The 71,668-nt window shown below is 41.0% G+C and overlaps 4 protein-coding genes across 13 annotated transcripts; 3 read left to right on the top strand and 1 right to left on the bottom strand.

The window, feature by feature from the left end:
- Positions 1-14,760: 14,760 nt before the first annotated feature.
- LOC307016484 (cartilage intermediate layer protein 2-like) lies at positions 14,761-16,645 on the top strand. Its single transcript, XM_079645600.1, has 6 exons — positions 14,761-14,778; positions 15,135-15,173; positions 15,281-15,314; positions 15,410-15,475; positions 15,577-15,751; positions 16,201-16,645. Exons 2-6 carry the CDS (start codon positions 15,162-15,164, stop codon positions 16,298-16,300), a joined length of 387 nt encoding a protein of 128 aa, XP_079501726.1. The 5' UTR covers positions 14,761-14,778; positions 15,135-15,161; the 3' UTR covers positions 16,301-16,645.
- Positions 16,646-26,538: 9,893 nt separating this feature from the next.
- LOC307016258 (mucin-5AC-like) lies at positions 26,539-28,706 on the top strand (the record flags this gene model as incomplete). Its single annotated transcript, XM_079645297.1, has 6 exons — positions 26,539-26,545; positions 26,635-26,664; positions 26,774-26,945; positions 27,557-27,669; positions 27,779-27,953; positions 28,537-28,706. The coding sequence occupies 6 exons, from the start codon at positions 26,539-26,541 to the stop codon at positions 28,670-28,672; spliced, it is 633 nt and encodes a 210-aa protein (XP_079501423.1). The 3' UTR covers positions 28,673-28,706.
- Positions 28,707-31,822: 3,116 nt separating this feature from the next.
- Positions 31,823-70,007, top strand: LOC307016968 (uncharacterized protein). Of its 7 annotated transcripts, XM_079646358.1 has the most exons (10): positions 31,873-31,935; positions 32,012-32,073; positions 50,893-50,932; positions 67,570-67,603; positions 67,699-67,752; positions 67,843-67,872; positions 67,982-68,153; positions 68,716-68,828; positions 68,938-69,112; positions 69,562-70,007. In XM_079646358.1, exons 3-10 carry the CDS (start codon positions 50,921-50,923, stop codon positions 69,659-69,661), a joined length of 690 nt encoding a protein of 229 aa, XP_079502484.1. In that variant the 5' UTR covers positions 31,873-31,935; positions 32,012-32,073; positions 50,893-50,920; the 3' UTR covers positions 69,662-70,007. The 7 variants fall into 7 exon arrangements, 4 of the variants coding, with proteins under 4 accessions (XP_079502487.1, XP_079502484.1, XP_079502485.1 ...); XM_079646361.1 differs by lacking the exon at positions 32,012-32,073 and having other exon boundaries at positions 31,835-31,935; XR_013801984.1 differs by lacking the exons at positions 67,570-67,603; positions 67,699-67,752; positions 67,843-67,872; ... (2 more) ...; positions 68,938-69,112; positions 69,562-70,007 and adding exons at positions 51,040-51,073; positions 51,169-51,258; positions 51,348-51,377; ... (1 more) ...; positions 52,701-53,097; positions 53,560-54,026.
- LOC307016442 (uncharacterized protein) lies at positions 40,468-47,255 on the bottom strand. Of its 4 annotated transcripts, XM_079645562.1 has the most exons (7): positions 47,234-47,255; positions 45,003-45,122; positions 44,494-44,661; positions 42,888-43,229; positions 42,225-42,289; positions 41,876-41,919; positions 40,468-40,771 (listed from the first exon to the last, which is right to left on the bottom strand). In XM_079645562.1, the coding sequence occupies exons 2-4, from the start codon at positions 45,093-45,095 to the stop codon at positions 43,131-43,133; spliced, it is 360 nt and encodes a 119-aa protein (XP_079501688.1). In that variant the 5' UTR covers positions 45,096-45,122; positions 47,234-47,255; the 3' UTR covers positions 40,468-40,771; positions 41,876-41,919; positions 42,225-42,289; positions 42,888-43,130. The 4 variants fall into 4 exon arrangements, 1 of the variants encoding a protein (XP_079501688.1); XR_013801806.1 differs by lacking the exon at positions 47,234-47,255 and having other exon boundaries at positions 42,888-43,253; positions 45,003-45,904; XR_013801807.1 differs by lacking the exon at positions 47,234-47,255 and having other exon boundaries at positions 42,964-43,229; positions 45,003-45,904.
- Positions 70,008-71,668: the final 1,661 nt, after the last annotated feature.

Below are 71,668 nucleotides of genomic sequence, written 5' to 3'. Positions count from 1 at the left end.
CTTTTGAAAAACTGGGTGACATACTGTCGCCCTTTAGTCCCTCTCTCCTGTCTTTTCTTTCTTGAAAGCTTGACTTTGTGAGTGGTTGAGAGATGGCACACACGTAAGTACTAGCACCCCTCCTCACATGCTCCCACTCTCTGCCAGAAAGTGCGGTGCCGCACAGCATTTGGAGGCATGACCAAACCATTACATGTAAATAGAGAGGGGTGTACAGAGGCTTTGGATAATTAACTTTTGGCAGACAAAAAGTGAAATGAATCGTAAGTGGAGTGAGTACATTATGAATTTAACGTTATATTAATGTTAATTGTTGATGGTTGATGAAAGGTTACTTAAACATTTTTTCTTAATGTTCTAAAATTGTTTGGGGCCCCTGTCAGTCACGGGCCCTTAGAATCGTCCTAACCTTTCATCCCATTACGGCGCCCCTGACTGTATCTTCACATAGAATGTGTTGTAGTTATAATTGTACTCCTGTGATGTGTAACAATTCTATACAACCAGCAGGATGCGCTGTTGTAATTTCCAGCTTCATCCACTAGGGATAGCTGTTGCAAAACTGACCTCTATTTAACAAGAAGAAGCTTATTTTCCTTAAAAATACCTTAAAAATGGGAAGAAAATTACAATATGGTTAAACAATATAGCACAAAACCGCCAAAACACATTTGCAAACAGGAATACTTCAAAAACGACATCACAATACTCTTACAAATGTAATAGCCATAACAGTTTAAAACGTTCACTGTCAGAAAGGAGGGAAAATGCTGCTCGACGCGTTCATACAGTACTGGTGCCGGGAACTGCTACTTTCTGCATCCCTCCAAAAATGTCTTGTTCAATTTCACACTGGGGTTAATGTGAAGCTGGTTGTAGTGTGTGTCACCTCTTGTCATTTTGTGGCCAGATGTGTAATTTAAATTGTTGGAAAGTGGTAACGAGTTAAATGGATGAAGGATGCAAAATAAATAGTAAACAATAAAATACGTTTAAATTGACTTTTAGAAACATTGAGCTCAGATGTGAAGGAGTTTTCAATAACTATCCTTTAATGGAATAAGGAAAACTTCAGGTAAGGTCAAAGCTCTGACAAGCGTTAAACTATAAGCACTTTTATTTAAATAGAAAAGGTCCATCCTAAGTTTCTTGCTTAGTTTTCTACTTTTATTCTATTTTATTTGTATTTAATTGCACATTTCAAAACATTCTCTTTCACTATTGTATTTGTTTTATGTCCTATATATATTCATGTTGCCCTTTTGGAGGAGCCTGACTTAAGTTTTTCTTTTCCATATCTAAACTGTAGCTACTGTGCACATGACAATAAAGCCTTGAATCTTGAATCTACCTTCCGGGGAAACAGGATGATCTCCTGAACAATGATTTGCATACTACCTATGTATACTCTTTAAAAATATAATAGCCATAACAGGGTAAAACATTTACTGTAAGGAAGGAGGGGAAATGCTGCTCAACGCGTTCATCTAGAACTCTTACTGATGCCGGGAAATGCTACTTTCCATTCCCCCCTATTCCAGGTGTTCCAATTAAGATTTTGATCAAAGGTCTGTTGATCAGCCAGAGAAAAAGGGTCAACTTCAGGTCAGCGTAACCTCAATATGAACTCAAAAATAACATCTTTCACATTTACTTGATACATCTAGCTTGCTTGGAACTTGATTTTGTACAAAACAACCTCTGAAAGTATGACAAGCCGATTTAACTTTCATTCATTTCTGGAGGATATCAAAAAATCAATTCTTACTTGTAAAAATGTTTATTTCTGATATAAAAAATGAATTTTAACTAGTTAGAATGCACATTTTTGATACAAATTCAATTGTAACTTGTTGTAATGTGTATTCTTGATATCAGAAATGTGGTTTTAACTAGTGAGATTTGCATCGCTTTTCTAATTCATTTCAATGGGAGTTGGAATTTGAACTAGTTCAAATACCAATTTCTGATATCAAGAATTACAATTTGAACTAGTTCAAAATCCTTTTTTTATATCAGGAATTCAATTGTAACTATTTATAAATAAAAATTGAATTATAACTAGTAAAAATTGAATTCCTGATATCAAAAAAATATTTTTACTAGTTCAAATTGTATTTCTGATATCAAGAATTAGCATTCTAACTAGTTAAAATTCTATTTTTGATATCAGAAATAAACATTGTTACTAGTAAGAATTGCATTTGATATCCTCCAGAAATGAATAAAAGCTAAATCGGCTTGCCATATGAAAGCCCATCTTTCCAGTCAAACCTGGGAGGCCGCACGTCAAAAATTATTTGAGCACAGAAGAAAGAAAATGTTGCTGAACCAGTCAGAGTTCAGGTTAGTGGGGTCAAAAAAGTACGCTGCAGAGCAGGTTAGGAAACTTTCCCTCCACAAATGTCTGCGTCCAGTTACCATTCCTTCACTTCTCTAGTCAGGCAGGTTCAGTGAGAACTTGTTCTCTTAAAGCTGCGGCCTGATGGGGAAACGTCATATTGCAGAATATCGATTATTAAATATAAGTAGGAAATACAGGTAAAAGCAGCTTAAGTCATTTAAATTGTTGGAAAGTGGTAACGAGTTAAATGGATGAAAGATGCAAAATAACAAGTAACCAATGAAACACGTTTAAATGGGACTTTTAGAGACATTGAGCTCAGATGTGAAGGATTTTTCAATAACTATCTTTAATAGAATAAGGAAAACATCAAGTATGTCAGGGTAGAGTGAAGCAGGCAGGACCCAAACGCAGATTTAACAGAAAAATCCTTTATTTCAAGGCTAAACGTCAAAAACAGATCACTACCCCGTGACACAGTCAAAGACACACAAGAAACCAACAATAACAGACAGAAAAAACAGAACTTAAATACACACAAGACTAATCAACGAAACAAGAGACAGGTGAGGAGGGAGGAGAAAACACAGGGGCACCAGGGCCCTTTCTCATTTCTCTAACTCCCCTCCTCGACTCCCCTCCTCGACTGCCCTCCTCGACTCCTATCCTCGAGACTTAGTCCCGCCCACAGGAGATGCGAGCAGGGGAGCCGAGGAGAGAGGAGGGGAAGCAGCAGGCGGTTAGAGAAATGAGAACTCCTCTCCTCTGAGCGGTCATTTTAAAGAGACGTCCATTAATGATGACAGGAGGCACAGCAGCCCTCTGTCTGATGGACAGATGTGTTCATGACGACTTATATATTTACTTTTAATTCATTCACAGTGCGGTATAATGAGACAATAACAGGCTACAGATGCGGACACACACACACACACACACTTACACACACACACATATATATGTATATATTTATATAAATATATACAATTTCAGAATCAAACAGAGCACTCTTATAATAACGCAACACAACGCACCCATTTGATTTTGATCAAAGGTCTGTTGATCAGTCAGAGAAAAAGGGTCAACTCCAGGTCAGCGTAACCTCAATATGAACGCAAAAATAACATCTTTCACATTTACTTGATATATCTAGTTGGTTGGAACTTGATTTTGTACAAAACATCCTCTGAAAGTACGACAAGCCAATTTAACTTTTATTCATTTCTGGAGGATATCAAAAAATCAATTCTTACTAGTAAGAATGCAAGTTCTTGATATCAATAAATCAATTCTTACTAGTAATAATGTTTATTTATGATATCAAAAATAGAATTTTAACTATTTGTAATGTGTATTTCTGATATCAGAAATGCAATTTTAACTAGAATAAAAAGGAAATATAATCCAAAATCAAACGTTACCAATTTGATCATGGTTGCAGATGATCAGGGACCTTTAAAACTGTAAGGGAAGTTTGCTTGAAATAATCTGAATGTGAGATGAACGTTCTATTTTATTTCAATTTTAACAAGAAAAGAGCTTTTAACTAATGTGGAAAATGGGTGTAAAGGTTGAAAGCAAAAAAATAATCAGCAAAAAAATAAATATATATAAGAAAGCTAAATACAAGTTTAATAGTTCATGCTTAACGTTTAAATGAATTCTGTAGCCAAATTATTGCAATATCATTTTCAAAGAAGATTGAAAGGTTCCCTAAATAGAATTATATTATCAAACAACAAGCAAAATAGCAAGCAGAACACACACAAACACGACACGTAACAACAACCCCCCCCCCCCCTAACTACTGTTTGAACCCCATAGCGATACCTGCACTCACCATTCCACAACTATACATATTAACTTGGGGCACATCCCCCATCACTTCAGACCCCAAAACACACAAGGCATTCACCAAAACACACACGTTATACAGCTCAAGCAGCCAACATTGGAGCAACACATGGAGAAACTCTATTGGCCAGTGGCAGTGAAACTGCAGGAGCAGTGGCAAGGTCTGCCACACCTCCACACACTGTTAGGCTACAGTTCCCCAACTAGAACGCTTCGGCTTCAATTTCTTGTCACACAATGTTGAAGTAAACACTTGGTCGGATGGCATGACATACAGTAGGAGACTTCTTCAAAGTTTGTAGAACTGGTTGAAACAAACACTGAACACACATCTACACCACTCTGAGCCGGTCCACACCCAGCTTCAGAGACGGGAACACCCACATCCACAGCACTATTACAGACAGACACAGAACTTAATGGCAAATCACCACTCTGTCGCATTATATTTGGTTGCTGGTCTTTTGGTTTTACTATAGACTGCTTGGAAGCTGCCACCTGCTGCTTCCAAGCTACACACTCTGCAACTAAATGAACAGGGTCAAGACAACAGAAACAAAATCTTTTAGTCTTGGGACCTGGAAGAGAAAAATAATGAGCATGTGTGGCATGCCTGTTACGAGCTTTCCGTAAAGAAACACGACGAGAAGAATTACACTGAGCCATAACACAACTGTGCGTTAACACAAGCTCATCCGCCATAGTGGCCATATAGGTTATTTTTTGTTCATTTAAGTTAACACTATGTTCTGGTACACAGTTTTTAAATTTCGCCAACATCATAAGTTCACACATTGAGGTAAGGTCATCAGCTTTACAAGCTCTACACCAACTGTCAAAAAGGATTTTGTTCTCCCTCGCAAAGTCCACATAAGTCTGGCCAGGAGTTTTCAGGCTGCGAAAACACTGCCATACTGTAGGCATCAGACACAAGCTCATATGCCCTAGGAATAGCACCTTTAACATTTTCATAAACAATGCTGTCTTCAACAGGAAGAGAAGAGCAAACCGTCTTAACCTTACCAACTAACTTGCACTGTAATAGTATAGCCCACATCCTTCGGCCAGTGTAACGCAGCAGCAATACGCTCAAACACAACAAAGTCTGACTCAACTTCAGACTCGCAAAACTCTGGGACCAGCTGAATGTTGTTACTTACATCAAAAGCAGCAGCAGAACTTGACAATGGTTGTGTACCCGAAGAGGTACCAACTGAACCTGTCTGCAGCTCTAGCTCACGCATCCTGTCTATAAATAGGCCCTTGCAGCCATGGCATATTGGGGGATTAATAGAAGAGAATAGAAAACCATAATGCTGCGAAGCTTCAACACTTCTGTATCACTTCAGTTCAGTGCAGATTACATTTGACTTCTCCTCTTCAGTTTTATAATAAAAGTTTCCCAGATTGCATTTAGTTTACTCCCTCTCTCCCTCTATTCTTACTGGAGGACAGACGTGCACACTCAATACTACATGCCACCAAAAGGGCAGTATTGATGCAGTGAAAGCATTTGCAAAACACCAGCAGAACTCAGGGTTTCCCCAAAGCAAGAGAACATGTTCAGCCCGATTTTAAAATCTGTATGATACACTGCAGTTTCTTTTCAGCACCTATCACAAGTGCTTATCTCCAAAGGAAATATTGATGCTGTTGAGGGGGAACAGGAATCACCTTGTATAACTCCCTGCTCCTCTCACTGTGTGTATGTGTCTGTAGTGCTTATGTGTGTACATTTGAGGATCTAGTGTGGTTGGGGTTCCCATCGGGAGCATTGGACTGAGAGAAACCATGTGTGACCTGCTCCACCCAGCATTCAGGCACCTTCCCTGGCTTTTAAAATGTGCTGATGCGCCCTGGAGGTATCAGACTATTTAAAACATGTAAACCCCAGGATTCAATCACTTTTCCTGGCTTGTAAAGTGCTGTGAAGCAGCCTGTTCTCTGGGTGCAGTCTGGGTGCAAGAGCCATGTGCTGCGAGGAACTCTCTGACAGATTTCTGTCCATATCAGCGGCTGTTGAATTAAAACAGTTTCATGCACTTTTCCACTCGCTGCGGGGAAACTGTGGACCTTGTTGCAAGCCAAAATCGTAATCGAGATTAAAATACGATTAATTGCACAGCCCTACAACACACGGTCCGAAACAGAACCGAAGACACAGAGGGACAAACAGTTTGTTGGCAGAAAATGAAATGGCTGTGCTACACAAAAGAGGATCCGAAAAGGATTCAGTTCAAATATGAGCTGTCCGACCAAACTGCAAGTTGGAAAGCAGGAGACCAGAGGTGCTCATGCAATTGAGCCAAAGAAGATGCACACAGGTCCACCTGGGATCACTGCTGTGAAAAAGAAAGACGTACTCACACAAATGGGAGTATCCCTCACTCCTATGTGGACTTCTACCATTCTTAGCAAGTCATTCAGGCAGTCGGCTATCATGTCGTTTCAAATCAATCTGAAACGTACATGATCTGCATGAAATATTCTGTTGTCGTATATAATTATATTGTTATATTTGACATTCCCAATGTTCTAAAGCAGGGGTGGGGAACCTTTTTCCTCTCAAGGGCCATTTCAATTTTTTCAATATCCTCAGAGGGCCGTACAAATGATTGACCTCTGCTTAAAAACACTCAAATCACAGCCCATTCATTTGGCCTTTCTTTCATGCTGTGCAAAGAAAGAGCAACCTCTTAATCCAGATATCTCACCATTTGTTCTTAAATGTTGAAGTTAAAAGCATCAATCTGGTGCACTTTGAGAGCAACATTAGGAGATCTATACATCTCTCAACACCCATATGAAACAGAACTGTAAGCAAATCTCTTTTTCTATATGGATATTTTACAAATCACTCCCCTTTTAAACTGTATTCTTGTTTATTAATAACAACTTTTTTTTTACTGCCATATAGTATTCTGTACCTGTTTACTTTATTCTCTTATTTTTGTATAGCTATGATCATATAAAGATGTGCCTTTACCTCACTGGTTGTAGAAGCTTCTTATATTCATTAGCATAGCTAGCTAACCAGATGCTAATAACAAGAAGGTTATTGACTATATGATCAGTATGACAGATCGCCACTGGGCTTACAACTAAAGACACAGCCACGCAAAAACTGCGGCATGTGTACGGCTCCTTATGGATACTGCAATTTATGAAGTGCCAGAGCGGCGTTGTGGTACTCTCCGTCAGTACTACACCCCTGTCAGACGAGACACACACCACGTGATGACACGTTAGGCTTGTGTTGTGTTCAAGGACCCTGACCTTGGCCAGGAAAAACAGGCACTCGCTTGTTTAATTTTTTTTAGATCTAGATTTCTTTTTTCATCTGTTTATAAATTACCTTGAGGGCCGTACCAAATGGTCTCACGGGCCGTATACGGCCCGGGGGCCGGAGGTTCCCCACCCCTGTTCTAAAGTCTTTTTTGATTTGCCAAACAATTATTAGGCCAGGTTTAATGTAATTTATTGTTATTAAGTGAACTAATGTGATATTGATATTTTATATGATCACAATGGACTCTGTAGCCTATTTTCAATTGGTTATTGGTTAATTTTTTTTGAAAATAATTACATTCAATTAACTAATATGATATAAGGATATTTTCATATAATATTGTTTTATAACAATTGATTACTGTTACTTTTGAACTCATTAATGTAAAGCCTTTTTCCTATTGTTATCAGATACGCCCTTTTTCTTAGTTCATATGAGATAAAATCTTAGTTCCAAAAAGACGCATGTGACTTTATTCCGAATAAAAAAAAATAGAAGAATATTTTTTTCAATGAAAGTCAAAATATTGTTCATTAAGTATATTATCATCCACATGTTTATGAAGTTTTCATATTAAAGATTTAATTTAATAAATAAAGCCAGGACAAATTATGGTCATTTTTTGTTTTGGCTCTCCTGTAAAGTTGGCGAAATGTCACTTACGCCCCTCTGGTTCTCACCCCTCGATATGTTTGGGCTATAAAAGTGTCAATTATATCTTAAAATAATCAAAAATGAAGTTTTAAAAAATTCTCGAAAAAACGACCAAGTGCCAACGGAGAAAGGGCTCAACAAAGCTCAACCCTTCAGCGCTTCGGGCCGAAGCCCCGGACACTTTTCCACCCTCCCGTTGCAACTTACAACGGAGAGGGGAATCCAAGCCTCCCCTTCTCTGTCAAAAAAATTCATTCATCATTTTCAGACTACTGTCTGCACGAAATCGGAAACCCTGTTTTTGAGAGGACTCCATGTGCACTCTGGCTCGGATACATTTGTTGCCCGGAGACCCCCAATCATGGTTTTTACCAAACTTTAAGTTTTTGAACTGGTCTCTGGAGGAATGCAAGGGGAGTTTGAGGGCACTCTACCCGCATTATGAGGCACTATTTTCGGATACATTTTAACACTTTTAACCCTTTTTTTTATGGTTCTCCAAAAAGTTAACTTAGACTTTTTTTGAGTCTGGAGGAATGCAAGGGGAGTTTGAGGGTACTCTACCCGCATTATGAGGCCCTATTTTCAGATACTTTTTTCTCATTTTCACCCCTTTTCTATGGATCTCCAAAATATTAACTCAGACTTTTTTCTGAGTCTGGAGGAAAGTGAGGGGAGTCGACAGGGGACTCTACCCGCATTATGAGGCCCTATTTTCGGATATCTTTTTTCATTTTCACCCCTTTTCTATGGATGAATTGAAACACATTGCCTGGAGGATAGGACCGACTCTCTGGCCGCTTCACAAGTCACTATTGTCAGATACTTTCTTTGCTTTACCCAGGTTCTCTCACTCTTTCCTCCTTTGACCATAAAACGTGTTTCCTGCTGGGGTACTGCATGGTTCCGGGGCACCCCAAACCCTCTCATGGTCGGGGCATCATGAATTGATGCATCGGACCCAATGTTGCCATCACCAGCCCCGCGTTGGTGCGGAGGTGGGACCATTTAACCCGGTGGTAACCCAAGTCTTCCCTTAGTCTGTGTACCATGCATTGAAGCATCGGACCCATGGTTGTAATCACCGGTTACGCTAACGCATGTAAACGAAGAAACAGAAAATAATTGAAATACAATTCATATTGTCTGTTTTAGTAAGGATGTTGTCCGAATGCCCGGTGTGCAGACTCTTCTATCTGGCTTTGAACAAGCACCTTAAGCATAAACATGCAGTGCGGAGCCTGGAGGAAAGAGTCATCATTCTTAAAATGGCCAGTGGCAGAATAAATGTTCGGACCAAACCCTGTCCCATCACAGGGTGTTCTTATGCTGGGAAGAGACTAGACCGTCATGTAACTCATGACCACCCTGAGTTCTCCCGAGATGAGGCACATCAGGTCATGGCAAGGCTGAAGCATAGTGTGGCCCTGCAGTTGCTCCATGACCTCCGAGAGACTAATCCCATCATTGGAATGGCAACATCTTTGGATATAGACAATGAGGAGGAATACCTGGTGCACCCTCCATCCTTCTCCCCACATACCGAGTGTGACGAAGAGGACTGCAGGCAGGTGATGCTGGAAAATGTGGCATTGAGGGCTCAGAAGGATGCCCTCATTGATGAGGTGAAGACCCTGCGCTCCAGGCTGAAAAAGGGGCTAAAACCCAGAAAGCAAAGTGCCACTGCTGCTGTGCTTGAGGAAGAGGAAGAATGTATATGATTTAAGGGCCTTGCAATCTCAAGTACCCCCGGCATGAACACAGTAGCCTCCGGCAGCAATACCCCTCTCAAGACCCCGGTGAAGACTGTCATGCGGTCCCCAGAAGCTTCCGGCAGCAATACCCCTCTCAAGACCACGGTGAAGACTGTAATGCGGTCCCCAGAAGTCTCCGGTAATGAGACCCCTCTCAAGACCCCGGTGAAGACTGTCATGCGGTCCCCAGAAGCCTCCGGTAATGAGACCCCTCTCAAGACCCTGGTCAAGACTGTCATGCGGTCCCCAGAAGCCTCCGGCAGCAATACCCCTCCCAAGACCCCGGTCAAGACTGTCATGCGGTCCCCAGAAGCCTCCGGCAGCAATACCCCTCTCAAGACCCCGGTCAAGACTGTCATGCGGTCCGCAGAAGCCTCCGGTAGTGAGACCCCTGTATGCCAGAAGACCCATGCGTCTGTCTACAATAAGCTGAAAGCTAATCTGGCTAAGGACTGGCCCTCTCCCCCAAATCACTGGTCCACTGGGAAGGGACGGGGGAATACCATGCGTGAAATCACGTTGCCTAAAAGCATGGAGACGTACACTCAGACATACAGAGGTCATTGTGAGGGTGTCGCACCGACAGTAAAACGGAAAGAAAATTGTCTGTCCAAGGTCAGCCGGATAAAGAACTTCCTTGTATTCATGACCCATGGTGTTAACTGGCTGTCAGACTGGCTGTTTCTAAAAGACCCGAAGAGGGTCCGTGGCTGGAGCGAGTGTATTTCAAAGTCGGGCCAGGCAGTCACAACATCGCTGTTTTTCCTGAAGAATGTGAACCATTTCCTGAGGTGCTTGTCTGAGTCAAAGCTCCGGGGGTGCAGGCTCACCCAGTCTGATTTGACCCACATCATCAGAGAGGTGACAGCCAACATGAACGACTTGAAAAAGTCTGTCACTGTCCACAAGTTTAAGGTGAAGAGGAACAAGCTGGATCGTCTGAGAAGCGCATCCCTGATCTCCTTGACCTGAGGGCTAGCAATCCGACCTCAATCACCCAGTACCTGCTATATGGCTATCTAACCCTCCATTGGAGCCTCCTGTATGGCCACCGTCCGGGTGTGTACGCAAACATGACCAACACTGAGGTCTTTGAGGCGGACAGAAGGGGCACTGCTGAGGGCTACATCATCCACGTGCAGGATCACAATACTGCCAAGACATTTGGCGAAGCACAGCTGGTGCTTACAGTAAAGGAGTTTAGCTGGTTCATGCGGTGGATGGGGATAAAAGAGGGCTTGTCGGGTCCTCAGAATGAATTCTTCCTTTTCACAACGGGGAAGCACGCCTCCAAGAACCTGAACGCTCACTTGAAGAGGCCTTGGGCTGATGCTGGGCTAGAAACAGCAGTCACCTTCACAATCTTGCGCACTGCCCTGGCTGACAATATCAAGCATCACCAAGATCCAGAAAGCAGGTCGATTCTCTCCAGGTTAATGTGTCACAACGTAAGCACTGCAGACCGGTTCTACGCGAATACGCCTGGAATAAAGGAGGGATTGAAGATCCGCTCCATGTTCAGGGCGGCAGCAGCTGCAGCATCATCAGAAGGAGGTTTACCGCTATCAGATACCTCCGAAGAGGGCTCAGGGTCGGAGAGCAGCGATACCTCTTCTTCAGGGCCGGTTGATACTCCTGATGAGGGTACAGGGGCCGTGGACTCAACCTTTTTTCCCCGGTGCACAGAACAAGTTAGACGGCTAATATGGCCCCCCGGGCCCCCGCTAAACATGTTTTTATTATGTTTATTATGTATATTGTGTATACTGTTTTTGTAAAAATCGTGTGATAATTAAATAAATAATAAAACATTAATATAACCTTGAAGATTCCCAGGGGCAGATACAGTGCCAGGTATCAGACTATTTAAGCAATGTTTACCCATGATTCAGACACCTTCCCTGGCTTGCAAAATGCGGTGATAGGCCCTGGAGGTATCAGACTATTTAAAACATGTATACCGAGGATTCAATCAGTTTTCCTGGCTTGTAAAGTGCTGTAAAGTGCTGTGAAGCGCCGGCTGTTGAATTAAAACAGTTTAATGCACTTTTAACACTCATGTACCCAGGATTCAGACACCTTCCCTGGCTTGTAAAATGCGGTGATGCGCACTGGAGGTATCAGGTTCAATGTTAAATGATATCGTGCAAAATGACAGGCTAAAACGCTCTTCCAGAAGTTTAAAAACACTTTTCCCGACCATTTAAACATTATTTCTGGCTTGTAAAGTGCAGTGATGAGCCCTGGTAGTATCAGACTATTTAAAGGGTTACGAGGGGCATGAGAACATCCTCCACAGGAGGGGGGGTGGTGGTGCCGTGAAGAAGGCCGAATATGGATGCCGATGGGCGGACGGTAAAGCACTGCAAAATCCATCCCCCTTTTAGGGTTACCAGGGGCATGAGGTTCTGGAGGGTGTGATCATCTGGGTTTAGTCCGTGGGGGAGTGCTTAAGTCCGGGGGCCCGGGGACTCACGGTGTGCAAGGTTATGGAGGTGCCCATATCAGGGACACATGCTGGAGGTCATTAGTCCGTCCTTTGGGGGTCTTGGAGGGGCCACAGAGAGGTGATTTCCCCGGTCTCTGTCCTGGATGTGTGAAATAACCTGAGTCCCCATTTCAGGGACACATGCTGGAGGTCTCTAGTCCGTCCTTCGGGGCTCTGTGAGCTGGGAAAGAGAGGGGATTTACCCGTCGTCCCTCCTGGAGGTGTGAAATAAACAGAGTCTCTGTTTCAGGGACACATGCTGGAGGTCTGTAGTCTGTCCTTTGGTGGTCTGTGAGGGGCCACAGAGAGGTGTTTTTTTGCGGTCTCTCTCCTGGAGGTGTGAAATAACCCAAGTGCCCAAGTTATGGAGACATGCTGCATCATTAGTCCGTCTTTTGGGGCTCTTGGAGCAGCCAAATGGGCCATCATAAGATGCATCACCACATATGATGCATGGTGCAGCACATGTGCTGCAGAGTCAACCCCAACAGCCTGACTCTTCCGCCCAGAATGCACTATCTTCGGATACTTTTTGTTCATTTTCCCCCCTTTCTTACTCTGACAAATTTTGACTCTGGAGGAATGCAAGGGGAATTAGCTACAGTGTAGATATGGCAATAACAAATGTAAGTCAGGCTCCTCAAACAGGGCAACATGAATATATATAGGACATAAAACAAAGAAAAGAGTACAAGAGAATGTTTTGAAATATGCAAGTAAATACAAATGAAATAGAATAGAAGTAGAAAACTAAGAATGAAACTAAGCATGGACTTTTTCTTTTAAATAAAAGTGCTTATAGTTTAACGCTTGTCAGAGCTTCGACCTTACCTGATGTTTTCCTTATTCCATTAAAGGATAGTTAATGAAAAATCCTTCACATCTGAGCTCAATGTCTCTAAAACTCCCATTTAAACTTATTTGATTGGTTACTCGTTATTTTGCATCCTTCATCCATTTAACACGTTACCACTTTCCAACAATTTAAATGACTTAAGCTGCTTTTACCTGTATTTCCTACTTATATTTAATGATTGATATTCTGCAATATGAAGTTTTCCCATCAGGCCGCAGCTTTAAGAGAAACAATTCTCACTGAACCTGCATGACTAGAGAAGTGAAGGAATGGTAACTGGAAGCGGACATTTGTGGAGGGAAAGTTTCCTAACCTGCTCTGCAGCGTACTTTTTTGACCCCACTAACCTGAACTCTGACTGGTTCAGCAGCATTTTCTATCTTCTGTGGTCAAAGTATTTTTGATGAGCGGCCTCCCAGGTTTGACTGGAAAGATGGGCTTGCAGAGGTTGTTTTGTTCGAATCAACGGACCTTTGATCCAAATCTTAATTGGAACACCTTTTCTGGAATAACAGGTGAGCAGAAAGTAGCATTTCGCGGCATCAGTAAGAGTTCTAGATGAGCACGTTGAGCGGCATCTTCCCTTCCTTCCTTATAGTAAATGTTTAACCTGTTATGGCTATTGCATTTTAAAGAGTACATACATTAGGTAGTATTCAAATCATTGTTCAGGAGATCATCCTGTTTCCCCCGTAAGGTAGATTCAAGATTCAGGATTCAAGGCTTTATTGGATAGTTAATGAAAACTCCTTCACATCTGAGCTCAATGTCTCTAAGTTCCATTTCAATTTATTTCATCTTTTACTATTTATTTTTTCTATCCTTCATCCATTTCACACGTTACCACTTTCCAACTATTTATATCATTTAAGCTGCTTTTACCTGTATTTTCTACTTCTATTGAATGATTAAAGATCTTTACACACTTTCATTTTCACATCTTTCAAATATTAGGAGTTTTATATACATTTCAAACATGATGGGTATTTGAACTTTTGTTCATGTCATTCAGTGTTGTGTCAGCAAGATGTTACGTTAGGTTGTGTTCATATTGAGGTACTGCTGACCTCAAGTTTGCCCCTTTTTCTCTGGCTAATCAATAGACCTTTGATCAAAATCTTAATTGGAACAACTATTCTAAAATACCAAAGTAGTAAAAAGGGGTTTAGCAGCGGATAATGAACCCAACCTGAGTTTTCCCCTAAATAAGACACAAAGCAGGTGTACATGCATCCTCTTGGATTTACGTGTGAAACAGGTCCATCATATATAGGAGCTTTTAAAGTTACCACAGAAGAATGGTAGAGTTGAACACCTTATCTCCAATTATTGTATTCTCATTCAACCCCCCTAGAATTTTAGAATTATTGTGCAAGGCGTATCTCATTCATTTAAAAAAAAAACTGCATTCTTGTTTGAAAGAAAAAACTGGTGATTCCAGTGGGGTGGGGGGGATGGGGATATTTAGTCCCCCAGCTGTATTTAAGGAGACAGGAGAGCACTTCATGAACCAAACTGTTCCACTGAGAGGTCCTGCTGGTGAGTCTCTTTTGTTTTTGCTGAGAAATGTAACATGCAACTATTTCTTTTTCTGAACTTCATTTTTAGAATTTATTTAACTTTTTTTTTAACTATTGATTTCAAAATAATGTGATTGTTGTTGAATGCTTAGATTGTAAATGTATTTAGTGTAAATGCTGCAATGCATTGGTATGATTTTTTTTTAAAGCTTTCAACCTTTACACACATTTTCAGCATTAGTTAAAAACTGTTTTCTTGTTAAAACTGAAATAAAATAGCAAGTTCATCTCACATTATTTTTATTTCAAGCAACTCCATTTATTTTGATAAAGCTCATGTTGATTTAAGTTCCTAATTTCAAACTTCCCTTACAGTTTAAAGGTCCCTGATCCTCTGCAACCATGATCAAATTGGTAATGTTTGATTTTGGATTACATTTCCTTTCAATCTATGTAGATTTACAAGTTCTGCATATACAGTATGTCATAATCAACTTTACATTTTGTATTTTCTCTGATAGTTAAGTGTTGCCATTTTTGCCGCATTGTTCTTGGGTAGGTTAATTATAAATATTACATGATCATATTTGTATTTCACCCGGAATATACAAAGTCACAGTTTGTAACATTTTTCTCTTAACCTTTATCAGAAAGCCAACAGCGGGTTCCCGGTCCAGAAGATGGAATATATCCAGAAGGTCCAAAAGATCCAGAAGGTAAGTCATTTTTTAAACCATTCAGTGCATAAGCATTCTTTTAGGAGAGTTTTACAGCTTCCTACCCAGTCGTCCTCTCACTCGTTTATTGCTCCTTGCAGTGTGCTGGACCAACTGGTTTGACCGTGACAATCCCAGTGGCACAGGGGACTGGGAGCTTTTGAAGGATCTGAGGAAAGAAAACCCAGGAAAGATCTGTAAATACCCTGCGTACGTTGAGGCCGTTACCACTGACACGATGACCCCAGCCATCTCCACAGGGCAGAACTTATATATGTAAGTTGCCTCACTGAAATAATGCAGATGATTATTTAACCACATCCCAGAAATACATCGGTACTTCTGAACATTAAAAACTGCTTACAAGTCACCCACATGTGCTGCCTGGAGCTGCACCTATAACAGTGAATAGAAACTCTGTGCATGGACATTTAATTTACATTAGAAGACATGTCATTGTATTGGATATCTGAGATGTTTAATATTAGAAACAAAGTTCCACCTGACAACAAGAACAAGTATGCTAATTGAAAGGGTTGTTGGGGTTTATTTGAACTATTATCAATGTACTTTAATAAACTACATTGGGTTTATATCAGAGCTAAACATGAATTATGGTCTAAGCAACATATCCAATTTAAAATACATTTTTGTTTGCTTTTAAAATTGGTTTTCTTCATATAACTATCGAACTGATTCATTTAATAATTGGTATTGTTTTTCAGCTTCAATCCAACTCAGGGATTTGTTTGCCGCAACAAGGACCAGAGTAAGGGCATGTGCCGTGACTACAAAGTTCGCTTTGGGTGCCCGTGCAGGAATTAAGCTGCGACTCCACAGCAAACATCCAACAAGAATATGAAGCTTCGATTGCTTTAAATGTTGTCGTTTTCTCTTTAACTTTCTATTTGATATCTTACTTTGCCTGATGGAAGAAATTCAATAGACCTTTTTTAAGGCAGACATGTTGACTTGTAGCAGGAACAGGACCATGAAGCCTCATCAGCTGATTAAAACTGAGCTTTATATCGGAGTATGTTTTACGCCTGTACGTTTACCAACATGTCTTCTGTGTTCAAATGCCTCATGTCATGTGCTTTATCAATTTTCTTTTCTTTTTTTAGTGATTATGAAATCATTGTCTTGTAATTTAGGAAATAAATTCACATCAAACAGCAATAAAACTGCTATTAATGAGCAAATCCCTTTTGTCATTAAGTTATTGCTCATAACCACTCTGCCTAAGATTGTCACATGCTTACATGAAGTTGTAATTTGGAGTGAATAATGCAGAATGTTGTGTTTTCAACATATGGTGGGAACTGATATGATATGCAGACAGTAGGAGGTGCTCAATAGCATTTTTAGCAGCAATAAGGGAATGTTTAAAAAAGCAGTGAATCTGAATTTAATATTAAAGAGCATCTTGCAGGTTTTTATTTTTTCTACATTTATGCTTAAACTTGCTTGAAAATTACAATTAAAAAAGTGAATGCAGGATTTGATATGTTTTACGAGACATAAGGGCAGGAATTCAGAGGGAAAGGAGCAATTTTGAGCTCTGCTCTTAAAAAACTGCTTTTTTTTAAGGTCATACGTCAAACGCGTCATATTACATCACAAAGGGTAAACATCTCCGCTCTCTGACCACGGGTATAGTTAGTAGTTGCGTTGAGTTGAGCGGTTGTGTTTTATTGAGCTGGTATTTTTTGGTAGTTTTACATTGTATTTCACCATTTGTATTCATGGTGCAGTATTGTGTTTGTGCAGGTTGCACAAATACCAGCCTGTCAGGCAAGGGCGCCGGAAGCAGGGGGGCCAGGGGGCCATTGGCCCCCCCACTTTTCAGCCCTGCCCCACATTTTCGCAGCAGCAGATGCCGCGGAAAACTGTACAAATCCCGTTTCAATAATTCCCCTCTACTCTAAAGTCGCATCTAAAACGCGATCTGATCTAGCTGTGTACATTTTGTTATTTTTGATTGTTATATTCAGTCTCACTAGCTTCAGGCATGTTTGAAGCTTGTAAAGGGAAGATGACAGCTCTCACTCGCCACTCTGCTGTTCCTCAGCGCCGCTCCCCCTCCCTCCCGCTGAAATTATGAATGTAAGGTGTATAGTAATCATAGATAACACGGCAGGGTCCGTTACAGTTTGTTTTTATCTGATTTCAAATAAGCAAAGTCTTGGCTTTCAGTACATTAAACTTGTTTCGGCAAATTCAGATGATAAATAGGCCTACAACTTTGAAGCTTGTAACGGCATAATTACAAGCGGAGAACGGAGTAATTTAACGTCACTGCAGGCATAACAACAGCCGGTGTTTCTCGTGAGTCTTTTTCCCGGGAAACAAACACAATACACACAAACGCAAAAATACACAAACACACACGTACACGCGGCGCGGAACACTGTACAAATCCCGTTTCAATAATTCCCCTCTACTCTAAAGTCGCATCTAAAACGCGATCTGATCTAGCTGTGTATATTTTGTTATTTTGTATTGTTATATATATTCAATCTCATTAGCTACACGCATTTTTTAAGCTTGTAAAGGGAAGACCACAGCTCGCCTCTCACTGGCCACTCTGCTCTTCCGCAGCGCCGCTCCCCCTCCCTCCCGCTGAAATTATGAATGTAAGGCATAGTAATCATAGATAACACGGCAGGGTCCGTTACAGTTCGTTTTCATCTGATTTCAAATAAACAAAGTCTTGGCTTTCAGAATATTAAACTTGTTTCGGCAAATGCAGATGATAAATACAGGTTTGAAGTTTGTAATGGCATAATTACAAGCGGAGAACTGAGTAATTTAACGTCACAACAGGCATAACAACAGCCGGTGTTTCCCGTGAGTGCAGTAATCCAAACGAAAATATCTTCCCTCCGTAGTATTTTTGATCATTTGCTCCGCTAATAATCAATCAGATCGATGGATTCCAGAGAAGAGAAACACTTTAAAGGCCTTTTTCTCAAAACGATGACTCTGTAACAGTCATTATATAATGTGACATATTTTGCTTAATATTTGGAGTACAAAAACCATCCTGATCTCATTAGAAAGCTAGGAATCAAAATGTGTCTTCGGGTCAATGCGAACGATTTCGATGGAGCAGGTCACTTTGCATTAGGTAAAATAAAGCAGGCAGACATAACAGGAAGAATATGTACATTTTAACCCAATCAAATAGGACATTGTCACACCATTCAAATGTATCCATGTAAATTACAACCAATAAAAAAGCTTAGATTTGTTTATTTGTTACGTTGTTTACTTTATTTGTTACGTTGTTCTGCTGTGTGTGTCAGCCGTTAACCTAGAGATATAAAGAATATATACACTTGCAAACATGTCAGAAGAACCAGCGCAGAAGAAAACTAAATACGGTCAATCTAAACTTAAATTTAACAACTGGAAGGTCACATCCCTGACTACCACATCTCCGGAGGCTGGACCTTCTTCAAACAGCGAAGCCAGATGAACCCAAAAGCAGCAGCTCTAGTCTGCGGCCGCAGAAACTGTCAAAACCGCCGCCGACCCCACCGCCGCCGTTGTTGAACCGAAACAGGCTGGTTCCAACTGCATGGAGGTTTGCTGTCGGGACATTGAGGCGGTTAAAGCTGTACAGCTAACTATCAGAAAAAAGGAGACCGCTAGTAGATTATTTGGGCAAAGAGAAGGTACTTCAACGCAGAATGGTACAAAAACAGAGTGGTTAATTCTTTGCAAAACCACTAAACGATAGTGATAAATTGCGATGTTAACAACCTCATGATAACCTCATTTTTTTTTTACTTAGGATCATACCTGTGTTTAGTCTAGAAAAAGGTGAATGTGTGCATTTTATTATAAAATTGTGTATATTTACAGACTGTTGCAAACACTAAGAAGCTTATAAACATCAGGTTTAAAACTAAGAGCTTTACAAAAAAGTAACACAATTAAAGATGTTTGGAGTTTTATTTGAGTTATTCATTTACATTTTTTGTCAAAGAGATGCTGATTTGAAACCGTTGTAGCCGTTACGGCATTTCCTGTTTCTGCCGGAGAGAGGGGAGTTTGTCCCAAAGCTTGCCGCTGTATTTACTTTACTCCCTCCATCTGACAGGAGGGAGCCTCATGTGTCACTCCACGGAGTTCACTCCGTCACGGAGGGGGAGTGTCTAGGGCGTAGTTTGGGATTGGGCCATACACACGCACTTTTTTTGGCCCCCCCAATTCTAAAATGAATCCGGCGCGCCTGCTGTCAGGACATCGAGTCCACAGTAAAAAGGACCGGAGCTAGCGTTCGTTCCTGGGTGCGTTGTGCATCCACCTCCCTGCAGCACATACTCTCCACAACTTTATCAGGAAACCGTATTACTTCTCTCTCCCCCCCCCCCTTCGCTGCTCTCTCTCTCCCTTCCGGTACACGGCACCGTAAAACATAGTGTGGAGTTGCATTAGGTAACGCTGTGGTGGCTGTGTTGCTCCAGCCGTCTCCTTTGTGTTTGTTTGTTTCCCCCTGTCTGTGTTGTTTGTGTGTGCGTGGTGGCTGTCACTCCTGGCTCCCGGCTCAACCTCCACTCACCTGCTGCAATCAGCTGTGCACCCTCCCCGACTACACACCTGCTTTCCATCAAGCCATTTACAACGGCATATCAACCGAGGCTCAACAACCTTTCTCTGCCAGATCGTCAAATATCAGCCGTATCTCGCGTCTCTCCTCCGGTACACAGCACCGTAGTGTGGAGTTGAATTAGGTAACGCGAGATACGGCTGATACTTGCGCATTAGTTTCTGTTATGGATCAGTATCAACAGTCCTGCCAATAACGTTACTATATTATCAATGCTACGTTAGTTATAGCCTCATATATGATAGTGTAGTGCCGAGAGATAGGGAGTCAGAGGCGGTGCATCGAAGGTGCAAAGTTGTCTTTAATAGAGAGCTGCAAAGGACATGTTGTCGGGTCGCAGCCCGGGACGACAAGAGGAAGAGCCAGGAGGGCACACAATATATATAAGGAACACACAACAGGTCCGTGTGGAAACAAAACCCCAATTGTAGTTCCATGTGTGAATTATGAACCAGTGTATCAATACGTGGTCACCACACAAGCCCCCCCAGAATTCAAATATGGCAAAATAAATCCTCGCGTCCGTGGAGGAAGCACCACAGGGGCCGAGGAGGGCGGGGTCGCAATTGAGGACCGGGCCATGAAACGGGCCGACGAAAGGAGGCCGCATGAGAGGGTAGGGACCCTAACGAGGGCGAGGGCACCCCCACCGGGGGCGGGCCGGAACGGGCCGTTGTAAGGGGGCTGCAGTAGGTGTCGTGGCGAACCCAGCAGGAAAAAGCGCTGCCCGGCCTCAGGCGAAGGCACGGCGGCGGCGGGCATGAAACCTCCGGAAGGACGGAGCGGAATCCCAGGAAGGCAGGAGCAGTCACCCCGGGAGGAAGGAGCCGTGGACAGGGGAGAAGCCAGACGGAGCGCCGTCCGAAGCTGCCGTCGAGGCCAACCGTGAGCCGCGGTAAGAGGAGAGGCCAGGCAGGGTCCCGGAGCGCGCCACCCACGGGCCAATGAAGGCATGGGCGACGTCCGAAACCGCCGAGGCGAAGGAAGAGGCCAGGCAGGGTCCCGGAGCGCGCCACCCACGGGCCAATAAAGGCATGGGCAACGTCCGAAACCGCCGAGGCGAGACGGGGTCCAGAAGCGTGCCACCCAGGCGCCGATGAGAGCGCGGGTGGCGTCAGAAGCCGCCGTCGAGGTGATGAAACGGCGAGAGGGTCCACACGAGGCCGACCAGACATGGTCGAACCTCCTCTCAGGCACCAGAAAAAGCTCAAAAAGGGCCGTACTGTCCACGGTCCAAAAAAGGTAGGTGAAATCGTGAGAGGATCCACACGAGGCCGACCAGACATGGTCGAACCTCCTCTCAGGCACCAGGGGAAAAAAAAAAAAAAAAAATTCAAAAGGTCGATAGCCGTTAGCCGCTAGCTGGCAGCCGTCGGTAGCCGCTAGCCGTAGCCGTTAGCGAACGAGGTTAGCTGCTAGTCGTCGAAGGCTAGCGCAGCCTGGACGTGCAGCCGCACGAGCAGAAGAAAACAGCCCCAGGAGGTAGCAATCGGGTTCATCCCTACCCAGCGGGTCGTGCATCGTCTCCCTGTTGGTTGGAAGACCGATGCGGGAATGGCGAGCAACGTCCCCAGCCATTCTGCGAGGCGTGCACCGAGCCTCAGTCCGCGTGCCGGTGGCAGCAACGGACGATTCCAAAAATCCCCGGCATTTCGAGAAAGAAACCTGAGTTTCCTTTGCCGTGTTCGGGTCCGTCTCGGAAACTTCTGCAAGACTTATATGTCAGGGTCACCAATGTAGTGCCGAGAGATAGGGAGTCAGAGGCGGTGCATCGAAGGTGCAAAGTTGTCTTTAATAGAGAGCTGCAAAGGACATGTTGTCGGGTCGCAGCCCGGGACGACAAGAGGAAGAGCCAGGAGGGCACACAATATATATAAGGAACACACAACAGGTCCGTGTGGAAACAAAACCCCAATTGTAGTTCCATGTGTGAATTATGAACCAGTGTATCAATACGTGGTCACCACAATAGCTAACTTTACAATGTTGTGATGTGACATTAGCTAACATTCTGTAGCTAACGCCGGTCACTCACCAAGATAGCTGCCCAGTTCTCCACTGGTTCTCCTCACACCACAGCTCAATTTCTCTCCGATGGCCGTTATTTCTTCTAATCCTTGGCTGCTCCTGGTCTCTTGGACGCCTAGCAGGCTCATAATTATAAGGTTGTGGTCCGCCATATGCATTTGAATATTCATGTTCAACTTCTTCTGTGTCTTCTGTGTCGAAACTAGCATTGGGATCCATGTTTATTAATACGTTACACCGGCCGCTCTCCCCCTTGTGTCCCCCGTGTTACGTCACACGCGGGAGGTCACGTGCCGAGGCTTTTTTATGCGGAAGTGAACATTTCTTACAAAAACGACGCCAGATGTCACTGTAGTGTATATTTCTGTATATTTTTGGGAAAATCTAGTTTATTCATAATTTTCCTACAAATTTATTCACAGGTGTCTTTAACCTGGAAGTTGCTCTTTAACATACACGCATGCGCTAACAAGCAACCAGGCACACATGGTTTCCCAACATATAGCTTCCTGTCTATCTATTAGTGTGTGTTTTCAGAGCAGTGTCCTCACAAACTCTCTCTGCTGACCTGAATCCCACCTCTGTCATGTTTCTCTCAGTCCAATGCTCCTGAAGGGAGCCCCCAACCCACAGAGAATCACCTGACTGTGCAGTTCTCCTCAGCTACGCAGAGCATTTTAGCATCTTTACCCTCATCGTTTTGGTTTTATGGCCAAAATATTTGCTGTTTATGTTCTTTCCAACAGCTGCTATATGAAGTTTTCCCATCAGGCCGCTGCTTTAAGAGAAAAGTTCTGACTGAACCTGTCTGACTAGAGAAGTAAAGGAAAGGTAACTGAAATGTATGGAGGGAAAGTTTCCTAACCTGCTCTGCAGCGTACTTTTTTGACCCCACTAACCTCCTGAACTCTGACCGGTTCAGCAGCATTTTCTATCTTCTGTGCTCAAAGTATTTTTGACCAGCCGCCTCCCAGGTTTGACTGGAAAGATGGGCTTTCAGAGGTTGTTTTGTACAAAATCAAGTTCCAAGCAAGCTAGATGTATCAAGTAAATGTGAAAGATGTTATTTTTGGGTTCATATTGAGGTTACGCTGACCTGAAGTTGACCCTTTTTCTTCAACAGACCTTTGATCAAAATCTTAATTGGAACACATGGAATAGGGGGGAATGGAAAGTAGCATTTCCCGGCATCTGTAAAAGTTCTAGATGAACACGTTGGGCAGCATTTCCCCTCCTTCCTTACAGTAAATGTTTTACCCTGTTATGGCTATTATATTTTTAAAGAGTATACATAGGTAGTATGCAAATCATTGTTCAGGAGATCATCCTGTTTCCCCCGTAAGGTAGATTCAAGATTCAAGGCTTTATTGTCATGTGCACAGTAGCTGCAGTTTAGATATCGCAATGAACAATGTAAGTCAGGCTCCTCCAAAAGGGCAACATGAATATATATAGGACATAAAACAAATAAAATAGTGCAAGAGAATGTTTTGAAATGTGCAATAAATAGAATAGAAGTAGAAAACTAAGTATGAAACTAAGGATGGACCTCTTCTATTTAAATAAAAGTGCTTATAGTTTAACGCATGTCAGAGCTTTGACCTTACCTGATGTTTTCCTTATTCCATTAAAGGATAGTTACCCAGCTAGACATTTTTGGTTCTAAAAATATTCTGAGAACGTTACAGTCATGGTTCTAGGAAGGTTTTCAGCGGGAACTTTTTGTTTGGTTCCCAGAACGTTCTTCTGAAAGGTAGGATAACGTTTCTAAAAACATTCTTAAAATGTTTGGTGATAACCTTCTCAAAATGTTTTTGAAAACATTGTTAGAAAATTATGCCCTACTATTCTTAAAACGTTTTCGGCAGAAGCTTTTATTTTGGTTCCCAGAATGTTCTTCTAAAATATGTTTACATTATTTGAACATAAAGACATAATATTCCTGTAATTGTTCAACTCAAAATTCCTGGGTAAGTGGACTGACCACTGTGGTCATTAGGATGCTTATGATAGTTTACTTAACTATTTGAATTTGACTATTAACACATGTAAAAGGATGACAAGGAATCAGCTGGTGAAAGTAACATTTGTTTATTAGAAAAGGGGAGCTGGGAGTGGAGGTTGGTTATGGCGGCAGTGGGAAACAGTTGTTCCAGGGTGGGTAGAGAGGCCTGGCTGGTCTTGGGAGTGTGGAAGGCCTTGGATTCCTACTGGGAGAGACACAACAATCAGTGTGAGGCAAAAGCAGGCAAAGTTGTCTAAGAATATGCTGGTAAAAAGCTAGAGCAGCACGCAACAAACCGTTCACGGCAACAATCCAGCAGGGAATGAGTGCAGGCTGCAGGTTTTCATAGTGTGGCTGATGAGCAGGTTGCAGGTGTGGTTGATTGGAGATTGCTCCCAGCCGTGTAGCGCAGACCAGCAGGCAGAGAGAGAGACACACAGTAGAAAGAAACACATACAAACACTAACAGGGGTTTCAGGGACGGGCAGTGATAGTCGGTCCGTTCTTCTATATGTCTGTCTTTGGTTTTCTAAGTGTTATTCGATCAATATGACAGTATAGATATGTGCATAAACAACAAAAACACTTGGGGTATAATGTTGCTTTTAGAGAAGGGTGAATTATAAGCCTGAATTACATAACATTTTATACCTAAAAACATAAAAGCCACAATAAATAAATCACAATTATTCTTGTTCTTTTTACCTCCCGTATTGCTTTCAACCCACCAGCTTTTATGGTGTTGTTACGTCACTATCTGTAAGCTTGTCAATCAGAGTAACCTACAGTTTATTTAGCTGCTGGAGAAGAAAGATCAGGGGGGGAGGGGGGGAGAGAGCTTTGTAAATACACAGCTGAGAGCTGCCGTTTCATTCAGACTGTTTAAAAAACGGTAACAATGGACTATTTTTCTTAGCGGATGCATGTCAATTTAAATCAATACACAACTATTTTTTAAATCAATAAAAACATTTTATAAATCCATAAAAGCATTTCAATTAATATTGGGAGTCATGTCATTACTTTGTTGAGAATGTGGCCATGTAATAAGCGGGATAATTTGCAGCGACGAAATAACAGCCTTCATGCTGATCAAGATCCCTCCGCTCCGCGTCGGGATCCTGATCTGCCGACGAGGCTCCATTCAAATATAAATATTTTTAGTGAATTACTGAGTTTAGGCACGTTAATAACGTTTTAATGAAGTTCAATACAGTGTATTCATATGTGTCAGTGATTTCATGTCAATTTGGCGAACATAAACATAAATGATCGTGGTGAAGATGATGATTAATTGACAAATATTGTATAAAATGAAATAAGTATATCATTTCCTGTCAGGTTCTCGAATAACAGTAACATAGCAAAATACAGAGAACAAAAAAGTAAGATGAATCCAACCTCAGTTTTCCCCTAAATAAGACACAAAGCAGGTGTACATGCATCCTCTTGGATTTACGTGTGAAACAGGTCCATTATATATAGGAGCTTTTAAAGTTACCACAGAAGAATGGTAGAGTTGAACACCTTATCTCCATTTATTGTATTCTCATTTAACCCATTTAACCCATTTTAGAATTATTGTGCAAGGCGTATCTCGTTCAATTTTTTGGAAAACTGCATTCTTGTTTTGAAAGAAAAAACTGGTGATTCAAGTGGGTTGGGGGGGGGGGGGGATATTTACTCCCCCAGCTGTATTTAAGGAGACAGGAGAGCACTTCATGAACCAAACTGTTCCACTGAGAGGTCCTGCTGGTGAGTCTCTTTTGTTTTTGCTGAGAAATTTAACAAGCAACTATTTCTTTTTCTGAACTTCATTTTTAGAATTAACTTCACTTTTTTTTAACTATTGATTTTAAAATAATGTGATTTTTGTTGCATGCTTAGATTGTAAATGTATTTAGTGTAAATGCTGCAATGCATTGGTATGATATTTTTGAATAGCTTTCAACCTTTGCACGCATTTTCAGCATTAGTTAAAAGTTGTTTCCTTGTTAAAACTGAAATAAAATAGAAAGTTCATCTCACATTATTTTTATTTCAAGCAACTCCATTTATTTTGATAATGCTCACTTCCCTTACAGTTTAAAGGTCACTGATCCTCTGCAACCATGATCAAATTGGTCATGTTTGATTTTGGATTATATTTCCTTTTATTCTATGTAGATTTACAAGTTCTGTATATAAAGTATGTCATAATCAACTTTACATTTTGTATTTTCTCTGATAGTTAAGTGTTGCCATTGTTGCCGCATTGTTCTTGGGTAAGTTAATTATAAAAATGACATGATCTTATTTGTATTTCACCCGGAATATACAAAGTCACAGTTTGTAAAAGATTTCTCTTAACCTTTACCAGAAAGCCACCAGAAGACTGTCGGTAAAGTCTTACTTGCAGAAGTTCCAGAGATTATGCCACGTAAGTAGTTATTTAAACCATTCAGAGGCTCCCTTTCTTAATAGGCATTTCTGACACTCATAATTCTGTTTTTTTTGTATTCTATTTAGAACTTCCCTGCTACTATCCCACCCACATTCGTAAGCAAATCATACCTATATTGACACTTCACAAATCCCAACGTGCTATTTCAGTAATGTTTTAAATGTATTGTTGCTTACCTATCTCATTTTAAATGCCCATATCCAGAATGCTGGACTGACTGGTTTGACAGAGATGACCCCAGTGGATCTGGAGACTGGGAAACCTTATCCAATCTTTACAAGGAGAACCTTGGAAAGATCTGCCGCAAACCACAGGGTATAGAGGCCACGACCCTCTCTGGACTCAGTGTGATCAGAGCAGGGGATGTGATTTTTAAGTAAGTGCTGAACAAGTAGGAGTAATTTGAATGTTTGATGTGATGGTTGATACTGTATTCTACTGAATTTGTTGCTTAAGTGTTGCTACTGCATATGTTTGTGTACTTGTTGACACCAAATTATATTTCCCCATACTAGTTTGCTCTATTGACTAGCCATATACTTGGTAACCAATGAGCAATGGGAATAAGTAGAGGGGGTTCAGTCAGTTGCCAGTCACAATTGTAAAGTACTGGATATATTTTAAATCAATTATCTTTCTCACAAGCCTTCAGTGGCTACACACTAGTTAAACAAAACGCTGGCTTTGTGAGGGTGCACTTAGGAACAGTGTTGAATTGATTTAAATGCTAATGTTGGCTTGCCAAAGTGATTACACTTATTCCTGCGGGGGACATGAATGTGTTACTGAATGAAATTGCTATCCATCCAATCTGTTAAAATGCTCAGAACTGCTCTTGTCAACTTCCTGTTGGCACTGGAGGAAAGGCCTAAAAAATAAGAAAGCATTTATCCTTCAGGGAACAGGAATGTCTGTACAGAATCCCCATGGCGCCCAATCAACTTTTTGGGGAAATATTTCCATCTGGACTAAACTTTTTCTTTTCAGAAATGACGTCACTTCAGGATTCGTCTGCAGAAACGATGATCAACCCGAAAACAAGAAGTGCAGTGACTACCGTGTTCGTTTCAGCTGCCATCCCCCTTTCTGTGGTGGAGGAGGTAAGAGCACACCACACTGTATAAACACTCTCTTGAATAAGCATTCATTTAGGAGAGTTTTACAGCTTCCTACCCAGTCGTCCTCTCACTCGTTTATTGCTCCTTGCAGTGTGCTGGTCCAGATGGTTTGACCGTGACAATCCCAGTGGCACAGGGGATTGGGAGAATTTGAGTAACCTGAGGAAAGAATACCCAAGAGAGATCTGTGAAAACCCTCTGTACATTGAGGCCGTTACCACTGACACGATGACCCCAGCCATCTCCACAGGGGAGAACTTCTCTATGTAAGTTGCCTCACTGAAATAATGCAAATGATTATTTAACCACATCCCAGGAATACATTGGTACTTCTGAACATTTAAAACTGCTTACAAGTCACCCACATGTGCTGCCTGTAACTGCACCTATAACAGTGAATAGGAACTCTCTACATGGACATTTCATTTACATTAGAAGAAATGTCATTGTATTGGATATCTGAGATGTTTAATATTACATTACATTACATTGCATTTAGCTGACGCTTTTATCCAAAGCGACTAACAATAAGTGCGTTCGACCAACAAAATACAAACTTGAAGAAAACAGAATCATATAAGTGCACCATGTTTCATAGAGCTAAAACATTAGAAACAAAGTTCCACCTGACAACAAGAACAAGTATGATAATTGAAAGGGTTGTAGAGGTTTATTTGAACTAGCATTAATGTACTTTAATAAACCGCATTGGGTTTATATCAGAGCTAAACATGAAATCAGGTTTAAGCAACATATCCAATTTGAAATATCTTTTTGTTTGCTTTTAAAATCGGTTTTCTTCATATAACTATCGAACTGATTCATTTAATAATTGGTATTGTTTTTCAGCTTCAATCCAACTCAGGGATTTGTTTGCCGCAACAAGGACCAGAAATCGGGCATGTGCCGTGACTACAAAGTTCGTTTTGGATGCCCTTGCAAGAAGCCCACGGGGCCGTGTGGCATAGTGGGCCCTTGTTTTTAGGTGTTCAAACCCCACTGCAGTCAGCATGTTGTTGTGTCCCTGGGCAAGACATTTCACCCCAAATTGCTCCTGTGGGGAATGTCCACAGTCATGAGTATGTAAGTCGCTTTGGGTAAAAGCGTCTAACAAGTAACATGTAATGTAATGTAATTAAGCTGCGACCCCACAGCAAACATCCAACAAGAATATGAATCTTCGATTGCTTGAAATGTTGTCCTTTTCTCTTTACCTGTCTATTTTACTTTGCCTGATGGACGAAGTTCAATAGACCTTTTTTACGGCAGACATGTTGACTTGTAGCAGGAACAGGACCAGCTGATTAAAACTGAGCTTTATATCGGAGTATGTTTTACGCCTGTACGTTTACCAACATGTCTTCTGTGTTCAAATGCCTCATGTCATGTGCTTTATCAGTTTTCTTTTCTTTTTCTAGTGATTATGAAATCATTGTCTTGTAATGTAGGAAATAAATCCACATCAAACAGCAATAAAACTGCTATTAATGAGCAAATCCCTTTTGTCATTAAGTTATTGCTCATAACCACTCTGCCTAAGATTGTGTTCACATGAAGTTTTAATTTGGAGTGAATAATGCAGAATTTTGTGTTTTCAACATATGGTGGGAACTGATATGATATGCAGACAGTAGGAGGTGCTCAATAGCATTTTAGCAGCAATATGGGAATGTTTAAAAAAGCAGTGAATCTGAATTTAATATTAACATACACGCTTGCACTAACAAGCATTCAGGCATGCATGTGTAGCCGGCGCTACTGTTTTCTGGATTAGCTGTCAGATAATTTTTTCAGGTGGCTGGGCCGCCACTGCCCCTTTCAGAGCCCCCCCCCCCACCTTTCTTTAGTCAGCTGGCCCTTCCATATAAGGAAAACGCCCCAGCTGTACGTAGTTCAGCATCTCCCGCTACACTTTAAATGCCCACTGCCAGAGGTGGGACCAAGTCATTGTTTTGCAAGTCCGAGTCAAGTCTCAAGTCTTTGCGCTCAAGTACAAGTCAGGTCTCAAGTCAGGATGGGCAAGTTCAAGTCAAGTCCAAGTCCTAAACTTTGACAAAACGAGTCATAAACAAGTCATTATGTGCTTTTCACCAAATGTAATGACATCGATCAACAGAATAATACTTAATAATCAAACTGCTCTTTATTAGTCACATTAATAATTCAATAATCTATTTTCTCTGCTGGTAAAGTAACGTGTTATTTTCTAATTTAAGAGGGATCAGTAAGGTAAGGCTACCGTGGCGGTTTGATTCAGAAGGAGTTTAATGTATAAGATCCCTGATGTGGAGGTAACTAGAATGTTTATTTCCACTGTGTACAACATGTTATAAGGGACCCACAATCTATCTTTATGCAAGGGATAATGCGCAGCGAGGCGGTCTCTATGGGGAAAAGAACACCTGAATCTACATCCCTCTGCAGGTGGTACTTTAAGTATATTTTGATGATAATACTTTTGTACTTTTACTTGTAACATTTTGAATGCAGGACTTTTTATTGTAACCGAGTATTCCTACACTCTGGTACTTTTACTCAAGTACAAGATCTGAACTTCTCCCACCTCTGACAATAAATCCTGAGTGCTTACCAAAAAAAAAACCTGCTCTGAAGGTTATTTTCATTTTACAAATCCTGCACTCAGCTTTGCTTTCTCCAATATCATTGAAATGCAGCCAGATGCTGCTCCTTTTTTCGGTTTTCGCTAATTTGTTGACTTTTTCCGACGTGCTTGCATTTCAATCCGTCCCCCCGTCGCTCTGAGAAGCTGGCCTGTACAACTACACCTGCTCTGCCCCCCACCCTTCTTTCACATAATGGTATGATCCTAGTGTGTCTGTGCTAAATAAAGACCCGCCCCTGCCTGCAAGGATTCTCAGCAATAGTAGGAGCAGCTGAAGAGTCTGCTCTCCCTGGCGGGAGTCTGCTCTTCTAGCGGCATCTCGCGATCGGCGTGTTGGAGACCTCTGAATTACATTATCAAGTCACCTCAAGTCAGAAGGCTCAAGTCCAAGTCAAGTCCCGAGTCATTGGTGTTCAAGTCCAAGTCGAGTCGCAACAAGTGTTTTGTTATGTCGTCAAGTCGAGTCTCAAGTCATCAAATTGGTGACTCGAGTCCACACCTCTGCCACTGACACCCATAGCCGTGGGAACATGTTTCAAATGGGGGGTGCTGTGGGGATGACACCAGGGCCGGTTTTGACCAATTTGCTGCCCTAGGCAAGATTTTAGCTGGCAATGAAAAACCTCTTCAAAAGACCAATACACTACAAAAAGAGAAACGTATTGACATGATGGACAGCTTATATAAAATGACTTCAAATGTATTCATTATTGCATGAACATGTTTTAATTGGGGGGTGGACGTCACATCCTCTAGGGGTGTCCGGGGGTGCCCCCCCAGGAAGATTTTGTTTTACATTTTAAAGTAAAATACTTCAATCTGGTGCACTTTGACCGCCCAATTACTAGAGACTGATCTAGGGGATACAACTCTAAACACCCATGTGAAAAAGATCGGTTTGTATGTGAACATAACCAATAACCTACCATAGCCAATAACAAATAAATGTAGGCTAACTTGTTTTATTTTTGTGGTTCATTTATATCTTATTTTACCAGTTAACATTTATTTATTTATGCATATTTTTAAATCTCTCCAGTTTTAAACAATATTTTTGGTCTACTGTCCTATACATTGGAATGATTTCAAACCTGTTTTTATTTATCCTAATAATTATAAAGGTGTGCCTTTGAAATATTTGCTTGCATAAATTGTGATCAAAACGTTTGAGATCCACTGAGATAACTTAGACTAAAGTGAACTATCTAAACACTGAGAGTCCTTTACCTCTCTCTATCTATCTATCTATCTCTCTCTCTCTCTCTCTCTCTCTCACTTTGGCTGTGAGCTGCGGGCGCCTGATAAGCCAACATTCCCCACTTTCGTCACTTACAGCGCCCATCGTACGGGGCAAATCGGAAATGTAACCGGGGTGAAAAGGGTGTTTTCTTTACTTAATAATGAATGTTGTTACATCAAGGCTGAAAATTCGCGTTTTTTAAAATTATATTTGCATTTAATCTTGTGGAAGTGCAGATCCCCTGTCCTCCACTAGGGGATGCTGCAGCACCCTCAGCACCCCTACTTCCCACGGCCCTCACCCAAATCAGTTGTGACTATTACGAGTGTGTTCTTGTTCCGGTCATCGTTGTCTGGCTGATAGGCGTGTATTCCCCCTATACGAGGTATGTGAAGCTGCGGTTAGGACTTGTAACATTCAGTGTACCACTAAAATGTTAACATGTGGCCTGTAAACGCCAGGCTTCTTGACATCCCCAGCAGAGACTGTGTAGAGAATCACCGCTGCGGAGGTGTCCAGTGAGGTGATATTTGAGTGGATGCGTTTGCATCAGGGGTAGGGGCGACCAGAGGTAGGAGATTAATTGTATGTAGCAGGACATTCATAGTCTTTAGGTATATTGGTGATTTGCAGAGAGTGTTAATTGAATGCAGCTACACATTGTGATTTTGGGGGAACCCTCAGCAGTTGGCCAGAATAATCATTTTTAACTATTTAACTATCACTATGTGTGATATTATAATCCTTCTAGTTATTCCCTCCTTGTCAGAGCCAGCCTTCAATCGTGGGACTTAGGTGTGTGTCCAGAACGTTCTCACTCCCAACCCGTCACATGTTGACGGATGGTCAGGGCCCCTCCCCGTCACTCTATTACGGACAGGGTACCCCTTGAGAGTCAGTTTTCGACGAGCAGGGCGTCCCATTGACTTGCATAGCAACACACTCTCACTCCATAAACGCCCAGGAGCGACGCTTGGTCAGGGTCCCCGAGGCGTGCAGTTGTGACGCTCCTAGGCTCCTTCAGCTTCATAAACGGACGCAAATAGCAACACACTTACTTGGTTTTTGTACAAGCAGAATCTATACAGAGCAGACACGCCCACAGACAGACAGACAGACAGACGTAAACATCTATTTTGATAACGTTGTCACCGTGGTAACCTTTGATCTCTGGGCTTACACACACAGGTGTTTGTAAACATTCCTTTACTACTACTTACATGTAATATCTTTATTTAACCCCCTCAGCCTACTTTCAGCTGCAGAAACCATTCAAATATCAAACTATTCAGCCTTTTCAGCACATGATGGGAAACTTTCAACTTTTTCAAAATATGTAAAACTTTTAAAAATATTCAGGTTTTTAAAGTCTTTTTTTAATATGGAAGTCATTGCAATGCATTTGAGCTGTAACAATTTGATTCAAATCATTTCACTTTTCAGCATTTTCCGCTAAGTTCAGCAACACACTTACTTGGTTTTTGTAGAGTTCTTAGCTTGGAAGCAGCAGGTGGCAGCTTCCAAGCAGTCTACAGTAAAACCAAAATACCAGAACCCGACAGAGTGGTGATTTGCCATTAAGTTCTGTGTCTGTCTGTAATAGTGATGTGGGTGTTCCCGTCTCTGAAGCTGGGTGTGGACCTGACTCAGAGCGGTGTTCCAACCGTGTGTTCAGTGAGTGTTCAAACCAGATCTACAAACTGTGAAGAAGTCTCCTATGTCATGCCATCTGGCCAAGTGTAACATACACGGGCGCGGGAAGGGTGGTGCTGAGGGCGCTGCAGCACCCCCTAGCGGCAGGCAGGCGGTGCGGAGCTCCCCTGTCTGAATTATTATTTGACGGTTATTGCACTGGTTCCAGTATTTCGCGAGTCTGAAGTTGAGTCATACTTTGTTGTGTTTGAGCATATTGCTGCTGCTTTGCAGTGACAGAAGGATGTGTGGGCTATACTGTTACAGTGCACGTTAGTTGGTAAGGCTAAGATGGTTTGCTCTTCTCTTCCTGTTAAAGACAGCATTGTTTATGAAAATGTTAAAGGAGCTATTTTCACGGCGTATGAGCTTGTGCCTGAGGCCTACAGTATATAGGCAGTGTTTGCGCAGCCTGAAGAAAACTCCTGGCCAGACTTATGTGGACTTCGCAAGGGAGAACAAAATCATTTTTGACAGGTGGTGTAGAGCTTGTAAAGCTGATGACCTTACCTCAATGTGTGAACTTATGATGTTGGAGAAATTCAAAAACTATGTACCAGAACATGCTGTTGTTAATTTAAATGAACAAAAAAGAACCTCCTTGCAGCAGACCGCCACTATGGCGGATGAGCACAACGCACAGTTGTGTTATGGCTCAGTGTAATTCTTCTCGTCGTGTTTCTTTACGGAAAGCTCGTAACAGGCATGCCACACATGCTCATTCTGTTTCTCTTCCAGGTCCCAGGACTAAAAGATTGTGTTTCTGTTGTCTTGACCCTGGTCATTTAGTTGCAGAGTTTGTAGCTTGGAAGCAGCAGGTGGCAGCTTCCAAGCAGTCTACAGTAAAACCAAAAGACCAGAACCCACAATTCGACAGAGTTGTGATTTGCCATTAAGTTCTGTGTGTGTCTGTAATAATGCTGTGGATGTGGGTGTTCCCGTCTCTGAAGCTGGGTGTGGACCTGACTCACATGCCGTGTTTGTGTGTGTGCTGCTTGCTAATTTGCTTGTTGTTTGAGGATGTAATTCAATTGAGGGAACCTTTAAATCTTCTTTGAAAAGGCCATTAGTGCAATCATTTGGCTACAGACTTCATTTAAACGTTCAACATGAACTATTACAACCCAGTCTCACAGCATTTCGTGTTATAGTCACGACATTTAATCTATTGAATCATGTTCACCAACACGATTTTCCCTTTTTTTCGTGTCACTCAGAACGATTTTAAAAGCAATGTATTTCTATTGGTAGTATGTTTCGTGCCTTTAAGTCCGTTCGAGTCTTGGAAGACCGGAAGCTGTGGGGTTCATAAAAACGTGTTCTTACTCAATATCAAGCCACAATTATTGTTTTTATTTTAAATCGTATAATGTCTGACTTTTTTTGTCGTCTGTGAGGAAAAGAAATGGGGCTCAGAGCCTCAGAATACTGAAATCTGTTTTTAAAATCTTTTTTTCCTTCTAATTTTCTAAATAACACACAATTATCCTTGTTTTTATTCATTTGTTTAATTCCATAATCTCTGGCTTTTTGTAAATAATACTTTATTCCGAGTGTTTTTGCTTTTCTCTTTGAAAATCATCACATAACGGCATTGTAATACACCGTTCGGCTGCATTACATATTACAGATCTGCCATAGTTCTTTATTTATAGAGCCCTGATGAGAAAACCTTTGGAAAAACTGGAAGAAATGCCGCCGAAACTGAATACTTGACGTGGATCATAAATATATCAACAATTAAACCACATCTTCAATTTCTCTTCACACAATACGTCTCCTTGCAGTATCAACACTAATTCGGCTGACTTTTACATTTGATCTAATTTGTAGATAGGTTATATTTACACCATAACGGTGCACAGCTGATATAAAAGGACTTGTAGGTTTTAAAGATATTACTGATTTTCTTTGAATATAAGAATGTAAATACTGAGTCTGAAATAGTATAGCAATATGCTGTAAAATTATGTGAAAACCTGAATAAAACTACACATCTTCAGATGTTGTACATACATAAGTGTCCAACACTAGGCCCTCCAGAAAAACGCGATCCTGCGTTCGCAGAATTTACCGCATAATCAGCAAAATGGCGCAGATTTTCAAAAGGCTGCATAATCCCCGCATTTTTCCACACAAAGTTGAGAAAAAAAAGAGTTAACTCGTCTTGACGTGAAGTAGTGATGATGATGACGTGATGTCATCAGCTCGCGCATCACAGAAGGTAAACAACACCGTAGAGTGAACGTGTGGAACTCACACGAGAGAGAAAACACCAAGATAAAAAATCTGATCCATCTCATTTACCGACGAACATTTCTGCTAAAGACCGGGCAAAGCAGTACCCCGATGTCTTTCACGAAAGTGGGGGGAAACTATTCTGCGCCCCGTGCAACTGTGTGTTGGAGCATAAGAGAAAGTCGACGGTGACGACCCACTTTGATTCATTCAAACATTCGAAAATGCTTTCTGCTGCTGCGGACAAGAAAGCCAAACAACTCACGTTCACCGAGGGATCAACCTCTCTCTCTGTGTGTGTGTGTGTGTGTGTGTGTGTGTGTGTGTGTGTGTGTGTGTGTGTGTGTGTGTGTGTGTGTGTGTGTGTGTGTGTGTGTGTGTGTGTGTGTGTGTGTGTGTGTGTGTGTGTGTGTGTGTGTGTGTGTGTGTGTGTGTGTGTGTGTGTGTGTGTGTGTGTGTGTGTGTGTGTGTGTGTGTGTGTGTGTGTGTGTGTGTGTGTGTGTGTGTGTGTGTGTGTGTGTGTGTGTGTGTGTGTGTGTGTGTGTGTGTGTGTGTGTGTGTGAGATTAAAATAGCCCAATTGCTTTTACAATAAATAAACATTGAATGTGTTTAATTGAATAGGAAAGGGGTTTAACGTTAGTGGCAGGTTGTGTGTGAGAGAGAATAAATAAGACGGCCCAATATTTAAAAAAAAATCTATTATTTTTCGTAACTTTCCGCATATTTCGCAACTTCCCGCAAACCCTGCATGTTTAATCGCATAATCAAGGATTTTAGCCCGCATAATCAAGGATTTTAGCCCGCATAATCAAGGATTTTAGCCCGCATAATCAAGGATTTTAGCCCGCGTTTTTCTGGAGGGTTTAACTCAGGGTGCCCAACCTTTTTTGAACCGAGAGCTACTTTGAAACTTGCCAGTCTGCCGAGATCTACCAGTCCAAATAGAGAGGCGTAGCCATTACTGACAGCCTACTACCAGGTAAATACGCACTTCTACTTGTATAAAACTGATCTTTGTACGATTAATACTTCATAAAATACTGCAGATCCTTTATCTGACCCCTTTCTAATCTACACACATACAAGTATTTAACTGAAGTTACACAACAGTGTTTTTGATACAGAGTTGGAGTTTATTCACACGTCACATACTACAGTGGGTAATGTTTTCAAGAAACATTGAACAGTGCTGCCACATATGACACAGGAAAAAAAGAAAAGACACTGAACCCTTTCTTTGCCATTATATAAAAATAGTGTTGCAACAAAATTATTAATTAGGCTTACTAATAAGATGACTCAGATCTGAAGCTACACAGGAATCTGCTGCCAAAGTGCAATAAAAAAGACAAAATTAATAGAATCAAACCCTTTTTTGTTGCATTTTAGTTGAGTATTTAAAAAGAAATGCCTTTAAAATAGGATGCAAGCAACACTAGTTTCTTAACCTGAATTGATAATAGACTATAATCAATTTAAGTTTGCATTCTTATACCATTGTGTACAATAATTATAATGAATAACTTCAAACAAACTAAAACTCACTGCTGATTAATAACGGTATTTAACTCATTTTTATTATATCAAAACCTGTTGAAATGCTACTGTTATTTTTACTGTCCCCAAAAGGCGCGTTGGCAGCCTCCAGGAAAGCTTCTTTCACAACTTCCCCGTCTTTGAAAGATTTCATGTGTTTCGCAAGAACGTGACTGACACGATAAGATGCTATGGTAGCAGCCTTGCTCTTGTTGTTGGGCCTGGTGAAAATGGGCTGCTGTGCATTTAGCTGTCCTTTCGGGTCCCTCACCTTTTGGGAGCGTAGGGCAGAATTAGGAGGGAATTCCGTCTCGTATCGTTTGTGCACTGTTTTGAAATGCCGCTCCTAAATTACCCTTCTTCGATAAAGCCACGCTCGCATTGCAGATGAGACAGATGGACTTTGAATTTGAATAGATACAAAAATAATCATCCTCCCACTCGGAGTGAAAATTATATATTTTCGGCTTTTTTGCTTCTGCCATAATTGCGGTCTTGTGTGTGTGCGGACTCATGTCACTCCTGAGTGATGTGTCGGTCGCGAACGAGCCGGCTCAAAGAGACGTGGAGAGAAGCGAATTTGCTCCGACGGGCGCGCATGAAGCGGTGGATGCGAATTCCGCGGCGCGATTGAAGGTGGCCACGACATACGCTCGAGTTCAATTTTTACAACTCAAGCGTCATATTCGCGTGACGCAATCTCGACGTTCAACCAGAAAACATCAGCCGTTAGCTGTTAGCAGTTAGCACACAGAGCTCACAGCCAGGGGCGCCGCCATGGATTTTGGGCCCCATGAAAAGATATCACATTGGGCCCCACCACCAGGCCCAGGCCACGCCAACCAAGCACAATTGCTGTAACCACACTTCCAGAACCCAACCGACCCATTTATGCTTTAAATAACTGTACCTGTACAGGCTTTCATCTATCTTGTAGTCCAATACTAACTGCACAATATTTACTGACACTGAGCGGTGAAAATATAACACTGTGCAGACGTGCAACCTTCTGTTGCAGTAGAATTCACTATTTGATATAACACTAACATTCCTGACAATAGATCTCAATTGTAATCTTTTATGGTGTACATGCCTTTTTAATAACATTTTTGAATGGAACATTAATAAATCAAAATAAATATAACTTAAATATACATGGCCTCTTAAATTAAAATAAAGTGAACATTAACACCAATATTATCGAAGGGGGTCAAACGCGAGAGTTAAATTTTTTCAACTCGAGCGTCAAATTCACGTCACGCGTTCTCACGGAAGCCAATCAGAGGTGAGGATCTCAGCCTGCCGTCACTGACGTTCAACCAGAAAACATCAGCCATTAGCTGTTAGCAGTTAGCGCAGAGAACACAGCTCCTCATATCTGTTCAGAAACTCTACAGAAGTTAAACAAGTACAAACCACAGACTGTTTGTGTCATGGCGAATACAGTCGCTGGTTTATTTATGTCTGTAGGCCGTTGTTATGAGTGTGGAGTGAGCATATACAACGTTAGCTTAGCCTGGTCGACCCAATCTCCATTCAGAAAACAAGCATTTTAAAAGGTTTACTTAAAAGGTGGTTCATTTCTATAATTTGCAATTGAGGAACAGGGTAATTTATGAGAATAATTGTAGGACTTATTGCTTCATAAACTTGTTGCACAAATACTATGAACTACTTTTACTGTGTACTTTTTCAGTAATTTGAGTTTCAAAGTCCTTTCCAGAGAACAAGAATGAGCATTTTTGTCAACTTTAATGTGGTCTAAAAAACCTTTCTTCCATAAGTAGTTTATGAGTCTGCCATGTTTGTACTTAGTACTTCTTAGACTACTTGCAAACATAATATGAACTACTTTTAGAGAGAACAAGAATGACCACATTAAAGTTGACAAAAACGCTCATTCTTGTTGTCTGGAGAGGACTTTGAAACTCAAATTACTGAAAAAGTACACTGTAAAAGTAGTTCATATTATGTTTGCAAGTATTCTAAGAAGTACTAAGTACAAACATGGCAGACTCATACTGTAAACTACTTATGGAAGAAATGTTTTTTTATCCCACATCAAAGTTAGACGAAAATGCTCCTTCTTGTTGTCTGGAGGGGACTTTGAAACTCAAATTACTGAAAAAGTCATTCGTTTGGGAGCCGAAAGAGCCGGCTCTTCTTGGTGAGCCGAGCCAAATGATCCGGCTCACCAAGAAGAGCCGGAATTCCAATCACTAGAAATAACCAGCTCACATACAAGTGCAGGGCAAGAGCAAGAGGTGGGTGAAAATTATCCCTTGAACTCAGTGGCGTTTTCTCCTGGAGGCCAAGGGAAGCCAGGCTTCCCTTGTTTTTTTGGATTGTAGTTATAATTTTAATAAATAAAAACACTTCGTTTAGTTTCGGTAATTATTCTGTGGTGTTGCTGCCGGCCCATCTCTCCCCCATTCTCATTGAGTATTTTACAAAGAGTGAAACAGCGCCCCTCTAGATGTTATGGTGAAATAGTAGATTGCACTCTCTGTTGCGAGAGGAGGCAAACCGAAATTGGCTTCCCTTGGTGAAAAAAATGGAGGGATTGACCAATCAGATTAGGCTCACGTCATGCCCCTGCGAATCTATGATAGGTCAGGGCCATGCCAAGGACAATCCAAAGGCGGCTGGCTTCCCTTGCCTCACAATCCAATCAAATTGCATACTTCAGTTCGTACTGTGACTGTCATCACCGCCCTTAGAATGTAGCAAGCAACTGAAGCAAGTGCAATTATGGAGGGTGGAGATTTGGAGTATTTCATCAAAAATAATGTTACTAAACTTCCGCTACAGCAGCAACAAAAAATAAATCTGATGACAGGCCAATGCCCAAACTGGAGCTGTGTACAGTGAGGAAAAAAGGAACGAATCAGACGTAAAACTTTAAATAATAAACACCGGACTTCTAACATTTAACATTTCATGTGGCCGGACTAGGTCAGTTTCCAGGGCTGAATTTTAGTCCCAATCCGCCCCTGCGTGACAGGGCCTTCGCAGCAGCCTCCCCCACTCCCTCTCCAGCCACGTCAGATCCGCCAACACTCTCACATCATTCAAACAATCTCTCAAAACTCACCTTTTCACTCTTGCCTTCAACTCCTAATCAACTAACCCCTTTCCCTTATTCCACCTAGCTTAGCACTTTCTACTTTTGTTATTTTTGTTTTACTTGCTTGTAAGCGCTTTGAGGACCAGGAGAAGCGCTTTATAAATGTAATGTATTATTAAATTAAAATAGCCTACAAACAGTGTATTCTCAAAGGATTGAAGCATTGGCTACTTATTTCTTGATGTTTTGTGCATTAAGCATTCTGTTATTAATGTTTTCAATAATGTACTTACTATCATCTCAAGGACCCCTTGTGGGCTGCTTCTGTGTATTTCAATCAGGAGAGACTTCATTTTGTTTAAAGAACATTTATTGACACATGCCATACGATAAATGTTAAGTCTTTGGTGATTAGGCCCCGATCCTGAAATGGTATATCTAAAGGGGGAAATGGAGCCGTGAGCATACATCAATATGCAGTTCACCTGTGAAATTAATTGCCAGTGGCCATAAAACAATGCAACAATCCTTCAAGTCAAAACAATGTTAAGTCTGTTGCAGTTGTTAAACTGTTGCACTTTATTAATTCCATACAAACACCAAAACATTTATTGTTTTGTTTTGCAATGGGATTTGCATGGGGTGGGAATCAGGCTGCTTGCCAGGATGGAGGCCAGGACATACCACTGAGAAAAAAATAAAATAAAGGGAGGGTGAAGAAGAATTAGTGAGCAGTAATACACATTCAATTGATTTTCGTTAGGCTACTTTAAAATGTTTATACTGTTTTAGAAACGTTTGAAGACAAGTGCAGTGTTGTATGAAGTATTTGGTATTCCACTGTATGGATGCAGCGATTAACCAATGTCACTTTTAACAGTTCAGCTACACTGAGTGTTTTTGTTCTCACTCTCTAAACAACTACATTATGGTACGTTAAGGTTCCTTACAGCAACTGTTGCTCATTGAAAAATATGGAAAACTGGTTAATCGTGTTAACAAAGGTAAATAGGCACAGCAGCTGAAAATGCCAAAATGTTGTGGAAAAATCCTATAAAACCTTGAATTATAAGAACACATTCATCCATCCTTAGTGTCATCATTGTAAAACCCTGACAAAGGTGATGTTTCCTCAGACTATCATCATAACATCAAAATGTAAAATCATTGCATCCCTAGAGCCTTACAGCACAACATTTCAAGTGAATAAGAACTCCTCCAACAGGCACATTGTATTCCAAGATAAGGGATCAAATAGCATTTGATAGATAACAAACAGTCTATAGATCCCCTTGGGGAAATGATATCATGATGCGTTTGTTACGTTACAATTTGATCTGCCCAATAATAGGGTACTGATATATTACCCTTTGTCGTAGTTTACGGTTTCACCACTTGATTGTCACTGTTGTTAATTTGCACTATCTGTAGATGAATGTCTAATCATAATTCTTTGTCCTAGTTCCTTTACATTGCTGTTGTTGTTTGGTTATTTACTAATACTTTAGTAAGTGTGGACTTAACGCCAGAGTAGCTAACGTGAACCTGGTGTCTCTGTGGTGTAATCAAATATTGACACAGCTTAAATTAAATAAATTACCTAGTTTCAATGTATCGTTTAGTGTGGACTTTGCACATTTAAAATAACTTGTGTATAGCTGGTGCTACAGACAGCAGAACTTTTTGTATTTTTCTTTAAGAAATACCACCTAAGATAATGGCGTGCTAAAAATTACCACAAATGTTAACAGCACACATAGATGTAATTGTACAAAAGCAAATTAACATACCAAATGGTGCAGGGCTCCCAGTCATAAAGGTGCTCCGTCCCCCCCTGTGGCAGGCAGACAAAGACATTGTACATCTGTATGCTCTTTGAGCTTTGTACTTTCACAAGTACTTATGATATATATGTATTGTTCAAATAGTTTGCATATAAAAATAAAAAATATTTAAAAAAATATAGTCGTGAAAAAAGACATCTGACCGACTAGAGGGATTTACAGGATGTTTACACAAATAGCTTAATATTGTGAATTGGACAACAGCATTCCTTCAAGGTAAGATAAAGTAATTGCGATACAAATTCAGAAAGTTATCCAACAGCAAACACTGTCATCCAGGTAATCATTATCCTACCTTTCAGTTCCTTGTCTTTATTATTTTGCGGACAGGGAACACCTCGAGATGGTTGTGAGAGCAATCTGTAATTGTATGGAATACATTATTAACAGGTAAAGTACGTTTTGTATAGGGCTCAACTCAGAATGCACAAACATTTCCACTGTGTGACATAAGCACATTTAGTGTTTCCTACTGAGAAATCACAGAAGTTTCAGAGTCTACACATACTTTTATTCAAAATCTTAGCTTTTCTGCCATTCCTTCGGGATGTTGCTGTGTCTGCTGATGGACTGATTACATCTTACATTGCTTGCTACTGAGTGGATATGTTTTAGTCTTATATTCATTACACTGGGACTTGGGCTCTGTAGCACTATATTACATTAAGCAATGATGTGCAAGCTTTCTATTAAATTACAAAGTATAGAAAGGTTTTAATGAATGTGACTTCAGCTTATCAGACAACATACATACAGGTTACTCTGTTGTGTCTTTGTTTTAACTCCAAAATGTGCGTGTGTGCGAAACATAAATATAGCATCCATGCATAACATTTGAAGGCAAATATGAGTCCGGCCTTTAATAAATCCATGTTTGGAACGTCTACAAAAGTCGCAACATTAACTTACTGATGCTTATGTGGCATCTAAATGTGAGTAGAATATAAGCTAAACATACCTTTAATTGTTTTGGTTCTTTTACGTGGCTGCCGCATTGGTGGGATTTGGTGTGATGGTTCCAGCATAATTTGAACCTGGTTTGGTGGTGGGTGGGTGCTTGGAGCCTGGTGTGGTGGTGGGTGGGTGCTGGGAGCCTGGTTTGGTGGTGGGTGGGTGCTTGGAGCCTGGTGTGGTTGTGGATCTGCCGTTTCCTGTGGTTGCTGTCTATGGGTGATGGGTGATGGATCACATGGCACCAAATTTAAGATGTAGCTTCCATCGGGCAGTTGGTTGGGTGGGCCTTGGGGTGGTGTTGGTGTGTCAGGGTTCTCCTCTTGGTCTGGGTTGAGTCTTGTCCAACCTACAAAGGGTTTTTTGTACAAATCTGTTTAAAAGCCCACATATTTATTTATTTATTATGTATAATACAATAATGTTGCATTGGTTAGTTATCTGTTCATATATAATATATTTATACATATCCACATCTATTTATACAACCTTTTCATTCATGCCTCCCCATATTAGTATTTCATTTTACTTTCTGTCTTATCTTATTCTATTTTAGATGTATATATTTGACTTATTCCTGCATGTTAGTTTTGCACCAACGTTGTTGGACTAGTTTCTTCTTGCACTATTTTATTTCTTCTTGTAATATTTGTATGCTGCATTGTTGGAGGAGCCTGGGAGTTAAGATTGTCATTTCCAACAACTACGCTGGAGCGCAGCATAAGAAAATAACACCTTTGAACATTGAATGTTTGAAAACAGGAACATGGAATACACACACATACATTATAAAATATGAAATTAGGCCAATGTGCAAAACATGCAAACAAAGGCAACCCTAATCAACCTAAACTGTAAAAAAAAAAGATTGATTGAGTATGATGTCACCCACAGGTATCTGCTTGGCATCAGGGCAGAGGAGCCAGAGAAGCTGAGGGTTGTCCACAGAGCCACTGCTCAGCGCAATTTATTTGAAGAAGAAACACATTTTTTTTCTGACTGTGTGACTGTGACTCTGATTGTGGTGGAGGATGTCCCAGAACACTTGTCCCCTCTTAATTCTTACATGCAGGGGGCCAGTGGTCCACCATGCAGCATTACGAGTATCATACAGTCATTAAATGTTTACAGCAATCAAACTGATCGCTTCAATATTTGCAAAAGTCAATGGTATCCCCCACACTGGGTTATCGTTGGAAAATGGAAGTTTGATAAGTGAACAAAATGTATTTATTTAAGTTTTGGCCTGCAATATAATTAGGACTCATAGGCTTTATTATATGTATAATTATGCTTATAACATGTATTTCTACAATCTGGCTTCAATTCACCACCTCACCATCTGCATAGACAATTTCCCCTGTCATCATAATCTTCTGTCAAATAAAAAAAATATATAGATTACAATTTATGCATGGGAAGTGACATACACCTCTTTCAAGCCCTGTTTTGTGCATACATAACAGTTATAAATGAGACCCCAGCTCTTTAAAATGACTCTCTTTGTTGCTTTGAAATAAACAGGACAAATCAACACCACACATTGTATAACAGATAGTCAATATATGCATGAGTGACTCGTGCAGATGGTTATTAAATAGATGCAATCTCACCAGCTTGAAAATGGCCTCCACATTGTCGAGGCATGTCTTGGCTGATGGGCTAAGCTGGGCATGCATGGGCATCAAAACCTTCATTTTAGATGTCCGTGGCACCCTCATGGTAGGGGGATACGCCAGCAGCAGCAGGGGCTTCAAGCCAAGGGCATGCAACTTCTCCAGCTGGGAAAATAATTGTTGAGAGGTAGAGAGATCAATTAGATAAATACACAAAACTGTTGTTTACATTTGAATTGATCCTAATATCCTGGCATCATAATAAAAACAATGATTTGTTCATCATGTTTTGTTGGATACATTTGGGATTTTTAACTTATGAGACACTTCCTAAACTTCCTAGTTAATTCTGTTTGAAAATCATTAATCATGAATTATATTCTCATTAATGATACAATTAATACTGTGGATGTGAAGCAATACCAGTTCATTTATAATCCTCTGTCAAAGTAATAAAACTACTTTTCACACTTTTGGTGAATGAGATAATTCTGTAAACTACATACCAGATGGGCGGCGTCATCAAGAACATGGGACTTGATTCTGTTTTTAGTCATGGATGACAACCACTGCTTCTGCTGGCTTTGGAATTTGTCCATTTTTTTTTTGAGTCTCACATTGTTTGCCTGTGGATGTTCACATAGTGGGCAGATTTTATTTCCACAGTAAATATTTTCTCTACAGTTTGGGCAGGTCTTTTTTTGTGACCCTCCAGCCATTTGTAGGAGTGAGAGAGTGATTAAAAGAGAAAGTGAGAGAGTGATTGAAAGAGAAAGTGAGAGAGAGTGATAGAAAGAGAGACAGTGAGAGAGAGAGTGGCTCTTGGTTTTATTTGTGTGTGTGTGTGTGTGTGTGTGTGTGTGTGTGTGTGTGTGTGTGTGTGTGTGTGTGTGTGTGTGTGTGTGGTGTGTGTGTGTGTGTGTGTGTGTGTGTGTGTGTGTGTGGATATGTGTGTGTTGGTGATAGTAAGCGTTGTAATGAAGCTGTAAAACAGGAAACATAAATAGGATTATTTAGAATAACAGTAACATCTGTGCAATACTCTATGTAATAATAATTAATCTGTGCATTACTCTATATGCAATAATAATTCATGTGAGCATTACTCTGGCACACATTATGGATTTATACTGTGCATATCAGTGTTTCCCCTACCATTGTCTTGGAGGGGCGCTGCGCCCCGACAACGGAGCCCCGCGCTCCCCCTGAAATTCAAGGTGTTTAAAAATACTTTTTTATAAAAAAAATGTAAATTATATATAGCACCAAATTGCAACTAGTCTATCTCTACTGTCACTTTTCACATTTAACATGTGTTCTTTTATTAAATAAATTAAATGCTTTCATTTGAAGTTGTGAGTTTAGTGTTTTTGACCCTAAGAAACACTGATGCATCAATCAATAACAATAATCCACAGCTCCTCTCTCCCCTCAGCCAGCACCCCCCCCCCCCCCCCAAAGCAGTAAACCTAGGGGAAACACTGCATATTGTTCAGTGTTTCCCCTATATACAAATAGTGGCGGCGCAGCGCCGCTGCTGAAATATGAGCGCCGCTGCTAGGGGGTGCCAGCCAGGTACCCAAAAAAAAAAAAGGAATTTACTTTTTTTTCTTTTTCTTAAAATAATAATAAGTGGCGACCATTTTTCATTTTTGATTGTTTGTTATGTGGATTTGTAGTATTTGTGTTACTGGCATAGGCGACACAGGCGGTCGCCTAGGACGCCAGATCTGGGGGGCGCTGCGCTGGTAGCTCTGGGAGGGAAAACAAATTTTTGAACGTTGGCGCTCATCCAAATGTTCGGCCTTGATGTAACAACATTCATAATTAAGTAAATGTAACGTCTATTACCTATGTCAATAAGTTTCTGTTTTTGCAGTGTTTTTGTCTTTTGTAGAGATTTTTCATTTATTCTTTCCACATAAAATGTCGCCTAAAATCTCACCAAGGGCCGCAAATTGTCTAGAACCGGCCCTGGTACTTGGCCCAAAGAGCCTTTCTTGTGCTGACACATAGAAACAAATTGGCGGGGCGCACTTCGCACGCGCACACACAAAAAAATTCCACGCGCTCCGCGCTCACATTATGCTGGGCCCACGTGCCTTAGCACCGCTGCTATGACTCCATCCTAGGGGAAACACTGTTGTTATATTACTTCACATATTTTTGCATACTTGTTTTTCTTATATCTTCTACTATATATTTAAATTCTACAATGTAACAATCCCAATTTCCCCTGGAGATCAATTAAGTATTTCTGATTCAGAGTGGGACATTGGGTTATCCCCACTGGCCAGTCAAATCCTCTGGAAAAACTCCAGTTCCACATTTTTGTTCCACTCCATCGCCGAGGCCCTTTAGCCACTATTAAAACTCTGTGTTGAACACTGTCTTTACAACACATGTGCAAATACATGCATTTAAACATATCTTTCTAGCAGGCACCTCCACTATCCAACTGTGTCGGGGACAGCTAATGTCATGTAGCTGCATAAACTATAAATGCTATCCAGCTAAAAACTTTGACCGGAAGACCGGAGGCCGCTAGTAGCTGGTAGCTGGACGTGGCCGCTACAGTAGGTTGCGCGTAGCCTATTTTAAAAGCTAAACACACTACAAAACTCAACCTAATATCCAGCAATGAAACGCTATAGAGACTGTGCTACAGTGGAATAAATAAAAGCAATATTATTTCGTGTTTTAAGGAAATAAACTCCCCTTGATTTTAGATACTTACTGTAGTCCGTTGTCAGCTGAAATTAATGAAAGTGAGGTGATTGTGGGTAACGTAACGTGGCTACGTCACGTTGCCGTAACGTTGCCGTGGTAACGACGGAATCTTCTTCTGGTTTATTGTTGTTATAATAAAAATGATTATTATTACTATTAAACAAAAAGCATTTAAAATACAGTCAGTAGCCATCGTTTTTTCCGATGTGGGGGGAGTGGTTTTCACCATCATTATCATCATTATATATTTTTTAAATGACTAATATTGGCCTACAATACCCCTTTATTGATCAAATAGGAATATAATTGTCTTTTAAATAACGTAAACTAAAGGGAACAATCTATTTGACACAGCTGAAGCTCAGGCCTTCCTTAAAAAATAACTAATTTAATAAAAATCACAGTTGTATTACACACAATGCACTGTTTTTTGAGAACACAAATTTGGTAAATAATGCACCATAATACATTCTGACGAAAAACATTTTTTATTATGAAAACAAATAAAAATAAAACAAGCCTCCCGTGAGTTACTACAAGCTATAAAGTAGATTTTAAAAACGTTTTATAGAATAAAAAGCTCACTGCAGGACGTTGTAGAAATGCGTGCTTGCACCACGACAAAGGAGCCTCATTCACTTTACATTGGCGTTGTTTGCGTGGTGCCGACACGTAAATGTAACAAATGTCGTGACTCCACCACGCAATGCGGTGTTAAGGAGTGGTGGTGGAGTCACGCATTCTGGTGGGATCAGGTTGAAGCAACAGCGGCTGGATTTTAACCGAGGGACTGCTAGCCAGGGAGAAGTTGATAAAGCCATGCACGGTATGTTGTAGAACACATGCAGGCTATTTCTACTATTTCTATTGCTATTTCTTGATCAACAGATTGTATTATTCTCCAATGCAATAACAGTACTGAAATGATGGCTATAAGGGCATTAATGGGAGCCCTTTTTTAAGTAACTAATGCGTTACTGTTCACAGTAACGCATTAGTTACTTAAAAAACTCTGAGCCCCATTTATTTTCCTCACAGACAACAAAAAAAGTCAGACATTATACGATTTAAAATAAAAACAATAATCGTGGCTTGATATTGAGTAAGAGCATGTTTTTATGAACCCCACAGCTTCCGGTCTTCCAAGACCCGAACGGACAAAAAGACGTGCTGCAGGCACGAACTACCAATAGAAATACATTGCTTTTAAAATCGTTCTGTGTGACACGAAAAAAAGGGGAAAATCGTGTTGGTGTTATAAATTAAATGTCGTGACTATAACACGAAACACGAAATGCCGTGAGACTGGTTTGACTATTAAACTTGTATTTAGCTTTCTTATATATATATATATTTTTTGCAATCAATATTTCTACAGTGAAAAGGAACCTTAAAAAAAAAACCTTAAACAGTTAAACAACTTTGACCTGCTGTAAGACCCACAGTTTTCACTTTTCATTGAGGCATCGATCAAACGTAGAATAATGTTTGGCAGTTGCACACCTTTGACTACAGAATCAAACTAAATTATACATCTGGCCACAAAATTACAAAAAGTGAAAAAACACTCCAACCAGCTTCATATTAACCTAAACCCAAAGTAGCAGTTCCCGGCACCAGTAAGAGTTCTAGATGAACGCGTCGAGCAGCATTTTCCCTCCTTCGTGACAGTGCAAGTTTTATCCTTTTATGGCTATTACATTTTAAAGAGTATACTCAATATACTCAATAAGACACAAATGCATCCTCTTGGATTTACGTGTGAAACAGGTCCAGTATTTATAGGAGGTTTAAAGTGACCAACGAAGAATGGCAGAGTTGAACACCTTATCTCCAATCATTGTTTTTTCATTCAACCCCCTCGAATTTGAGAATTATTGTACAAGGCGTATCTCGTTCAGTTTAAAAAGCTAAATACAAGTTTAATAGGTCATGTTGAACGTTTAAATGAAGTCTGTAGCCAAATTATTGCACTAATGGCGTTTTCAAAGAAGATTTAAAGGTTCCCTCAATTGAATTACATCATCAAACAACAAGCAATTAGCAAGCAGAACACACACAAACACGGCACGTGAGTCAGGTCCACACCCAGCTTCATATTAACATCAGTAGCCCAACCCAAAGTAGCAGTTCCCAGCACCAGTAAGAGTTCTAGATGAACGCGTCAAGCAGCATTTTCCCTCCTTCGTGACAGTGCAAGTTTTATCCTGTTATGGCTATTACATTTTAAAGAGTATACTCAATATACTCAATAAGGCACAAATGCATCTTCTTGGATTTACGTGTGAAACAGGTCCAGTATTTATAGGAGGTTTAAAGTGACCACAGAAGAATGGCAGAGTTGAACACCTTATCTCCAATTATTGTTTTTTCATTCAACCCCCTCGAATTTGAGAATTATTGTACAAGGCGTATCTCGTTCAGTTTTTTTTTAACTGCATTGTTTTCTTAGGGTGAGGTTAGCAACATGTGATTCCAGTGGGGGGGAATATTTACTCCCAAAGCTGTATTTAAGGAGACAGGAGAGCACTTCATGAACCAAACTGTTCCACTGAGAGGTCCTGCTGGTGAGTCTCTCTTGTTTTTGCTGAGACATTTAACGTGCAATAATGTATTTTCTGAACTTCATTTTTTGAAAATGTTTTATTTATTTATTTTTCTAACTATTGATTTTATAATAATCTGATATTTGTTGAATGTATGCTTACATTGTAAATGTATTTAGTGTACATGCTGATGTAGCATTCAAGTTCAAGTACTAACTACTTCAGCAAACGTTAAGCAGCAGAAACCCTTCAACTCAAAATATTCAGCTCTTTAAGGAGATTATGAATTTGCTTGTTGTTTGATAATGTAATTAAATTGGGGTTAGGGGTTAACCAACCTAGCACTTCCCGGCAAAGAGTATACATAGGTAGTATGCAAATCAGTTTGTTCAGGAGATCATCCTGTTTCCACCGTGAACTAAGACTTTCGGTCTCCAAAGTCACTCTAGCAAGAAACTAAGGATGGACCTTTTCCATTTAAATAAAAGTGCTTATAGTTTAACGCTTGTCAGAGCTTCCAACTTACCTGATGTTTTCCTTATTCCAACATGCATAGTTATTGAAAAATCCTTCACATCTGAGCTTAATGTCTCTAAAAGTCCCATTTAAGCTTATTTTATTGTTTACTCTTTATTTTGCATCCTTCATCCATTCAACACGTTACCACTTTCCAACAATTTATGTAACTTTAGCTGCTTTCACGTGTATTTTCTACTTCTATTCAATGATTAATATTCTGTACAACCCTTTCATTTTCACATCTTTCATACATCAATAGTTGTATATGCATTTGAGAAGAGTTCCTACTACTTCACTACTTTTCTTCTTAAACATTAGTCAGCAGTGAAGTGTTGTGTGCTTTTTAAAATCTATCATTTGTGGCTGACTTTTGTCAAGCAAGTGTTTTTACATTCCTGCATTTTCAGCTATGCTTTGCAATGCTTTTTGTTATAGCTTTGAACCTTTACACAAATGTTCAGCATTAGTTAAAAGCTGTTTTCTAGTTGAAACTGAAATAAAATAGAAAGTTCATCTCACGTTCTTAGTATTTCAAGCAACTCCATTTATTTTGATAATGCTCATGTTGATTTAAATTCCTAATTTCTAACTTCACTTACAGTTTTAAAGGCCCCTGATCCTCTGCAACCATGATCAAATTGGTAATGTTTGATTTTGGATTACATTCCCTTTTATTCTATGTCGATTTACAAGTTCTGCATGTACAGTATGTCATAATAAACTTTACATTTTGTATTTTCTCTGATAGTTAAGCGTTGCCATTGTTGCCACATTGTTCTTGGGTAGGTTAATTTAAAAAATGCTATGATCATATTTGTATTTCACCCGAAATATACAAAGTCACAGTTTGTAACATTTTTCTCTTAACCTTTACCAGAAAGCCACCAGCGGCGTCCCAGTCCAGTCTTACTTCCAGAAGTTCCAGTCTTACTTCCAGAAGTTCCAGAAGTTCCAGAGATTATGCCACGTAAGTAGTTATTTAAACCATTCAGAGGCTCCCTTTCTTAATAGGCATTTCTGACACTCATAATTCTGTTTTTTTTGTATTCTATTTAGTACTTCCCTGCGACTATCCCACCCACATTCGTAAGCAAATCATACCTATTGACACTTCTCAAATCCCAACATGTGCTATTTCAGTCATGTTTTAAATGTATTGTTGCTTATTTATCTCATTTGAAATGCCCATATCCAGAATGCTGGACCGACTGGTTTGACAGAGATGACCCCAGTGGATCTGGAGACTGGGAAACCTTATCCAATCTTTACAAGGAGAACCCTGGAAAGATCTGCCGCAAACCACAGGGTATAGAGGCCACGACCCTCTCTGGACTCAGTGTGGCCGCAGCAGGGGAGGTGATATTTAAGTAAGTGCTGAACAAGTAGGAGTCATTTGAATGTTTGATGTGATGGTTAATACTGTATAATGTGTTGCTTTTGTATTGCTACTGCATGTGTTTGTTTACTGACCAGCCATATACTTGGTAACCAATGAGAAATTGGAACAAGTTATTGAGAGAGGGTTCAATCATTTCCCATTCACAATATTGTATAGTACTGGGTATGTTTTAAATCAGTATTATGCGCCATGGCTCCTTGTGTGGATTATTTTTTTTATTCAGCACGTCAGTCGGGCAGCTAATAACAGTGTGCCATGTCTGTATTGTGTTTACAGTTTCACCAATTCATTCTACCTCAGTAAAGATCTGAGCTGGAGTTTCTTTGACAGTGTTTAACTGGATGGATAGCTAGCTCGGTGATCAGGGCCGTCCCTGGCCAACATGAGGCCCCACGCAAAGTTATATGATGAGGCCCTCATATAGCGAGCGTCGTCGTCGTCGCCGACGGGGGGGGGGGGGGAGTGCTAGTGGATCATCATCGCGGACAAAGCTTGCCGCGCCGCATAAGCGCATAGGTGCGCCGCATTTTCTGCTCAGTTGAGGCACCTTCCGCAATGTGAGGCCCCACATAGTCTGCATGATCTGTAGGGAAGGACGGCCCTGTCGGTGAGACCAGTGAGAGCTTCACAGCGACACAGAGGATGAACACAGTGGATAAATGCGATTTATACACCGAAGTGACTTCTATATGATTTTTTTTCTCTTAACGACACGTTTTTGGACAAGAGCGACATATACTCAGGTATGACTTGTAGTCCGGAAAATACGTACACTTATTCCTGCGGGGGAAATGAATGCGTTTACTGAATGCAATTGCTATTCATTCAATCTGTTGATTAAAACACTCAAAACCGCTCTTGTCAACTTCATGTTGGCACTGGAGGAAAAGCCTAAAAAATAAGAAATAATTGATCCTTCAGGGAACAGGAATGTCTGTACAGAATCCCCATGGCACACAATCAACATTTTTGGGAGATATTTCCATCTGGACTAAACTTTTTATTTTCAGAAATGACGCCACTTCAGGATTTGTCTGCAGAAACGTTGATCAACCCAAAAACAAGAAGTGCAGTGACTACAGTGTTCGTTTCAGCTGCCATCCCCCTTTCTGTGGTGGAGGAGGTAAGAGCACACCACACTGTATAAGCACTCTCTTGAATAAGCATTCATTTAGGAGAGTTTTACAGCTTCCTACCCAGTCGTCCTCTCACTCGTTTATTGCTCCTTGCAGTGTACTGGACTGATTGGTTTGACCGTGACAATCCCAGTGGCACAGGGGACTGGGAGCTTTTGAGTAACCTGAGGAAAGAAAACCCAGGAGAGATCTGTGAAAACCCTCTGTACATTGAGGCCGTTACCACTGACACGATGACTCCAGCCATCTCCATAGGGGAGAACTTCTATACGTAAGTTGCCTCACTGAAATAATGCAAATGATTATTTAACCACATCCCAGAAATACATCCGTACTTCTGAACATTTAAAACTGCTTACAAGTCACCCACATGTGCTGCCTGGAGCTGCACCTATAACAGTGAATAGGAACTCTGTACATGGACATTTAATTTACATTAGAAGATATTTTAATGATTTCAAATGATCATTGTGGATATCTGAGATATTTAGTATTAGAAACAAAGTTCCACCTGACAACAAGAGCAAGTATGATCATTGAAAGGGTTGTAGAGGTTTATTTGAACTAGCATTAATGTACTTTAATAAACTATATTGGGTTTATATCAGAGCTAAACATGAATTATGGTCTAAGCAACATATCCAATTTAAAATACCTTTTTGTTTGCTTTTAAAAAAAAAAAAAGTCATATAACTATCGAACTGATTCATTTAATAATTGGTATTATTTTCAGCTTCAATCCTACTCAGGGATTTGTTTGCCGCAACACGGACCAGAGAAAGGGCATGTGCCGTGACTACAAAGTTCGCTTTGGGTGCCCGTGCAGGAATTAAGCTGCGACTCCACAGCAAACATCCAACAAGAATATGAAGCTTTGATTGCTTTAAATGTTGTCATTTTCTCTTTACCTTTCTATTTGATATCTTACTTTGCCTGATGGAAGAAATTCAATAGACCTTTTTTACGGCAGACATGTTGACTTTTAGCAGGAACAGGACCATGAAGCCTCATCAGCTGATTAAAACTGAGCTTTATATCGGAGAATGTTTTACGCCTGTACGTTTACCAACATGTCTTCTGAGTTAAAATGCCTCATGTCATGTGCTTTATCAATTTTCTTTTCTTTCTCTAGTGATTATGAAATCATTGTCTTGTAATGTAGGAAATAAATCCACATCAAACAGCAATAAAACTGCTATTAATGAGCAAATCCCTTTTGTCATTAAGTTATTGCTCATAACCACTCTGCCTAAGATTGTGTTCACATGCTCACATGAAGTTGTAATTTGGAGTGAATAATGCAGAATGTTGTGTTTTCAACATATGGTGGGAACTGATATGATATGCAGACAGTAGGTGGTGCTCAATCGCATTTTAGCAGCAATAAGGGAATGTTTAAAAAAGCAGTGAATCTGAAATTAATATTAACATACACGCATGCGCTAACAAGCAACCAGGCACACATGGTTTCCCAACCTATAGCTTCCTGTCTATCTATTACTGTGTGTTTTCAGAGCAGTGTCCTCACAAACTCTCTCTGCTGACCTGAATCCCACCTCTGTCATGTTTCTCTCAGTCCAATGCTCCTGAAGGGAGCCCCCAACCCACAGAGAATCCCCTGACTTTGCCGTTCTCCTCAGCTACGCAGAGCATTAGAGCATCTTTACCCTCATCGTTTTGGTGTTATGGCCAAGATATTTGCTGTTTATGTTCTTTCCAACAGCTGCAATATGAAGTTTTCCCATCAGGCCGCTGCTTTAAGAGAAAAAGTTCTCACTGAACCTGCCTGACTAAGTAAAGGAATGGTAACTGGAAGCAGAAATGTATGGAGGGAAAGTTTCCTAACCTGCTCTGCAGCGTACTTTTTTGACTCCACTAACCTGAACTCTGACCGGTTCAGCAGCATTTTTTATCTTCTGTGCTCAAAGTATTTTTGATGAGCGACCTCCCAGGTTTGACTGGAAAGATGGGCTTTCAGAGGTTGTTTTGTACAAAATCAAGTTCCAAGCAAGCTAGATGTATCAAGTAAATGTGAAAGATGTTATTTTTGGGTTCAAATTGAGGTTACGCTGACCTGAAGTTGACCCTTTTTCTCTGGCTGATCAACAGACCTTTGATCAAAATCTTAATTGGAACACCTGGAATAGGGGGGAACGGAAAGTAGCATTTCCCGGCATCTGTAAGAGTTATTGATGAACGCGTTGGGCAGCATTTCCCCTCCTTCCTTACAGTAAATGTTTTACCCTGTTATGGCTATTATATTTTTAAAGAGTATACATATAGTAGTGTGCAAATCATTGTTCAGGAGATCATCCTGTTTCCCCCGTAAGGTAGATTCAAGGATTTATTGTCATGTGCACAGTAGCTACAGTGTAGATATTGCAATGAACAATGTAAGTCAGGCTCCTCCAACAGGGCAACATGAATATATATAGGACATAAAACAAATAAAATAGTGCAAGAGAATGTTTTGAAAAGTGCAATTAAATACAAATAAAATAGAATAGAAGTAGAAAACTGTCACGATCACAGGTACAGATCAGAATCCAATAGCATGACTCAGATACAACCAGTGTTTTGGAATGTTCAGTTTATTCAGGTCAGGAACAGGCAGGGTCAAAACCAGGGAATCCGTCAGACAGGCAACCAAAACCAGACAGGGAGCAGTCAGGAACTCGAGATCAGAATACAGGCAGGCAGGGGTCAAAAACCGGGCAGGACAACATCTAGGCTAGAGAATAACACTCACTGGAGAGCTTGACGGAAACGACAAGACAATCTGGCAAAGAAAAAGTGATAGTGAGGTGGTATAAATACTGTGGAGTGATGAGGGAATGAGTAACAGGTGAGGGGAAGGGCTGGGGAGACCAGGTGAGGGAAGTGAGCTGATTACAAGGACCTGGAGGAAGGCGGGATCTGAAATGACAGGAGAGTTTAGATGAGCCACCAAACAAACAATAATAGAAGTGTCTAACTTGTGACAGAACCCCCCCCCCCCCCCTCTATGGATGGCTCCTGAAGTCCCACGTATTTGATCGGGATGAGCCTGGTGAAATTCAGTAATGAGAGATGGGTCAAAGATACTGCGAGCGGGCACCCATGAATGCTCTTCAGGACCATAACCCTCCCAGTGTACCAGGTACTGCAACCCTCTACCAAGTCGCCGGGACTTGATGAGGCGACGGACAGTGTAAACACTCTCCCCGTTGATAGTCCGGGGTGGTGGTGGGGGTCTAGAGGGAGGCTGAAGAGTGCTCACATTAACTGGTTTGATCTTGGACACATGGAAGATAGGATGAATCCTCATAGAAGGGGGCAGACGCAGGCGGACAGCTGCAGGATTGATGACCCTAGATATGGGAAATGGGCCTACAAAACGGGGAGACAACTTCTTTGACTCAACTCTGAGAGGGAGATCCCGTGTGGAGAGCCAGACACGTTGCCCTGTGGAGTACTGTGGAGCTGGCTTGCTACTGCGATTGGCGGGCCGTTGATAACGGTCGGAAGAGCGCAGTAGCGCGGAGCGCGCCTTTAACCACATGCGTCGACATCGGCTTACAAATGCCTGGGCAGATGGGACGCTGGCCTCACGTTCCTGTGCAGGGAAAAGGGGTGGCCGGTATCCGCGGGCGCATTGGAATGGAGAAAGACCAGTAGCAGAACTAGGAAGGGTGTTGTGGGCATACTCAACCCATAGAAGCTGCCTCGACCAGGAGGAGGGAGTGGAGGAGGCTAGACAGCGTAAGGCAGTCTCCATCTCCTGCTTCATTCGCTCTGCTTGACCATTGGACTGGGGATGGAATCCGGACGAGAGACTGCAGCTGGCTCCCAGCAGCCTGCAAAACTCGGACCAAAAACGTAAAATTAAATAAAGTAAATTGTGGTCCCCGATCAGACACAACGTCACTGGGGAGACCATGCAGCCTGAACACATGTTGTAGCATGATTTCAGCAGTTTCCTTGGCAGTAGGTAATTTGGTTAAAGGAATAAGCAGGGCAGACTTGGAAAACCGGTCTATGACTGTGAGTATGACTGTGTTACTGTCAGGATTCTCATGTTTTGTCACGTTTGTAGTTTTGTACGTCTGGTTATGGGTGTTTTCCTCCGTGTATGTTGTCTGGTCCTTCTTCCTGTGTTTTTCCCCTGTCGTTAGTTTCCCTGGTGTGTCTAATTGTCTGATTGTGTTCACCTGTCGCCCTTGTGTTTCTCCTCCCCTGCTCGTCTTGTGATTACCCCTCTCTGTATTTAGTCTTGTCTCTTCCTGTGTTCAGGGTTGGTTCATTATTTGTCATTCCTGTTCCCCTTCATGTGGGTCACTGTCACCTTTGTTTGGATGCTACCTCGTACCTGTTCGTGGATTCTTGTTTTGCCTCTTGCCTCGTACCTGTACCTGGATTCTTGTTTTGTTCGGCTTTTGGGAAATAAAGCTCGCCTTTTTGTTTCCTTTTGAAACCTGCTTCCTCCTCATTCTGCATTTGGGTCCTATTTTTCCACACACCCTAAAAGTTACCGTCTGAGGGTGGTCGTCCAGTGACAACATCCAAGGAGATGTGGGACCAGGGACGATGAGGGATAGGCAAGGGATGAAGAAGACCGGAGGGAGCTTGGCGTGAGGTCTTATTTTGGGAGCAGACTAGGCAAGCAGCAATGTATTCCTTGGTATCCTTCTCCATGGAAGACCACTAAAATCGCTGCCGAATCAGGGCTAGGGACCGTCTCACTCCTGAGTGACAAGGCAGGCCAGAATTATGACCCCACTGGAGAACCTGGGTACGGAGAGGGGCAGGAACAAACAGACGGTTAACAGGACAGGCACTTGGGGCTGGGTGTTCAGCATGAGAGCGCTTGACCTTATCCTCCACCTCCCAGGTCACCAGACCAATGACACATGTAGAAGCGATGATATTCTCAGGATGAGATGGAGAGCTCTCTGGCTGGAACTGGCGAGACAGGGCGTCAGGTTTGATGTTCTTAGAACCAGGTCTGTATGAAAGAGAAAAATCAAAGCGCGTGAAAAACAGAGCCCACCCGGCTTGACGAGAGTTCAGCCGCTTAGCTGAACAGATGTACTCCAAACTTTTGTGGTCAGTCCAGACCACAAAAGGCTGCTCTGCTCCCTCCAACCAGTGTCTCCATTCTTCCGGGGCAAGTTTCACTGCCAACAGTTCTTGATTTCCAATGTCATAATTTCTTTCTGCTGGGGACAGCTTCCGAGAGAAGAAGACACAGGGGTGCATCTTCTGATCCTCGGCCGACCGTTGAGAAAGAACTGCCCCAACTCCAGTGTCCGACGCATCAACCTTTACAGCAAACTGCCGAATAGGATCTGGAAAAATCTAAATAGCAGCAGAGGTGAAGCGTGACTTTAACTCACCAAAATCCCCTTCTGCCACAGAGGACCACCGGAAGGGAATGTTCTGAGAGGTGAGAGCTGTGAGAGGGGCTGCCACCAAACTGTAGTTTCGAATGAACCTCCGGTAGAAGTTGGCAAAACCCAGAAAGCTTTGGAGCTCCTTGCGTGTTGAAGGGTGTGGCCGTCACCGCCTTGGTCTTGTCAGGGTCCATCTTGATGTTTCCAGTGGAGACCACAAATCCCAGGAAAGGGACTTCTGTGGTGTGGAACACACACTTCTCGGCCTTGACAAAGAGGTGGTTCTCCAAGAGCCTCTGGAGGACTAGGCGAACATGGACCACATGCTCCTGTTTTGACTTGGAAAAAATCTAAATGTCATCCAGGTATACAAAAAACAGATATTGAGTAGATCCCACAGAACATCATTCACCAACCCCTGGAAGACTGCAGGTGCATTGGTGAGTTCAAAAGGCATGACTAAATACTCATAATGTCCACTAGGATTATTTCATCCCGTCTTCCACTCGTCCCCATTCCTGATTCTCACCAAATGGTACGCGTTACGTAGATCCAGCTTGGTAAAAATAGTAGCGCCTTGTAACAGTTCAAATGCAGAGGAAACAAGTGGAAGGGGGTACCTGTTCTTGAAAGTGATTTTATTGAGTCCTCTGTAGTCAATGCATGGGCGCAGAGTCTTATCCTTCTTACCCACGAATAAAAAACCTGCACCAGCAGGAGAGGATGAAGGCCGGATAAGTCCTGCATCCAAAGAGTCATTGATATACTTCTCCATTGAAAAAAGTCGACCTCTAGGAGGAGAAGTATCAGGTAAGAGGTCAATAGGACAGTCATTAGCACGATGAGAAGGGAGTGAGGTGGCCCGAACCTTGTTAAAGGCCTCTTTAAGGTCCCAGTAATCCTTGGGAACATCGGAAATGTCTTGACACTCAGAGGTAATCGGCAGACTGGAATCAATTGAGGAACTAGATCTTAAGCAGACAGCATGACAATGAGCACTCCACTCTCTAATAGTCCCTGAAGCCCAATCTATATGAGGATTATGCCTCCTTAACCAAGGAAACCCCAAAATGACAGAAAATCCTCCTCACCTGTTCAGTAGCATGCACTGACGGGAGAGGCGGAGCTCATCTAAATCAGCAGGAAGGTCCCGAGCTGCCAGTTCGTCTTTAAGGCGATCCGACAGACCGTTGTAGAAGGCATCAAGAAGTGAAGAAGCATTCCAGTTACTCTCGGCGGCTATGGTACGAAACTCGAAGGAGTAATCAGACACAGATCTCCCGCCTTGCGCCAGGTTAAACAGTCCCCGAGCGACCTCTCTTCCGGGTGTTGCATGATCAAAGACTTTACGCAGTTCATCGGAAAATAAGCTTACAGACGAGCAGGCAAAGGATTGTCTCTCCCATTCGGCGGTACTCCAGTCTTTAGCTTTGCCCGTGAGAAGAGAGACAATATACGCCACCCGGGAACTTTCTGTTGGGAAGGCGGAAGGCTGAAGCTCAAAGGCAAGGGAACATTGGACCAGGAATGGTCTGCATGAACCTGGGGCTCCAGAGTAGCGTTCCGGAGGAGGCAGGCGTGCATCCGACGCCGGAGGATTCTGGATTCGATCAGCGGAAGCTGGAGTTAGATCCGGACTTTGGACCGTAGGAGGAAGGTTCTGAAGATGATCACGGAGATTCACAAAGGTCCGTTCGTGACGAGCGGCCATCTCCTGCATAGCTTCAGCCATGAAGGTAAGCTGCTGCTCGTGGCGTTGTAACATGACATCTTGCGTCGGCGGTTCTGTCGCTGAGTCGGCTGGGTTCATGGAGGCCAGATTGTACTGTCACGATCACAGGTACAGATCAGAACCCAATAGCACGAGTCAGATACAACCAGTGTTTTGGAATGTTCAGTTTATTCAGGTCAGGGACAGGCAGGGTAAAAACCAGGAAATCCGTCGGACAGGCAACCAAAACCAGACAGGGAGCAGGCAGGAACTCGAGATCCGAATACAGGCAGGCAGGGGTCAAAAACCGGGCAGGACAACAATCTAGGCAAGAGAATAACACTCACTGGAGAGCTTAGCGGAAACGACAAGACAATCTGGCAAAGAACAAATGAAAGTGAGGTGGTATAAATACTGTGGAGTGATGAGGGAATGAGTAACAGGTGAGGGGAAGGGCTGGGGAGACCAGGTGAGGGAAGTGAACTGATTACAAGGACCTGGAGGAAGGTGGGATCTGAAATGACAGGAGAGTTTAGATGAGCCACCAAACAAACAATAATAGAAGTGTCTAACTTGTGACAGAAAACTAAGTATGAAACTAAGGATGGACCTCTTCTATTTAAATAAAAGTGCTTATAGTTTAAAGCTTGTCAGAGCTTCGATCTTACCTGATGTTTTCCTTATTCCATTAAAGGATAGTTATTGAAAACTCCTTCACATCTGAGCTCAATGTCTCTAAGAGTCCCATTTAAACTTATTTGATTGGTTACTCGTTATTTTGCATCCTTCATCCATTTAACACGTTACCACTTTCCAACAATTTAAATGACTTAAAGGTGACCAATCATGCAAAATGAACTTTTGTACGTCTTTTATACATGAATATATGTCCCCGGTGTTCCAGGGAACTCACCAAGTGTCAGAAAACACAACCGTCTCTATTTTCCTCCATACCCAAATCTCTTAAAAAGGGGCTGCAACGGATCTGATACAGACTGATCCAGATCCACTTTAAGCTGCTTTTACCTGTATTTCCTACTTATGTTTAATAATTGATATTCTGCAATATTAAGTTTTCCCATCATGCCGAATCTTTAAGAGAACAAGTTCTCACTGAACCTGCCTGACTAGAGAAGTGAAGGAATGGTAACTGGAAGCAGACATTTGTGGAGGGAAAGTTTGCTAACCTGCTCTGCAGCATACTTTGTTGACCCCACTAACCTGAACTGGTTCAGCAGTATTTTCAATATTCTGTGCTCAAAGACCCGTTCAAATCCAGTTTTGGACAGTCTGCCGTGGTTCCATCCTAATTCAAGTGCTGTTCGACGCTCGGCGTAACCCTCGGAGCACAATCTCCAATCACAGAGCTTGAGGACTATCACAGGGTTTGTCAAGCGAAGCGGAGAGAATACTTACTTCCGGGTGTAACATTCTCTCAAGCAAATGAGCTGTTCCGTCCCTCGGTGCTGACGGACTCCAACTTGTGTTTATTAATCAAACAAATAAATAAACACAAGGATAATTATGTGTTATTGTTAAGTAAATGGAGAATTGCACAGGGGAAAATAACGTATCTATGCCACAATTTTAGATGCGGATTTTGTTAAACTAATACATTTGCGCTGTGGACCAACACTATAAATTGACGGGGAAGGGGGTAGCAATAAAGATGACACCATTAAACAGTTACACAACATAACAGAAATAATATCGATAGCAGCGTCCCTAGCAACCACCTTGGTAACAATGAAAACGTTGTGTAGACACAATTTCCTGAAGTAATCTTCGTAATAACTAGCAAACTAAAGATCATGTACATCCACTGCTCACATAATCTGAAATAACAACTCATATTTCTCGCATGGAATGACATCAAAACGCATTTTAATGGTCAAACTAACCTTAAAATAGGCATTTTCCACCGTGAATAAAACGAAGTTCAGCCATGTTTTATTTTTCTGGAGGGAGAAATTTGAAGATCACGTGACATAGACGCCAGCCATTGGAATGAATGGTGAAAAAAAACGTAGGGATCTTACAATTTCAGAGGCGTTTTCTACGCCCCAAGTTGTGGACCAACGTAGTTATTACACGTTTTTTTATTTTGGCATTTCCCCTCCTTCCTTACAGTCAATGTTTGAACATGTTATGGCGATTACATTTTTAAGAGTATAATACTTAAGCTGCTTTTACCTGTATTTTCTACTTCTATTTCATGATTAATGATCTGTACTTTCATTTTCACATATTTCAAAGTTTTATATACATTTCAAACATGAATCAATAGACCTTTGATCAAAATCTTAATTGGAACAACTATTCTAAAATACTAAAGTAGTAAAAATGTGTGTAGCAGCGGATAATGCATCCGTCATTTGTGTAACCCAACCCCAACAATAAACTGAATGTGTAACTTCACTGTTACTGCTGAGTGAAAATACCGAATTTCTCCATGGGGATTAATAAAGGTCCATCTTATCTTATCTTAAAGATTGTAGAAAGTGAAATAACTATATAATTTCCTGTCAGGTTCTCGAATAGCGGTAACATAGCAAAATACAGAGAACAAAAAAGTAAGATGAACCCAACCTGAGTTTCCCCCTAAATAAGACACAAAGGTATACATGCAACACGTTCTCACTCCCAACCCGTCACATGTTGACGGACGGTCAGGGGCCCTCCCCGTCACTCTGTTACGGACAGGGTACTCCTTGGAAGTCAGTTTTCAACTATCAGGGAGTCCCATTGACTTGCATAGAGCTCCCTGAACGTTGGTAATAGAGGAGTTGCGATCGCGGCGAAATGCTCTCCAGATCCATTCTCACAGCGTTTATCAACCTTTTTCTTACTCAATATCAAGCCACACTTATTGTTTTTACTTCTTTATTTTAATTGAATAATGTAGGACTTTTGTTGCCGTCAGTTATGGGGAGAGTAGGGGCTCAGAATACTGAAATCTGTATTGTTTCATCGTTTTTTCCTTCTCATTTTGAATTATTTTCTAAACCACACACTGTTATTTACTCAACAATAACACATCATTATCCTTGTGTTCATTTATTTGTTTGATTAATAAACACAAGTTGAAGTCCGTCAGGACCGAGGGTCGGAGCAGCTCATATTTGAGTGTGCGCCGAGGGTTAGGCCTACGCCGAGCGTCGAACAACACTCTGAAATGGGATGGAACCACGGCAGATTGTCCAAAACTGGATTTGAACGGGTCCACCCCGTCCCCCCCTCCCCCACCCCATCCCCAGAAGTACACATTCTGGCTATTGTGTGTTTTGCAACATGCTCTATTGCACGCCTCTACTGGGAATTGTAGTTTTAAAAGACGTTTTCGTATTTCCCATAATAAGAAGTTGCAAGTATTAAACTGTGTACATCCCTGGAGGTTTAGGGGATAGGAAACACTCAAATTTAAAACATATAATTAATAAATGGGTGAAATTGCTTGTGCCCATAATGGGCAGCATTAATATATCCACATGCCAGCTAAGGTCAGAAGAGCTTTATTTAACAGCTGGTCTTATGTCTGTGACCCCTCCTGTTGTTAATTAATAAGCCTGAAACATGCACTTGTCAAGGTTCAGAGGCAAATATGGCAGTAGTCATCGATCATCTTACATTACATTACATTGCATTTAGCGACTTACAAAAAGTGCGTTCGACCAACAAGATACATATTTGAGGAAAACAGAATCATAAGTATATCAGGTTTCATAGAGCTAAAACATTTCAAGTGCTACTCAACTGGCTTTAGATAAGCCAGTCCTTTATTAGTATATAAGTGCTTTGTTAGTAATTATATCGCAAGAAGTGGAGTCGAAAGAGATAAGATATACTTTATGGATCCTAAGTTGGAAACATTTGCGTTACATCAGCATGTGTAATAGTTTTAAATACTGTATGCAGTGGTGTTTATTTATAAATCATTTAGTATAATCACACAAATTCTGTGTTTTATATTTAATAATTCTGTGTTCTTTATTTATTTATTTTTCAATACCTGACAGGGGCTGAGATGAAAAACCTGGGTCGCAGGTTCCTCAACAGTGCATTACAAGACATCTATCATTATGTGTGTATACCTCCACCATTAAACTTCATATTCTGCACATTTCTTATACTATCTACATACATCTTATAAGAGTATAATACATATGTATAATATCAGTTAAAATAAGTGCTTAAACATACAGTAATTAACATTGCAGGAAAGCAATATATTAGTACTTTGTCAGGCTTAATATGTATACCCCCAAAGCTTTTTTCTTATTCAAAATAAGACCTTAACCTAAAGTATTCTTTAATGTTTAAATAAAGCCTTATTAGTTTGTCTGTCTGTGTCTCCTATTAATATCTAATGATAAAAATAATACGTTTCAATAATGTGCTTTAACCACCAGGTGTCCCTTTCTATCAGCTGTACACCGTTATGGTGTACATATACCAATATACCGATTGGATCAAATATAAAAGTCAGCCGAATTAGTATTGATACTGCGAGGACACTTATATTGTGAAGAGAAATTGAAGATTGTGTTTGATTGCTGATGTAATTATGATCCACGTCACATATTCAGTTTCGGCGGCAGTTATTCCTGACTCTAGAAGTCCTCTCATCAGGGCTCTATAAATAGCAAACTACGGCAGATATGTAATATTTAATGCAGCCGAACCGTGTATTACAGTGCCGTTATGTGATAAAGAGAAAAGCAAGCACACTCGGAATAAAATGTTTTCGGATTTCACATCAACAGGAAGTCCGGTTAACTATAATGTCCGTGCGCAACAATACCCCAACCCATAGATCCGCGGGTGAATAATCACCACATTACACACATCCCTTCACATTTAAATGTACATTAAAGTATTTCGTGAGGCTTTCTAAAATGTTTTAAAATATAAATAGGGTTGTAGTTGAAGTGTTTGTAAATGATTGCGTTGCGCAATCGCACAACGGCACGTCCATTAATTCCACAACCACACACATGGGTTGCGTTCCAATAGTCCATTTAGCTTAGGAACCTTCCTAACCAAGTGAAATGACCCGGAAGTACGTCAGTGGCAGCCATGTTAAGTGCCGTTCCAATTCTCTAAATGAAAGCAAAGGAGGTTTCAAACTTCCTTTATAACCTTCTTTAGCTTAGGAACCACTGGACCTCCCTTACCGAAAGGAGAGGAGAAAATGCTGCCCCACAATGCCTTGCAGCCGCAGCATTTAAGGCAAGGGAATATTCGGTCGTTCACGGAAACAACCGATCATGACTGAAAAACGAAGATCAGGTAAGTTACCGCTGCTCTCTTAAGCTTTTACATTCTTAAGCCATAACTTGGCAAAAGGCTTATATGAAATGACTGCTGTGAAATTATCCAGGTAAAGTTAACATCGTACTAAAAAATGTCAACCTTAATGAACAACATATTGTTCGCTGTGGCACACGTTCATAAAGCATAAAACAACACAACAACAGCGCTTATTAATGATGCGCTTATAGTAGTCCGCTTTCGGAAAGTTGTAGTTCAGCAGACGCATATTTATGACGTCCGCTGGCGCATCATAAACACGTCGGATAGTGAAAGTGCATTTCGATTCTCTAAACTTTGCCGTGCCAAGGATCCCCATATAGCATTATCGTCTGGCGGGGACCCCCCTGTTGCAATTCTTTTGAAATGATGAGTACATTATGATGGAAAATATGACAAATTAATCATACAGCTTAATACATTTTCTTAATATATATTTGTATTAATAATCAGTTATTCTTCTAAACATTTTTTGTATTTTTCTTTTGTTTGTCATTCATTACATTCATTGTGTCTTCGGTTACAAACATTCTTAACACAATATTAAACAGTAAACAGTAAAAATATTTTTAAAGCATTTTTAAATTGATTTCTGTTTTTATAATATTATTTAATTTTGAACAATAATATGAACAATTAACATATATTTTCAGCATTTTTTAAAGCTACTTATGCCTTAATAATATTATATATAATATTCAACAGTAATATTAACAATAAACAGATTTATATTCATATATATAAACATCAATATTTGCTACATCCGTGCTCTCATCCAGCTGCAGAGCGAAATATTCACTAGCTCTCACTCGCTCCAAAAGCTGAGCAGATACTCAGTTTCACTCTCAGTAACGGCAGCTCGATTCTGATTGGCTTGAAGGGCGGTTGTGTGATTTAAAAAAAAAATATATATATATATATATATATATACGAATAAGTACAAAATATTAAAAGATCGTTATCAAAGGACACATAGATTGATAGATATGCAGTAATTAATAAAATCAACAAAAAAAATGTAACTTTAAAAAAAAAAAAAATCCCCTTTCCTTCCAACTTTGCGTGACCCCCCTGGCGCCCCCTGGCGGCCCCCCGGGGGGTCGGGGCCCCCACTTTGAAAAACACTGCTCTAAAGTACCGCAGTCTCTTCTCCTAAGTCCTTTTGAATTCTCCTTTCCACTATCCCTTAACCCCGTGACGTTTCACTCAGAGGTCAAGGAATAGGAGATAGGGTTAGAATTTAGGAGATGATTTTTGGATTATCGGAACGCAACCATGGATTAACATCGATGTAATACATTAATGTAGCCTTTGTTTCTGCTAAAAGAGGTGTCGAGCAGCTGGGACAACAAGAAAATCCGCGAAATCGAGTGTGACTATTAAAAAATTAATTATTATTATATTAATATTGACAATAACAACGGACCATCGGGGTAGCATTTGCCGGGGAGCGTTCTCATGGCGTCTATTATCAACGCTATGGGAGGTCTATGAAGGTCTACGGGACGCCCTGCCCGTTGAAAACTGACTTCCAAGGGGTACCCTGTCCGTAATAGAGTGACGGGGAGGGGCCCTGACCGTCCGTCAATATGTGACGGGTTGGGAGTGAGAACGTGTTGATACATGCATCCACTTGGATGTGAAACAGGTCCATCATATATAGAATTTTAGAATGATTGTGCAAGGCGTATCTCGTTCGTTTTTTTGAAAACCGCATTCTTGTTTTGAAAGAAAAAACTGGTGATTCCAGTGTGTGGGGGGGGGGGATATTTACTCCCCCAGCTGTATTTAAGGAGACAGGAGAGCACTTCGTGAACCAAACTATTCCACTGAGAGGTCCTGCTGGTGAGTCTCTTTTGTTTTTGCTGAGAAATTTAACATGCAACTATTTCTTTTTCTGAACTTCATTTTTAGAATTTACTTCACTTATGTTGAACTATTGATTTCAAAATAATGTGACTTTTGTTGAATGCTTAGATTGTAAATGTATTTAGTGTAAATGCTGCAATGCATTTTTTTTTTTTTTTTTTTTTATAGCTTTCAACCTTTGCACACATTTTCAGCATTAGTTCAAAGCTGTTTTCTAGTTAAAACTCAAATAAAATAGAAAGTTAATCTCACATTCTTTTTATTTCAAGCAACTCCATTTATTTTGATAATGCTCATGTTGATTTAAATTCCTAATTTCAAACTTCCCTTACAGTTTTAAAGGTCCCTGATCCTCAGCAACCATGATCAAATTGGTAATGTTTGATTTTGGATTATATTTCCTTTCATTCTATGTAAATTTGCAAGTTCTGAATATACAGTATGTCATAATAAACTTTACATTTTGTATTTTCTCCGATAGTTAAGTGTTGCCATTGTTGCCGCATTGTTCTTGGGTAGGTTAATTGTAAAAAGGACATGATCTTATTTGTATTTCACCCGGAATATACAAAGTCACAGTTTGTAACATTTCTCTCTTTACCTTTATCAGAAAGCCACCAGACAGTCCACCAGCGGGTTCCCACTCCAGATCGTTTTAAACCAAGTAAGTAATTGTTTTAAACCATTCTGTGGCTCCCTTTGTTAAGAGATATTTCTGACACTCATAATTTTGTTTATTTTGTATTCTATTTAGAACCTCACTGCGACTATCCCACCCACATTCGTAAGCAAATCATACCTATTGACACTTCATAAATCCCAACATGTGCTATTTCAGTAATGTTTTAAATGTATTGTTGCTAACCTATCTCATTTTAAATGCCCATGTCCAGAATGCTGGACTGACTGGTTTGACAGAGATGACCCCAGTTTACATGGAGACACGGAGAGCTTCGTGTATCATTACCTCGAGAACCTTGGAAAGATCTGCTTCGAACCACAGGATATAGAGGCCACGACTCTCTCTGGACTCAGTGTGGCCGCAGCAGGGGAGGTGATATTTAAGTAAGTGCTGAACAAGTAGGAGTGATTTGAATGTTTGATGTGATGCTTAATACTGTATTCTACTGAATGTGTTGCTTAAGTGTTGTTACTATGTTGTGTACCTGGTGACACCAAATTATATTTCCCCATACTAGTTTGCTCTATTGACTAGCCATATACCTGATAACCAATGAGCAATGGGAATAAGTAGAGGGGGTTCAGTCAGTTGCCAGTCACAATTGTACAGTACAATTGGATATATTTTAAATCAATTATCTTTCTCACAAGCCTTCAGTGTTTTATACTAGACACTAGTTAAACAAAACGCTGGCTTTGTAGGGGGGGTGTACTTAGGAACAATGTTGAATTGATTTAAATGCTAATGTTGGCTTGCCAAAGTGATTACACTTATTCCTGCGGGGGACATGAATGTGTTTACTGAATGAAATTGCTATCCATTCAATCTGATAAAATGCAAGAGAGCGTACAAATACGTAACAAAGACGTTAATAACCCTTTTCCATGGTGCCCAATCAACATTTTTGGGAGATATTTCCATCTGGACTAAACTTTTTCTTTTCAGAAATGACGTCACTTCAGGATTCGTCTGCAGAAACGTTGATCAACCCAAAAACAAGAAGTGCAGTGACTACCGTGTTCGTTTCAGCTGCCATCCCCCTTTCTGTGGTGGAGGAGGTAAGAGCACACCACACTGTATAAGCACTCTCTTGAATAAGCATTCATTTAGGAGAGTTTTACAGCTTCCTACCCAGTCGTCCTCTCACTCGTTTATTGCTCCTTGCAGTGTGCTGGTCCAGATGGTTTGACCGTGACAATCCCAGTGGCACAGGGGACTGGGAGCTTTTGAGTAACCTGAGGAAAGAATACCCAGGAAAGATCTGTGAATACCCTCTGTACATTGAGGCTGTTACCACGGACACGATGACCCCAGCCATCTCCACAGGGGAGAACTTCTATATGTAAGTTGCCTCACTGAAATAATGCAAATGATTATTTAACCACATCCCAGGAATACGTCGGTGCTTCTGAACATTAAAAACTGCTTACAAGTCACCCACATGTGCTGCCTGGAGCTGCACCTATAACAGTGAATAGAAACTCTGTACATGGACATTTAATTTACATTAGAAGACATGTCATTGTATTGGATATCTGAGATGTTTAATATTAGAAACAAAGTTCCACCTGACAACAAGAACAAGTATGATAATTGAAAGGGTTGTACAGGTTTATTTGAACTAGCATTAATCTACTTTAATAAACTACATTGGGTTTACATCAGAGCTAAACATGAATTATGGTTTAAGCAACATATCCAATTTAAAATACGTTTTTGTTTGCTTTTAAAATCGATCTTCTTCATATAATTATTGAACTGATTCCTTTAATAATTGGTATTGTTTTTCAGCTTCAATCCTACTCAAGGATTTGTTTGCCGCAACAAGGACCAGAGAAAGGGCATGTGCCGTGACTACAAAGTTCGCTTTGGGTGCCCGTGCAAGAATTAAGCTGCGACTCCACAGCAAACATCCAACAAGAATATGAAGCTTTGATTGCTTTAAATGTTGTCCTTTTCTCTTTAACTTTCTATTTTATATCTTACTTTGCCTGATGGAAGAAGTTCAATAGACCTTTTTTACGGCAGACATGTTGACTTGTAGCAGGAACAGGACCATGAAGCCTCATCAGCTGATTAAAACTGAGCTTTATATCGGAGAATGTTTTACGCCTGTACGTTTACCAATATGCCTTCTGTGTTCAAATGCCTCATGTCATGTGCTTTATCAGTTTTCTTTTCTTTCTCTAGTGATTATGAAATCATTGTCTTGTAATGTAGGAAATAAATTCACATCAAACAGCAATAAAACTGCTATTAATGAGCAAATCCCTTTTGTCATTAAGTTATTGCTCATAACCACTCTGCCTAAGATTGTGTTCACATGCTCACATGAAGTTGTAATTTGGAGTGAATCATGCAGAATGTTGTGTTTTCAACATATGGTGGGAACTGATATGATATGCAGACAGTAGGAGGTGCTCAATCGCATTTTAGCAGCAATAAGAGAATGTTTAAAAAAGCGGTGAATCTGAATTTAATATTAACAAACACGCATACCCTGTCTATCCATTACTGTGTGTTTTCGGAGCAGTGTCCTCACAAACTCTCTCTGCTGACCTGAATCCCACCTCTGTCATGTTTCTCTCAGTCCAATGCTCCTGATGGGAGCCCCCAACCCACACTATATCCTCAAATGTACACACATAAGCACTACAGACACATACACACAGTGAGAGGAGCAGGAAGGTATACAAGGTGATTCCTGTTCCCCCTCAACAGTATCAATATTTCCTTTGGAGATAAGCACTTGTGATAGGTGCTGAAAAGAAACTGCAGTGTATCATACAGATTTTAAAATCAGGGGCTGAACATGTTCTCTTGCTTTGGGGAAACCCTGAGTTCTGCTGGTGTTTTGCAAATGCTTTTACTGCATCAATACTGCCCTTTTGGTGGCATGTAGTATCGAGTGTGCACGTCTGTCCTCCAGTAAGACTGTACAGAGTATAGAGAGAGAGAGGGAGTAAACTAAATGCAATCAGGGAAACTTTTATGATAAAACTGAAGAGGAGAAGTAAAATGTAATCTGCACTGAACTGAAGTGATACAGAAGTGTTGAAGCTTCGCAGCATTATGGTTTACTATTCTCTTCTATTAATCCCCCAATATTCCATGGCTGTAAAGGCCTATTTATAGACCAGGGGATGATTAAGTGAAGCGCCGTGCCACACAGGGAACCAAGCTCATTTTCTTTTTGTTCCATCCTCTCTCTTCCTTACTCATTCTCTACCTACTTCTATTTCTTTCCCTCCCTTGACGACTTTATCTTCTTTCTCTTCTCGCCCTTTCTCTCTGTCTTCTCTTCTTTCTCATGAGGATATAGAGTACGTGCACCAACCCCTTTTTACATGGTTCAGTTGCCAGTGAAATTCTGTTAGACTCAAGGGGGTACGGATAAGTCCTTCAATTCCATTTTCTTCCCTGTTAAACATTTGACAAAAGGGTTTATGGAAGTGTTAATTGTTATGAGGCTACAAGAGGAAGAGTGACAGCATTAACAAGAGAGGATAAAGCCCCATCCAGCATGATTTCATCACTGAGTTAAGACTGAAGGGGTGTCCATTAAGTAGAGAAAATATGCACAAAGAGATTCCACTTCTATACTTTCTGTTGCAAGGTGTCCTTGAGTGGAAGTGGAGCACCGCAAGTAAAAAGGGTTAAGCTCATTTTCATGTGTACAGACATGATTAATGGTTGAGATGAAAGGAGGAGAGGGGAGAGCAGAAGAGAGGAAAGGACTGACCTCGCCCAGCTCAAGACCGGCCTCATTTCATCACCTCCAGAACAGTGAGGGCATGAATGAGATCAAACCCTTCTTTTTATTTCCACACCGACTCTCTATCTGCTGGTTTCCATACAGATTTCTCCCCGGGTTTTACAGAGGCTTAGGTTGGAACAT

The sequence above is a fragment of the Notothenia rossii genome, assembly GCF_949606895.1.
Source record: "Notothenia rossii genome assembly, chromosome: 8".
Taxonomy (NCBI): domain Eukaryota; kingdom Metazoa; phylum Chordata; class Actinopteri; order Perciformes; family Nototheniidae; genus Notothenia; species Notothenia rossii.
Note: the sequence above shows the minus strand (reverse complement) of the source record. Positions and strands in the feature narration are given on the sequence as shown.

Coding starts and splice junctions, on each gene's coding strand:
- LOC307016484 (XM_079645600.1), top strand. Junction 15,315..15,409: donor TTTTGCCGCATTGTTCTTGG/GTAGGTTAATTA, acceptor AACCTTTATCAG/AAAGCCAACAGCGGGTTCCC. Junction 15,752..16,200: donor ACAGGGCAGAACTTATATAT/GTAAGTTGCCTC, acceptor ATTGTTTTTCAG/CTTCAATCCAACTCAGGGAT.
- LOC307016442 (XM_079645562.1), bottom strand. CDS start 45,095: ATGGACAAATTCCAAAGCCAGCAGAAGCAGTGGTTGTCATCCATGACT. Junction 44,662..45,002: donor TTGATGACGCCGCCCATCTG/GTATGTAGTTTA, acceptor TTATTTTCCCAG/CTGGAGAAGTTGCATGCCCT. Junction 43,230..44,493: donor TGGAGGCCATTTTCAAGCTG/GTGAGATTGCAT, acceptor AACCCTTTGTAG/GTTGGACAAGACTCAACCCA.
- LOC307016968 (XM_079646361.1), top strand. Junction 67,604..67,698: donor TGTTGCCGCATTGTTCTTGG/GTAGGTTAATTG, acceptor TACCTTTATCAG/AAAGCCACCAGACAGTCCAC. Junction 67,873..67,981: donor CGACTATCCCACCCACATTC/GTAAGCAAATCA, acceptor GCCCATGTCCAG/AATGCTGGACTGACTGGTTT.